General features: G+C 28.6%; 1 protein-coding gene across 1 annotated transcript; it reads right to left on the reverse strand.

Moving 5' to 3' along the window:
* Positions 1–1,254: 1,254 nt before the first annotated feature.
* On the reverse strand, positions 1,255–29,008 carry LOC136979675 (dual 3',5'-cyclic-AMP and -GMP phosphodiesterase 11A-like). Its single transcript, XM_067275715.1, has 20 exons — positions 28,896–29,008; positions 8,039–8,999; positions 7,808–7,972; positions 7,631–7,720; positions 7,397–7,540; positions 6,955–7,022; positions 6,170–6,272; positions 6,032–6,107; positions 4,696–4,763; positions 4,538–4,630; positions 4,409–4,459; positions 4,188–4,334; positions 4,008–4,115; positions 3,819–3,928; positions 3,653–3,743; positions 3,476–3,576; positions 3,258–3,399; positions 3,110–3,184; positions 2,921–3,004; positions 1,255–2,854 (listed from the first exon to the last, which is right to left on the reverse strand). Exons 2-20 carry the CDS (start codon positions 8,846–8,848, stop codon positions 2,696–2,698), a joined length of 2,685 nt encoding a protein of 894 aa, XP_067131816.1. The 5' UTR covers positions 8,849–8,999; positions 28,896–29,008; the 3' UTR covers positions 1,255–2,695.
* Positions 29,009–72,089: the final 43,081 nt, after the last annotated feature.

The raw sequence follows: 72,089 nt of genomic DNA on the forward strand, positions 1-72,089 counted from the left end.
ACAAACGTAGTATAGACTCTTCTTCAATTATTGTTACATTCAATACGTTTGAACAATTTATTTGCCTTAAAAGTATCTAAAAGTTTAATATTATTTACAGTTATGCAAGTTTTATGAATTTTAATACATAACTTTTTTATAATATTAAAAATATGTATTTAAATTTACACATTTCTTTTGTTCTCTTATCCAGAACTGCAATTTAAATCCCACTAAAATCGATCCAGGACTTAAAATGTAATAAATATTTCAGAGAAATCCACAGAATGCATGAAAGAAAAGTAAGGATTTCTTTCCTCTTCTTTATACTACTTCCTTTTTTATTAATACTTCAATAATACAAACAGAGTGGATATTATAAACAGTGTAATATATTGTAACACCTTCTAATTAAAAAATAGAAGCTGTTCAATTGTAAAAATTAAGAAAATTCATTAAAAATTTACTTCATAATGTTTTAAATTTCCTATACTTTAAAAAAACACATTAATTTCTTTAATTAGATTGCGAATTTAATCAAACACAATAGAGTGTTAATTAAATTTGTTCAAGCATACAATTAATACAGTAATATTAAAGAATTACTTAAAATACTAATTTCTGACTAGAAAATAAAATATAAATTAATTAATTATTGTATTCTTTCTATAATACACAATAATCACAGCTTACTAATGCGATCACTTTATACATTTTTCGTGTTAATCTCTCATTATTTTAGAACTTCATTAAATGAAACAATAACTTTTGATTAAATAATATATTAGCAAATAAATATAGACTTATTTTGTTATTATATATGCATGAATTTCCATTATACGAACGGAATTTTAACAAATTCCCAATCACTTTAACTGTAGTTTAAATTAGAAATAATGAGAAAGTTTCCCTCACGCTAAATTGAGAGTTGTAGTAATTTCGAAAGGCATAATTAAGAATTTCTTGTGAATAAATACATTCTGAATATACATCTGTTATGTGTAAATAATTGATTGAACGACCTTTTACGCCATTTTACTCATAACTATAACTAAGTAATTATTAAAATTAATTTTATTTTCTTTCCTTTAGAGATGCTAAATTCATAAAAGTTGATTAACGAAGTAATTATTCCTTCCATAAATTACACTCTTATAAAATATATTTCACAATATACTAATTAGAAAAGTTTTAAATAAATAATAATATCACACCAACCAACGTGTATGAAATGTTATTTAATTATTAATATAAACAAGAGACTTTACGGAAGTTTTGTATAATCAAGACGATTATTTTATTATCAATTTTTTCTTTCTTACACAAATGAATAAATTCGTAATGTTTTTTTTTCCTTTTTTAAATGAGTAAAGACAAGACGTTAGTGTGCAAGTTGGAAATTTTAATAGACTTAACACATTAGTTTGCAATTGTTTGCATACCCAAATGGAAAATATATTATAAAATCAATAAATTAAGTAGAAAATCGAAGTAGAAGGAAAAGTGATAAGGACGTTTCGTCGTAAAAGTAGTCATCTAACTTCTATTTAACGCTTAACTTCGATAATGAGCGTAAAAACACGAAAGCTTCCAATCAATGTGAAAAGTTTTGAAAACAAATTTTTTAAATTATAATTTATTTTAAAATTTATGCAATTAATTAATACATTTTTTCCTTGCTAATTATTAACTTACAAGCCTTTATAAATTGTGTTTTTTTTTCTACGCTGGTCCCTTTATACACTTCAAAATATGCTCGCGATCTTAACCATTTCTTGCATTTTTATCCTTTTTTGCTAGTTTTACAAAATACATTAATTTTAAATATAATTTCTTTTTTACAAATTGTGCTAATTAAGTATTGCTTTGTATTATTTTTTTTGGTAATTTTTCTAAAAAATAAATTTATTAAATAAAATATTTTCCAAAATATTAAGCATTTCGGTTATTCTTGTAGATTAAATAACAATTTTACAGTAATTATTTTTAGAATATTTAAATATCGAAGAGTTATTTTTAAAAATATTTTAAAGGATATATATATATATATTATTTTTTAATACAAAACTTCTCCATCTTGTGCTGTTTTATACTTTACTGTTGCATCACCTTCACAAGACTTTTGGCAGAATATTTACATAAGATTTATGCAACATGTAAATAATGTATTAGCGTGGGGTATACAAAAAGCATGAGATAAATGTCATTGCTGCGATTGTAATTATCTGAAAAAATTAAAATCAATTTCTTTTTCCTCTATTTATTTACAGGACTTTTATGGTTAACTATTTAAATATATAGGCGTATATACCGCTTATTTAGGTATAAGATATATAAAACAGCCTATATTATGCGTTATATAGCGTATTCATTGTCGTTAATGATGCATTGGGCGTATTATAATTCTAGATAATATGGAAAAAAGGTCTTATTCTGTTGTTTAAAATAGCGCAGTAGTAAAACGCTTGGTAGCATTATTAGTAAAAGAATTAATTACAATATTTGATTAGATATAATGTATTAATATAGAACATTCTTTTCGTATAATATTTATTACTAGGAATACTCATTGCTTTGAAATGTCTTCTTCTTGCATCATGCAAGGCACGCATAGGCTTACTGGCAATTTTATTTTTCTTCTTCCTCGTAGTCCCGTATATTCCTCAGCTATTTACATAAAACAACACCAACTGAGGTACGGAGACGACCATCTTTGTCATACACCTGTCTCTTTTATGTACACCTCAGAAGTCCCATTTGTTAATTTCGGTCTAGATTCTGAGATATTCTGTGCCGCTATAGCTGCCCACATTTCTCTATTGGCAACTGCGCCATCCACCATTTCCATAAATCTTGGATTAATTTTAGATAATGCCTGAGAAAAATACATAAAATCGTATCAAAAACATACGGACGATAATAAAATTTAAAGAGTAATTACCCTGTATAATGGTAAACATATTGTGTCTATCCAACGATATTGCAGTTGAGGAAGTTCGTGCTTCTTTTCACGATCCATTAATGCCTAATAATTTAAATTATGTATTATTTATTTCTGCTCGTGTAAGAAACTATACTTTATAATTTACTAGATTTTTATACGTTGAAAGAAATTTATTTTATATCTTACCTGTGGTTGTATTTTCAGCTGCATCTTCTCTTTATCTCCTTGATCAAAAAACTCGCTCGTAACAAGTTCGGCTATCTTAAAAATGGACATAAAATAAAGTTATTTTTGGATACAAAAACTTCTTTCATACTTAATACATTACATTTACCTTGTACTGGACTTGCCAGGGTTTCGTACTAGCAGCTAAATCGCATGCAGTCATTAACATGTTTCTTACGAGTGCTCTATGATCCTCATCGGACCAATCAAACTCAGAATTATCAACCAGAGAAAAGAATTTAGTTCTGGACCTGTTCAAGAAGAATTATCACTAGAACTGTTATAAGCATAATTAAATAATTCGCTTATATTTATACATTTACTCACTGAAAATAAGTTGATAAATCGGTTGCTAAAATGGCTTGTTTTAATATATTCATAACAATGCTATATTTTTCGGATGATAAAGAAGAAAATATATTTTTGTTCTGAAAAAATATACGTATATTTTTAAAAATATATGAAATTATAAAAATGTTTTTAAATTTCGAAAATTATCTTCACCTGGCTAGTTAATATCATGACAGCGTGATTAAAATGATGATGCTCCATAGTTCCTTTATTACCATATAATAATGCTAAAGCTGAGCCACTCCTGAACGGAATAAAAATATATTTTGTAAAGTATAATTTTACAAAAATATAAGTTTTAATTCATATTATCACATACTTTTCCTGGAAAGAATTGTTTGTACCCCTATGATCCAGATCGTGGCAAAGACATCCTACAATCATTCCCAACATTTCAAAATCAGAGAAAATAGTTTTGAGATTGCATTTCTGTCAAATAGATATATTTTAATTTATTTTTCTTGTAATTAATGTAGATTTACTTAAATATAATTATCTTTATACTCACAGTAAATATTGCAAACATAACTTGGCATACATTGAAAGCGTGACGCCAATTATGATATGGCAAGTTTCGATAGTTCTTTCTCACGGTACATAAAAACATACACAACGCCTAAAACATATGTAAATATATAAGTTACACCTATAAAAGTTTGTTCAATGCGTAGATAATATAGTGTTTTACCTCATAATCTATATTAAACCTAGAAATTAATCCTAATTCTGAGAAAATTCGTATAGATGCTAAAATCATTTGTTCAGAATTTAAAGAAAAGTCATCGAATTTTAAACTGTTCAAATTTAATTCTTCCATTTCTGGTATCGTTGCAGCCTTTAAAATAAAGTATTTTTATATAAAATTTATAAAAATAAATTAAAAATATGTATTTAATTGATTTTGATTACCAAAATTTTATTCACATCGTCTTGACAAGCTGTAGCATGATATGAAATCACCTGAGAATAAATCGTAAATTAAAATGTAAAAATCTCTAATTATATTATCAATTTTAACACGTATATTATATATTTTACCTCGAATGCTACTTTTTGCCTCGCCATAGCTCTATCCAGTTCGCTGTACATAAGTGTATTGTTGATACCCAAACCACAGAATATCGTGAAAGCCTGAAAAGGAATTAGGTATAGTATATATACACGTAAAATAATAAAATTAATAATTTTAATTTTACCTCAAATAATTGTTCATCGTAATCGTCAAAAGGCATTCCATCTGATCTGTTGATAATTGTTGATACACCTGCAAACACAATGTAATTTTGAAGCAATCATCGTTAATCGTTGACAAGAAGTTCAAATTTCAACCAATAACCGTTAAGACAAACACATCTTCAACCAATAACCGTTAAGACAAACACATCTCCAACCAATAACCGTTAAGACAAACGCATCTTCAACCAATAGCCGTCAGTCTCAATCAATTTAAATTAAAAATAAATATATGTACATACCATATTGTAATATGTATTATAAGAGAATAAAATAATTTAAATATATTAAGAAAGTATATAAAGTTATCAATAATATATAACTATACAAAAGTATATATAATACAAAAAATATTTTTATCGATTTTCATGTAAATCAAGTTGAATAAACAAATCAAATTTAATTGTTGTCATTATGTTTCGTTGTAATAAATATAATTTAATTAGTAATTATGACATTTGCGTTTATAAAGCGAACGTGCAGTACAAATTAAATGTGATCAATATGAGGGAAAAATTTAAATAATTCCAATCAAAACGATGAAGAAACGTATTCGTGTGGTCTATCGATCGAATGTAGTCGTAACCAATCAAAAATATTCAAAAAATTTGAATTTTATAGCCAAAATAAATACAAAAGTAAAGTACATACTGACTGACAGACTTACAAACAGAAAATAGTAATCGATTTTTTTTCAAAAGCGCTTAAAAATTGAATGTAGACGGCACAAATCCCTGTTGTAAGAGTGAAATAGAATAGAAATCGAACGTATAAAATCATTTTCGACATTTTTGATCGAAAGATGCTTCGATTCGAACCGATCAGAGTAGAAAAAGCCCTTCTGTTTTTTATAGAATAAGAGGTAAAATTCTATTTGAGTTTAAAATTTTTTCAAAACAAAGAATTTTATTATCTTAAGAAATAAAACAAAAGTAGTAAGAAGTATTCTGATATTACTCTCCTCTGAGAGGTATTTTTGAAGTAAATCTAAAAGAATGTTACAATATCTCGTATGAATTTTCACAAACTTGATCGCTTATAAACTCCACTAAATTCGACTAAAAATTTCAAATACAAACATAATATAATTTGATATATTTTGAATGCAAATACGTGCTTCTTCTTCCTCTTAAAGTAATTATTTTTCTATTTAAATTAAATTTTATGCAATTTAAATAGATTCTATCTTAAATTACGATCTAGAACTTTAAATCTAGGGCCTTAAATTAGGTTCTATCCTACGGAAATCAATTATATTACTTACTTATCTACATAAAAATACGAATTTTTCTACCTTACCTATTATTTTATTTTCTCTGTTTCTAATTGGCATGCATAATAGCGAACTAATATGTCTTCCCGCAGTTTGTTGTACCTTTAAAATACTAATATTAATAAAACAGTTTCATTAAATTAACTATAAATCAATCGACTTACTTCGGGTGGATCTGTTAAGTTCAGTACTTCCCCCGACAAAGCTACACGTTCGGCAATTTTTAAAAGTCCAGATGATGTCTGCAACTCTGGCCATCTTTTGGATCTTGATGAAGAATATATAATTACCGTATACACATTTACTTATATAAACTGGTTTGAACTAAGTTCTGAATTAATAATCAATTGAGTGTAAGATCCCGTATTAATCTTCTACTCATTAAAATGCATCAATATAATCGGAAATTGGAAGAGACGAGCAAATATCGACGTATATAAATATATTACTTCCGAAATATCTATAATTAAGTCTCAACGTTTATGTCATATCCTTAAAATGTTTATCAGAAATCCATTTATTATCGATCGTTTATACTAAGAAATTGCATTTACCCAAAAGAAATTTTTAATATTTAATAGATAAATTATTAAAAATGAACCTGAAAGATAAATCTATTTAAAATTCACGTCTAGAAGAGATACAAAAGTCTTCACCTGTAACACTACAGCAAGAACTTTATACCGCGAAGTCACCTTTATTTTCAGCCTCTTCGCCATCGAAATGTGCAAAAATTGTCTAAAATTGCCTAAAAATGGCAGTTTTTGTAGACAAGTTTTGCATATTGAAGCGGAGAACAGCCTCAAAATAAAGGTAACCTCGCGGTATAACGTTGATCCTGTAGTGTTAGAAGGACGATTGTGAAGATCTTTGTGCTTTTTCTACTTGTGAATTTTATGAGAAGATAATTATCTTCTCATAAAATTCGCATTTGTTATTAATAACTTACCCAAAATTTGTAACGTGATTGCCTTGTGAAGGAGAAGTCAAATCAAAAGTTCTTGAAAATTTGACAATCTAAATAATAAATATTATTAAAATTTTATAAATTATATTTAGCAAAGTTAAAACAATAAATATATTTATGTTTTGTTAAATTTACTTCATTAAAAAATTATTGAAAGAGGTTCTGAAAGGAAAAAATTTCTAATTAATGTTCTGTCAATGCAGCTACAAGCAGGAAGATTAAAAAAAACCTATTGATTACAACAGATTCATCATTACTACTTCAAGAATTCTTTATTTTAAATGCTAATGATGCAATTAAACGTCATGTTCTAATTAACTGAAGTTATCTCCATGCTTTAAGAAGGTTCTACTTAATACATTTAAAAAAATTTAATATAATATTTAATTTTTTGACGATGATTTATTACAGGATATTAACTTACATCATCGTCTGTATCTTCTCTTAATAAAAGTACAGCTGCCCTTTCACATTTTAATAACTTTTGCGCCCTTTGCATAATTTTCAATATAACTTTTTCTAAAGACGTTTGCTCTTCAAATAAATCGTGTACCACTTCTAATAAAGACTAAAAATATTATTTTATATTTTATTTTATTATAAAAAATTTTACTTAAAAACAAATTGATTTATTTAACAATTTATTTTATTTACTTACTCTATTTCTTTCGTACTCTTTCCTAGATAAATCGAATATTTGCGCATTAGTCAATGCAATTCCGCAGAATTGTAGATACGTTTGGAAAAGCTAAAAGAAATAAATCAATTCACATGCACTTAAATCCAAGAAAGACGGAAGTTTTGTTTAAATTTACTCGATAAACGGGCGGTTTACCTTTTCGTCTTCCTCTACAAACCTATTGCATCCAGACATGGGTGACTTATTAATGACTTGTGCAACCGCGATTATTTCATCATCAGCATTTCTAATGGGCATACATAATAAAGTATTTGTGGAATATCCACGAATTCTATCCACTTCGTCGTCGTATCTTGGATCCTAGTGCAACGGGTACAAAATTTTAAGTTAAAAATCTAGCAAAAGTGTCGTTAAATCCGAACTTACCTCGGAGGCCTCAATCAAGTTAACAGTTTCCCCCGTTTCTGCGACGTATCCGATAATTCCTTTCCCCCACGGTACTTTAATTTCGCTATCGTCGGTGACACTCGGCAGCAACAGACTGGTACCGCAATGGACATCGAATACTTTCGAAACCAAACACTGATGAGATTTGGGTCCTTCGACTAAAAACAGCGATGCCCTATCCGAATCCAGCAACACGCATAAATTAACAATAATCTTCTGACTCAGGCTCTTAACGTCTAAGTCGTGAGCGATTTCCTCAACGATTTCTAGAAAAAATTGCCTTTCGTTGGTGTCTCTTAATTCGCGTTTTGATTCCATGCATCTCGACGGTAGCCGTGGTAGACGGATTTTAGATTCGATCAGTAGATTTAATATATGAATCGATCGAGAGGGAAGTGATAAAAATTTCCTCATATCCTTCAGGCTATTCCTTCTTGTATGCGTATCAGCACTTTGACTGAGAGGTTCGTTTCTCTTAAAAACAGTCCTGGCTTTCGATCTGGCAAAGTCTTGCCTTAGAGCTTTCTTCGAGCTGTTCCTCTTGTTGGCTGCATCGCCTCCATCGCTGAAGTACCCAGAATTCTTCTCAACTGGCGAATCTTCCTCGCTGTTATTGAGAGTTGTCGAACCTCTTCTTGAACTGACGTAATCTCTGATTGTTAAGAAACCGTGTGCCATTAACCAGCGATTAATCAGATCAATGTCTGCTTTACGTATAAAATAATCGGCCACGCTTTCTGGATTAGCATCCAGCCAATCCTCCACCTCTGACAGACTTAAATTAGTCATTTTTATTTTTATTTATTTCGATTTTTTCCCTTTTAAACTCGTTGCTACATCTCCAATTTGAAGAAAAACAAATCAAACTAAACAGATGCTAATGAAGCATCTCGAAAAATGTAAACGTCGAGAAGTTTTTCTTTAATCCATTTTAATGAAGCTGTAAAAATAAAAATAATATTAATAATAAAATAAATAAATAAATACAAGAAATTGTCGCGGCTTTCACTAATTAATTGAGTAATAAAATCGATCAAATTATTATTTTGAATTTAATTAATCTTATTAGAAGGGAAATGTACAACAGGTTGTTGCATTAAAGTAACACGTTACATAGGTTTTTACACGGTTAATTGGGTTTCAATTTTATGAACTGTAGACCTATAAATTCCCAATATCATCGGTCGGTTTGTCTGTCCTTCCTTAATCTCGAGAATTATGTTAGATAGTTGAAAGTGGAGAACAGGTATGGACAGGTTACGGCAGGAGGCCTCGATTAACTATATACAAACTTCCGGTCTAGACCGGACGTCACGTAATTTCAATTCAAAGTTTTCCCCAGAATGGAGTTACATAGATGAACGGTACGACTGTGTTGTTATCAGGAAAAGTATGATTTACAGGGGAAGACACTACTAATTTGAGGTGGAGAGCATATATTTTAATTGTATATTAAATTATTGTAAATTTAATTAATTTACAATAATTTCTGCTTGTTTTTAATATATAAAATCGCGTTAATATAGAGTAATTTTTAAGATGAATCCTATTCCAAATAGAAGTGAGGAGATAAAGGTGAAATTCTAAATACATTGGAATCTCCAACCTGTAAACAACGACCACGCTTTATTTGGATAAAAATACATCAAAATAACCTGCAAATAACGGCCATTTTTTAAATGTTTTCGTTGTTCGAGAGTTTAACATTCTCTCTCTCTCTCTCTCACACACTTACTATACGTTTAATATTTTAACGAAATTTTCTGTAAATTTAATAAATTATTCGTACCTTTCATCACAATTAAATATTTAAAAGCAATTATCATAATTGTGGAGTTTCTGTTACATAGAAGCGAAAATGATTAGGTGGAAACACGAATTTATTTTTCATAATAAACCATTCATTTTGCATACGTAAGTAAATTTTACTGAAGAGTAATTATTATAATAGCTTAATTTACTATGAACTTAGAAGCTTTATGGAGAGAAAATTCAATAAACTCATATTGGATATTGCACTCTTGGGTTACATTGACAGATTTATGTCATAGCGCAGCGTTATATAAACCGCAATTTTGGAATGTTGTTTACGCATAAAACTAGAAAAAAAATTGATATTTAATACTAAAATGTGTCTACATAAAAAATATTTCAAGTTTTCTAATATTTTGCATTGCCTAAAAATGTTTTTAGACGAATTAAATTGATGTCATTTAAAGACTATAGCAAAAGTGAACAAAATTATTCTTATTATGAGTATTACTGTTAATGAATATACAGTAAAACCTGTTCAAAACGGAAACCTGCCAAAGCAGAAGAATATTCAGTACAGTGCGATTTCGGTTTACACGGGTTTCATTGTATTTTATTCTTTAGACAGGTTAGACAGGTTTCACTGGACATAAATAAAAATAGTTTTGAATAAAACGAATATTTTTCTTGCATTTTTCATGAATAAAATGCAATTTTGTAATTTACATTTATATATAAAAGCATAAATAAAAATACGATACCTTTATTATATAGAGAAGTTTTCATTTTTATAACACAAAGCACACGTCTCTGTATCTACAATGTTGTCGGAGTTTGAGTGAGGAAGACCTCATATGATGTCTTGACGTCATAACCACCCATAGACAATTACACGGAGCAAATTCTTTTATATCGAAATAAAAAAGACTAGATATTATATACTGTTGACACATGGACGTTATTAAGAGAAGGTAGAGTATTTATAGATATGGACGAACTGATAAAGGTAAGTTTTCGAGTTTATTAAAGAAGGCATTACGTGTATATAAATCTTTCAAAACATGAAATAATTTTAGGTTAGGTTTGCAATGTTAGCTTATACAGGTTTGGTTTTGATGGGATACGCAACACGTGCCAAGAAGGAGTGGGTTTTTTGGGATATTGTCCGTGTTTAGGTGTTCTTTTTATGAAAAATTGGCCCTGTTTAAGTGCACTTTCTATGGAAAGCAAACTCTTGATTAGGTATTCTTTCTATAGGAAATGGGGCCTCTTTAGGTATTAGACACGTAAATAAAACCAAGAAAACCAACTGACCAACCTGTTGTTTAGGCACAACCAAACGGGCTTATATAATACAAGTTTATCTCTCAATTTCTAAAAAAGAGGAACTTTGATTAAAATCGAAACGATAAAAAAATACACGTTTTAATTAAGAAAGAGTTCTTATAAAGAAGTAAATTTACTTTTCTCGTCAAGAAGCGGAAATAAGTGAGTCTACTTTAAGGCAATATAAAGGAATCTGTGCTATAAAGGTAACATTTTTCGTTTTATTTTCCTTTAATTAGATTCATCTATAATTATTTTATAAAAGTCTCTTCTTGTAGTTAAATCACTCGTAATTAATATAAATATATGGCATTGTCTTTTCAAGTATTATCTAATTGCAAATCCCATCATCATGTGAATAAGTTAATGGAAAATTACATAGGAAAAACGATGGAGTTAATACAATCAACATTGTAATTAAATAATATTTCTAAACTTATTTAAATATAATCAATTTACATGTTTTACTTTATTAAAAGAGGAGGAAAAATATTAAATAAATTCATGTAATTTTAATTCAATTTTACTGTAAATAATATATTTAGAGAACACAAAATGTCACTTGAATATTTTCATATTCACGTATGACAATTATTGATTATTTTATTTACTAAATACTTTATTATAATTTAGCTTAGAATAAGCAATTTATTATTGAAAAAGAACGTTGCTGGATTTTTTTTTTAATCGTAAAGAGATTTACAGTACAAAATTCCTGTCAAACCTGTAAACAACGACCACGGATGGAAACATAAAAAATAGCCGTGGTCTTTCTTCACTTTCAAAGTGTTATTTAAGAAGTTTTATCCTTTTATAAAGACAAAAACTCTAAAAATACTATTAAAATTATTCGTTTTAATACAGCAAACCTGTGTACAAGGGTCAATGATGCGAACATCAAACGTGGCCGTTGTTTAGAGGTTATGTTATACTCATTTTTAAAATGGCCGCCGTTTATATATAGGTTCCGCTGTATGACATGAATACATATTAACTAGAAATTTTTATTGTGTTATTTTAAGTATTAAACTTTAAAAATATTTTATAATATTTAAATAAATCTCGAGAATTAAATCCGATCGCATAGTATAAGCTGGCATAATCATTTATATTAAAATTTTGAATAAATTTCAATATCTATATAAACTTATGCAAAGAAATTTAATAAATTTACTTCTACATTCTCAATTTCTTTTGAAGAACATATTTTTTTTAAATATCAAGTTAGAATTTCTTTAATAAATTTATAAAAAATATGCATTCTGAATTAAATTTATCCTTGCAAATCAATGAAATATGCATTAGTATTTACTTCGTAAAAATAATTTTTTCATCGAGAATTACAAATTTCTGTAAATAGTTTCCTTTTACTTTCAGATATAAAAATAAACCTTCATTGGATGACAGAATATTCGTTTCTCATATAAAAAAAGTCCGTTAAAGATATGACGTTTGAACCTCTGTATCTCCTCACCCCCTCGACCTATAATCACAAAAATTTAACACCACCAGTCCGTCTAATACACAAACCTACCCGCAAAATTTTAGAAATTTTCGACAAAGGGCACAGAAGTTATTAAGCTTTAAAATGGGTGAACGAAATCGTGCCACCCGAACTCACCCATTAACACCCATACATACAGGAAAAAGAAACCCGAATTTTTTACATTTTTTGATGTTTCAAGGTCCCGTGTCCAAAAATAATTGGGATTGAGCTTAATAATTGTTGATATTTCTATTTAATAATTATTTTTAAGACGCATAATTTTAGATTAAAATCACCAAGCAAATATGATTTATAAAACAAAAGTTGTTTTTAATTGTTTTTAACTCATTTAATTTATTTAAATCCTTTTTAAAAATCGAAAAAATTACTTCTTAATTTGACAAAATTTAACAGAAAATTAAGTTTTCATTATCCCGTGAAATAATTAATTAATTTTTAGTTTAAATTCCAAATTAAATAATTAATCTTAATTAATTAATTACGTTTTAAAATAGAATAAATTTAAAACAAAAAGGAGGTTATTTTAAATTTTTATACAATAAACACGAAGGAGCATTTGAATTTAACAACTTCACACTTGGTTCAGAAAAGCATCACACTCGGCCACGTTTGGGGCCTCACCTTACTAAGATTTTTCTTTAATATCTGTATAATTCCATGGGCCCGGGCCTCAAAAGTATTAAAAAAAACCCTGCATATTAGAAATCTTTCATCAGAATTGATTTCTCTAATATGCAGATAAGAAGAAAACATCGCTAAGTAGTTGATAGACGGCCAGATTACTAAGGAAATTGTTGCTCGTACCTGTCACTTTGAGCAAATTAGGTCAGTTTTATGATACACGGCAAGGCAACAGGTGGGCTATCTGCCAAAAAAAGGAATTTTTACGAGAATCTGGATGTTCGAATTGCATCCCAATTACTGGATAGTTATTTAGGTTATTATTAGGGTATAGATCCTCTCAGGGGTCAAGAACAAAGAGGATAAGAAGGAAGATCCCAGTAGGATACTGAACAGAAGGGGATAAGAAGGAGTAGAAAAGGCTTATACCTGTATAATATTATTATTTATTGTTAACTAAATCAATTCTACACTAACTTTATAACAGAAGTAACACATACTTCAGTAATTTTGCTGATTAAGGATGTTTCTGTTTGACGTTTTACATTACATTCATTTAACAAATAAATGATTACGCTAGTCAGATTCTAGCAATATTAATTTTGTATGTCAACCCGTTTAAAATGATTCATTCCTATATTTGCCCAAGTTTATATACATTATTGACATAGTCGAATTAGTTACAATACTGCATAGTGAATATATACAAACTCTATACATAGAGAAATTTTGTGTAATTTTACACTTAAACGATTTTATATTTCATCAGATATATTTAAGCTTCCATTACGGAGTAAATTATAATTAATAAAAGTGGCTATAGAATTTCCTGTCTGTGGAAATATATTGACATTGACTTATATAAATTAGATAAAATATCATTTGGAAATTCCTATGAGGCTGAATAAAATGCAAAGCCCTAAATGATAGGAACCGCAATTATCTGTAGAGTGGCTACACCCTGTAATTATAATCATGCTTTTACACTAATTTACATCAAATTATCTTTAAAAATTGCTTATTTTTCATCAATTTTAAGATAAATACGAACGAATATTTGACATTTTGAGCTTCTGCATTCTTTTTTTTTATCAGAAAAGATAATTGAAAGTTAAATAAAAGGTCATATTCATCAATGATGTTATTTATGTCATTAAGCAAATTTGATATGAGGTATACATAAGGTTAATTTGTCTCAATTTCCCTCTTTTCCCACGAGAATCGATAGAACAAACCTAATCGAAGAACAATTAAATTAATTAACGACGATTTGAATTAAATATATTACCTTTGAATAATATAGAAATTATAAATAAACGAATGAATTTCCTATTTTCGATAAGAAACACTCATACTTTACTGGAAGTTTTAATTAATTTTATTTAAATTTAAACAAATAAATTAAGCTAGAAAATTATCATTATTATTTTTTTAATTGTTAAACCAACTCACATCCATTATTAATGATGCTTTGTCAATTAGTCTTTGGTTATTCATCATTTTAATAGTCGCTACTCGAGATGTATACTTTCAATGAATAAATGAAGAGAAATTAATAGTTGTATATAATAAATGCATAGCCAAACCTCGATATAACGCTACCCTCGTACAGCGCTAATGATTAGTCAGAATCAGATCTTCAGACAATGCACATTACTAATAGACAAAGGTCATTATTACCGAATCATGTATGTGTAAACCTCATTGTTTTATAAAAATATTTGATCCGAACAGAAGATACAGTGGAGTAAAACTATCAAATAATTATAATAATGGGTGAAAAATACAGTCGAACCTGCAATAACGGCCACCTCCCAACTAAACAGCGACCATTTCTTCCAGGAACGTTACTTTTTGTATGCAGAATAACCTCCAAACGACGGACGTTCTTTATGTCCCTTTGTTCAGAGGTTTCACTGTATTTTTCTTAAAAATTTAAACTTTTCAGGCATTATTTCTTCGAAAAAACATTGCTATTTTTAGTACAGATTAACGTTCTTTTATTTTTGATAATAATAGAATTAATTTAACCATAAGTTTTTTATTTGTATGTCTATTTTTAATTACGAAACAAGCATAATTTTAATCCAATTGTTTGTCATTATAAAAAGCAAGAAACGTCTTTAATAAATAAAAATTTAAAGTTGGATCAAGTCGAGCCAAAAAAAATAAAATAAAATAAATAAAATTTGATATTGATCGGGTATTTCATTAAAATTAATGAATGTTACGTTATATCAAAGAATTATTTAAATAACTTAATTAGTATCGACAAACGTACAGCCATTATTGATCCGCTAATCTAGCGTTGTTATTATTATGCATCAAGATTTACGTTTGTGTACATCAAACCTCGATATAGCGCCTTAGTCATCGGATCTCCCTCATTAACGTTAAATCGAGAATACTTGTATTATTATATGTAACTACTTCCCGGTCATAACGTTTTGAGGTTTTCTCTCATTCCAAAAATGGATGTGTGTTTTCCTGTATTTTGCATTATATCTCGAGACTCCATGGATCAAAAATTTTGAATTTTGGCGAGAATACTTCTATATACGGGCCATTGATACTAGTAAATTTTGGTGATTATAAGTCAAGAGGGAGGGGAGATAGAGCGGGTCAGACTAAATGAAAATTTTATTCGTACAAGCTTCGTATTAAAGGAATATTTTCATTTTATACTTCCTAAAATCTTATTCTTTATCTACAAAAATAAAGCTTTCCCGGTTCCTCTTTTGTTGGAGTGCCGAAAAAGTCGTGTAAGATCCTTTGCCAGCTTGTATTTATCGTTTAAGGCACTTCAATTTAAAGCCACGCTTGATTTAATGCCAGTTTTAGACACAAATAATGGCGCTAAATTGAGGTTCTACTGTATAAAAATTGAAGACTTCCAACTACAAAAAACAATTTATATGCAAAAACAAATTTATTCAGTGACGTTTCCACTATTTTTTCATCAAGATCGATAGTGTTTGTAGGCAATTGTTAATTGTCAATTGTTAAATGTATTTTATATAATATAATTAATGATAGAACATTAATTTAATAATAAATAATAATTTTACGAGATTTTTATCAGAAAACAAAATCTGAAAAAAATGACAACAATTGATTGTGAAGATCTATATATATTAAAATATTGCTTTTAATAACAGGAGATAATTAATAATAGGTGAAGCAATTGTTGGCTCTTTTTGAAACGATTTTTGCCCTTGTTTTACGTAACACCCGAAGGCATTGTTACGAAATCGAATGCACAATTCTGGTTGCTAGGTTACGATCTTCCAGAAACTAACTGAGAAATGAGGTTCAGAGAATAAGGCAATCAAGGTTACAGGACACACATTAACAGATGAAAAATCGTTATTTTACGTGTAATATCTCTTATAAATTAAACTGATTTTTATATTAATTTATTAAAATTAAATACGATGATTCTGAACCTCTGAAGGACGGACACAGGAGAGAATATGAGAAATGAAATTGCTCGTTATTTGCTGGATAATTTGTATTCATTAATAAATACGCAAAATAATTCAGTTTAAAATAAATATAATCTAGATTTATTTATTTATTTATTTAAATAAATAGAATAAAAATCTTTTACAATTTTTCATAAATTAAACGTAATTAAATCACGTGTTTTTAAAACTATGAAACAGTTGATTAAACTCCGTTCTCATTTATTTATAAGTCATTTTGTGTTGAAAATTTTAATTTATGATTTAATTTTATTTAAAAATAAATTATTGATTAACATTAAAGGTGAATAATAATAATAATTTCTGGGAAAATTATTTAGGTTTTGCTTGTTCATACTGCATTTATGAATACAAACTAATCTTGTTATATGATTACTCAATTATATTTTTATTAAAGAGTGAATAAATACATAATTTTCTCTGGCTGTTAGTTAAATTGTCTTATTTAATACACACACAGTTACTTACACACCTTTATACACGTCTACCTATACATACACACCTAGCTATACACCTATTTCTGAAAATGGTCGTTGTTTAGAGGTTATTTGTTATTGAGGATTGTGTATTAGGGAGGAACGTTCCTCTCTAACACACTTACCTACGCAGCTACCTACATACACATCTAGCTTTATACCTACCTACACACCTACACAAACACATTCATGTGCAAACATCCAAACCTCGATATAGCGCCCTCCTATATACCAATGTATATGTATAACGCCCTTCTATAAATAAACAAATAACAGCATAAAAACGTCCATGATGAGATGAACTTTTTTTTTCTTTTAATTAATAAACTTACTTTTCCAATATCTAAATCGAACTTCGATTTAGAGCCACCATTTCTCAGCCTCTGAAATTGGCACTAAATCGAGTGTAACGCGCTAAATTAAGGTAATTGAAGCCGGAATTCTACATAATTCCAAGATCCCAGTTATAGAATTTGAAATTCACACATGCTGCTGAGGCGTTCATAACTATTCTTTGGCGCTTTATGAGGGCTACGCTATATATAGCGAGATTTGACGGTGTATTAAGATATAAATTAAGATCGATAAAAAGGTATAAAGTTATAAAAATAAATACTTCTTTACGCAACTTATATGCATACTGTAATCTACAATTTTTGTTGAACCTCGATATAGTGCACTCGTCACTTTAAACCTGTCATATTAAAGGAATAAGCCATATCTCCCGAACCAACGGTTTGATTTTCCTAAAAATTTGGAAATACAATTCGTCATAACACATGAATAAACCTGCAAAACATCAGAGATTTTCGACAAAAAGAACAGGAGTTATTAAGCTTCAAAGTGAGCGAGAAATATCGTGCCACCGTAGACATACCATACACAGGAAAAACAACTCTGACCAGTGTTTGCATTCCTCACCGTTTCAAGGACCTCCGAGTAAAAAAAGTGTAAAAATTTTAGGAAGATAACCGTACTTTTTCTCTGTTATATAACACTAGAAAAGTAAGAGGATACAATAGGTTCTAGTATACTTCGAAAGGGATAGAAGGAAAAAAAAAACACATTAATGGATGAAGAAGATTATTTTTATTAAGAACCTATCAATTTCATGATATGGAAAAACGATACAGACAAAAATCGATGGGATTGGTAGAAAATAACACTAATACACAGGGAAATTATAGTGTATTGATCAGGTAAAATCAATCAAAGTTTTGGCCAACAAATAAAAAATTTATTTATAATAACTTTTGTATATTTTCAATATTTCTTCTTTAAAATTTGCATTATTTTCGATAGAAATTGTTAAAAAGAATTTATCTTCATTATCAACAATAAACTACAGTTATTATTTATTCTACACACACACGCCATATTGTTTATCTATTCTTCCTGATTTATTCATCAATAGAAGCGAAAATAAACTAGCATAAACAGAATAATGTATCAGGTTTTATTTTTTAATTGAGAAAGAAATGATTAATATTTAAGTATTTGTTCTATATTTGTATGAGTTATTGTTATTTTTAACGTGATTTACTGGAATAATTTATCTATTTAGAGTATTTTTCCAATTTTTCTTCCACTTCCCACGCTTTTCTGTGCCCTATTTTAACGAATTTTGCGATAGATCAAGCAAAATTTAGCATAAAAATTTCATTTTATTCGGTTAGAAAGCGAAAATATTCAAGTTTACAGTATACACAATTTAATGTTAACTGTATAGCAACGTAATGAATATAACTAAGCAGTGTCCTGCCTACAAAATAATAGGAAATTCTTTAATTAAATATGTGTAAGTAACGTTTGTTCAAGCCATTAATGCATTTGTTCTATAGCTTCCGGGATTAAACTCTTGTATATTATTTAATATAGAGTCTATTACCTTAAGAATCAGCGTTGTTAATTTAATAATTAACTGTAAAATTCTTATTTGTATAATTTATTAGGAAAATTTATAATAATTTTGAAAAATTCTCTTCGTTATTTATACTAAAACTTTCGAATTACGTTTAAAGTTTCAAGGTCAAATTTGATACAATTGCTTATGATTTATGCTTTAATTATCTTCTTTGACACAGTTTTATTGAGTTTTTTACAAAATTTTTCAAAAAATAATGCAATTTTTCTGTATGAAATCCTTCAAAAAGTAATTTTTTAAACAATTTTTAATATATTTTTTTCACGTAACCTTCATCAAGTTTCAAGATGCAACGAATTAAAAACAAGTTATAATCGCTTTACGTTACCGAACACTCGTTTCATTAATCAATTAATAAAGTTTTATAATTAAATATTTAAAAAAATAGATTGTAAAATTTATATAGTTGAACCTCCCAACGACGGCCACCCGTAGAAGGCAGCTATTTCTTTAGGAACGTTTCGTTTTGAATCGCGCATAAAATAACCTTCAAACAACGGCCATTTGTTACTGTTTCATCTATTGGCCGTTGTTCAGAGGTTCGATTGTCTGTATTTATAAATATTTCAATTACGTTATTACACTTTACAAGGGAGTGAACGAGGCTACTGACGGGAACGTAAAAATGGCCGTTGTTTGGAGGTTATTGTGTATTAATTCTTTTTCCGAAAAAAATCTTGAAAAGTGTCCGTCGTTTACAGGTGGAATTTGTTTACAGGTGGTCGTCGTTGGGAGGTAGATGGCCGTTGTTTGAGGTTTCATTTTGTGAATTTATATTAAATATATACACTTATGCAACTTACAATACAAGATGCAACCTCTTAAAATCCCTCTGAAATGATAAGATCTCCACGTCTTCCTTACAGCATATACAGGTTATCGAAGATAAATTTAAATATAAAATAAAATAAATTATTAAAAAATCTGTTCATTTTAAAGTATTTTAATTGATAATTCAAAAGCTATTTGTCTTAATTATTTTATTATTTCACAGGAAAAGAATAAGTAAATTAATTAACAATCAAAAAAATTCCACAGTTATCAATTAAATTACATTAGAAATCAATTTAAACAAATAATAATTAATTGATTAAATTAAAGCACATATCAATTTAAAATTTAATTAACATCTTCCGTGGTTTAATTATATTTAATAGAAGTTTAAACGCTTTCAATGCATGCTATCATTTAATTTACTTAAATTTTTATTGAAAATTCTATAAATTTTAATTATTTATATTTTTCTACTCCATCCAAATGGGTAAAAATGGTCATATTTTTATAAAATCTGTAAAGAAAGTGTGGAAATTCTGCAGATGTTTTATTATACATGAAGAGATCAAAGGAATATCTGTACATAAAGTAAAGTGAAAAGATGAAGAGCAAGAGCAGATTGTGGAGAAATATCTCATAAATAAAAAATATTTCTCCTCTTCCTCTCTTCCTCCTCTTTCATCGACGTATTATAAAGCAATAATTTGAAAATATTAATTAATATTTCATAATTAAAACGCACAATTAGTAAATATTTAACGAATTTAAGAGTAGAAATTTATTCTATATTTTTAAATTCCTACTTTATTAACTAGAAAATATATTTTTTACTTAGTACACGTACATAATTAAGCTGCACATTAATATTTTATACTTGTATTCTGTTAATGATGCTTGATAACGTGAGATTACAGCCCAAAATTAGGCCCATTATAGGAGTTTATAAACTCAATGGTGTAAAGTAATGAAGAACAATGTAATACACTATAGGAATCTAAACAGAATTCGAACCAAGACAACACGTTAAAATTGCAATTAAAGGCTATAATGCACGTTTAATATTCGGTGAAGAAGGGAGGGCCTGTTGTAGCATAGGGCCCAGAAAGCGACACTGCAATTACGTTTACAATAAAAATTGTGTAGCACGAATCTTCATCGCACGTTTATCCAATTGAAATTGAGTTTAGAAGATCAAAAATATTCAAAAATTAAATTTAAAATGTACATATTCTATATGTTTTGTTTAATATTAGCATATTTATCACACGAGACTGACGTAATCAATAAACGTGCCCCTGTGTCAATTGTACGAGACGTAACACTAAATTTTATTCCGTAACATTTCATTCGATGTGGCTTACAATTTCGATTAAATTTTATAACATTTATTGCCTTGTTCATCGCTTAAATTTTTATTGTGACGTCACAAAACACTTATAATTCACGAATTTTCGTACAAACTTTCGTCACGTAACAAGAAATTTTAAAAATTTTAACGTTTTTACCGTGAAATACGTAATGAAATAACTGTCGAACCTCCGATAACGGCTATCTCTCAACAGCGGACACCTCTAAAAAGCGGCCCCTCTTTACAGCAATAATTTTTAAGAAAAAAAATAACGACGTCCATACGATTATAACAGTAGTCAGTGGCCGTCGTTAACAGGTTAGGCCGTATTTTTATTATTTTGAAGATAAATCAATAAAAATCGAATGTTTAGGAATAATTTAAAAGAATTTCTGGCGAATTTTTTTCTTTTTAAATTTGATTAATACTCGATACTCGATACAAAATATTCTTGGAAATAATTCAGAATAATAAATAATAAAAAAAAGTTTTCATAAATTATGAATTATGATGGAAGAAAGTGTTGACTTTTTTCTTCTCTTATTTTATTTTCAATAACAAGAAGTAATGATTATTTTTCCAATATGACGTACACGAATTTACTTTTACTGACGTCCAATTTAACCTGGTTCAATCATATTCAATTCTTTATTCGAACACTACGGAAAAAAAATAAAAATTGACAAAAAAATAATAATAATAAAGAATATTCCTGTGCAGCCAAACCTCTAAACGACGGCCACTGACGGGAACATAAAATAATGGAAGTTATTTAGAGTACGTGCATTTCTAAAGAAATATTCCTAAAAATGTCCGTTTTTAGAGGTTATTTTTGAATAAAATCCCCCCTAAAAATGGTCGGCATTTAGAGGTGGTCGTTGTTTAGAGGTCACTTCAGTAAGAAACCTTCTTGAAAACATATCGTCGTTTAAACGTGCCCTTGTTTGGAGGTTTTTTTAAATGCATTTCTCAAAGATATGTCCCTAAAAGTGGCCGCCGTTTAGAGGTTATTTTGAATGCATTCCAGAAAAAATGACCGGCATTTAGAGGTGGCCATTGTTTGGAGGTTCTTTTCGATGCATTTCAAAAAGAAAAGTTCCCAAAAAAACATTACAGTGTCCGTTATTAAGAGGTTCGACCGTATATCTAAATCATAAAATCCATGTCACTTCAGATTTACTTATTTACAAGAAATATTACTTATTAATTAATTATTTTATACTTGTAAATATTCATAAAATTAATTAAAACTTTTAATAAATTTAAAAAAAATCTTACCCAAAAAAATTTATGATTTTTTATAACAAAATTTTACATCTTATAGCGTTAAATTACTGAAAATATTTATTAAAATTTCATCTTTTTTTAAAAAAATAAAAATAAATTAATTTCTTAAACTTAAACAAAAATAATTCACCGAATAATAACAATACAATTATTGTTTTATTATTCTGAGAATTATTCGCTTGAATAAAGCAAATTAAAAACAATTTCTATTCAAATTAATCTTTTTATTTCCCTTTTTATGTAAATATTTTTCTAAGGGATTCATTTTTATTCGGGTGTAACACTTCATTCGAATTCTATAACACAAGCAACACTACTACAAAACAATATAAAAAACGTTTTATATCCTTACTTCTCATTAAAACAAAGTTGTTATTGCCCATTTGAGAGTTATAACGGAGATGTCTACACTCGTACAGTAGAGAAATTCTCGAGATTTTTGTATACAGTCAAACCTCGATATAGCGCTTCCAAAGTTGGCATTAAATCGAATGTACTGAAGATCATCCAAATATAAAAAATAAAGGTCACTCGATTTAGTGATGTCATTGCCCTTTGCTTATTTAGTAATTCACAAAGACAATATTAAGTATTCATTGCCACTCTATGGAAGTGCGCTATATCGAGGTTCAAGAAAAATTTCGGATTTAACGAAGTTTTGTATAAATAAATGCTTTTATTCAATTGTTTTAAGGTTTTTGTATAGATTTCCACACACCAAACTGCATGTAAGTTACGTAAAGAAATACTTTAACTTTATATCTTTTGTCAACTGTAATTTAAGATGTCAAACCTCGTTGTAGAGCCCTATTATGTAGCGCAGTCCTCATAAAGCGCCATAGAATAGTTATAAACTTCTCAGCATCTGTGAATTCCAAAGTCTCAAACTCGAATCTTGTTATTACGTACTGTACAATTCCTATTCGGAGAAATTCGATTTAGCGCTACCCTCGATTTAGTGCCAATTTCAGAGGTTCGGAAATGGTTGCTCTAAATCGAAGTTTTCGATAAAGATATTAAAAGAGTAAGTCCTAAACTGAAGGAGCTCGTACAATTAGTTCTGTACACAAGTTCGAAAGTCACGTGATTTGGTGATAATATTTCCCCTTTACAACGTAAAATCGCAAATTAAGTAATTCAAAGAAACCCTGTTAAAAATCTAAGAGGAAGATCCGATCTCTGGCACTATATAGGAGAGCGTTATATCGAGGTTTTAGCTGTACGAAACTAGTAAATAAGATTTGTCACGTCCTGTTTAATACAATAAAACAATTATTTGAGAAATAATTTAATAAATTCGAATAATTATATTAAACTTCAGCTAAATCTTGGGAATAGAAACGAATTTGACAATATTTAATTAATAAAAATGTAAAATTAGTTTAGTAAAACGTGGAGAAGAATTTTTATTCTTTATTAAATATTTTATATAATTATAATTTATCCTTACGCTAATTCGAATTATCGACTGTTTTATTTTATTTATTCTCGTTGAATTTACTTGTAAAACTTAATATTTTTCTCCTTTTTTTTCGTAAAGAAACAGAAATGATTCCTTTCGTCTCCATCCTCACCTTAGGGATTGTGCAGAGATCCTCTAGAGATTGCAACAAGATGAACATTTCTATCTATTTTTTCCATTTCGGTATATATAGAGAGTAGTTTCTTTAATTAAATTTCAAAATTAAACACTTAAACAAGAATAAAATTTCAAATTTTATTAATTTATCTCAAAAATATCTTCCCCAAAAGCTCTAAAATCCACCTTTCACACTCTCTTAAATCTCCAATAATCAGAATGCCCTCTGTTACCCACTAATACAGCGTCAAACCTCGATACAACGACACCGATCTTTCGCCTCCGAATTCGAATTCGGCGCTAAACCGAGGAATCTGTAACGATAAGAATCAGGTTTGAAAGTCCTGTGATTTTAGCGAAGAAAAGGAAGATCACTCGACGCTTTACGGGGGTGGCTCTACATCAAGGTTTCACAGGAAATTTAACCGTCGTTTTCAAATTAATAATAGACAATATAAGTGAAAAACGAATTGATATTCTCCACGAAATGGAGGAAAATTTCGATATTTTCATCGAGTGGAATTGATAAATCGGTAATGAAAGAGAATTTTTGAAAATGGATGCTTATTGCAATGTAACAGGGATGATATCAAGGATCAGATAAACTTCTGTTTTTGACAGTAAATGACAAGAATATCTGATGCTGTAATCGTGTGTGTGTGTGTGTGTGTGTGTCTGTTCTCGACATTCTTATTTTTCAAGCCGATAAATTTTACAACAAGCTCGTTACTTCTATTAATAATAATATAATTAATTTCCTATATAAATCTCAAATTAATTTCTTTTTTTAAAATATTCTTATAACGAATGCTAAATCTGAATTTTAATTGTTCGTTTATCGAGGAATTCAATCGTTATTATGACCCAGATGATTTATAAATGTTAAAGTTTATTACGTGGAGCAGTCACGGGACTACTTTAATATGATTATAAAATAAAAAGTATTAGATATTATCCTCTTAAATTTGCCAAAAAAATATAATGATGTTAGACTTGTAATCATGAAATGTTTTATTCATTTCTACAAAAATTGCATAAAAGAAATTTTCTGTGCCAATAGATCAATAGTACATGTACTAAATCGATTCTTTTTTTTGTGATTTTGTTAACTTAATCGCAATTTTTTATTCGGATATTATGAAAATTCATCAAAATATCTTCAAATAATCTTTGTATATGCATTAAAAATATTAAAGAAAGAATCAAATCGTTGAAGTATTTTGATGATATATACACGAAAAAACACAATTTTCTACTGGAATATTATACAAGTTCATCAAAAATCCAGAAATATTCTTTTTGTAAGACATTAAAACATTAATTTTAATAAAATTTTTAAGTATTTTGATGATAGATACACAAAAACATACAGTTTCCTACTCAAATGTCATCAAAAATCCACCAAAATTCTTTGTAGAAGACATTAAAAACATTAATTCTAATCAAAACTTTCAAGCACTTCGTTGATTTATATACAGAAACACACAATTTCCTATTGGAATATTACAAAAATTCATTAAAAAATCCACAAATATTCTACGTATAAGCATTAAACACACAAAAAAATCATCAATTTTAACGAAAATTCTGAAGCATTTTGCTGGTATGTATACACAGAAATCTATGGAATAAAACTATTAAAAATTATAATAAATTTATTTAGAAAATAAACAAATTATAAATTTTTGTGAAATTTTTTACTTATTTTTAAATCTTTTATCCTTTTCAGGAACAAGATAAAGCTTATTCTGATTTTAAAATTTCCCCTAGGGCCAACTTGATTGAATTTTTTAAAGATAAACATTGGAGAAAACTTCGCTAAAATACTTAACGAAATTCGATCGATATAAATAAAATAAAGTAAATATACTTTAAAATAATTTTTTAATAAATTTTAGAATAGAATTAACTTTATTACAGTTAGTTTTAACGACGTAAGAAAAAGAATTTCAAATGTTAAATCTTAAAAAAATAATATAAACAAATTATAAATTATGTTTTTTAGTTGATATTTTATATTTCTATCTAGAATATCAACTAGAGAAATCAAGAACATTTTATTTTATGATATAAATATAGAATTTCGAGTAGAATTTTTTTTTATAAAATAAGATTTTTATAAGGGAAAAAATCTCTATTCTAAATCAATCATATCTCAAAGAAAGTAGGTGTCTATTTGTCATCTCAATACTTTCCACCGTATTGAAGTAAAAGTCTTCAATGTTCTTTCAAGCTTAAACTTGTCTAAAATTCAACAAAGTTTTCCCTTGAACATAGAATTTTTAAGATTTTTCTTTAACTTGTAAAAGTATCAATTGTAGAGTTATCAATAAATCTTCAATGACAAAGCATCTTGTGAAAAATCCTATAAAAATTTACAGTACAATATTAAACTAAAAATATTTTCTATATTATTTATTTTCTAGTTTCTATTTTCCCCCTTTTTTAATTTAATTTCTGTCGGCATTTTGAATTTAATATAATTTTTTTCAACTACTTAGAAAAATTGAACACACATTCCTTATATATAAAGTACAGTACATACGACACGTGTGGAAACACTGTATATACAGTAACATACATTTTAAAATAGAATAAAATGAGAGTCACAATCCAAGGTTGCAATTTATAATTTATTTAATTTAAAATATATGCTCTCCATCTCAAATTAGTACTATCTTGCCCCTGTAAATCATACTTTTCCTGTTAGCGATAGAGTCATGCGGATCATCTATGTAATGGAAACTTTTTTGGATTGAAATCGCGTGACTTCCGTTCTAACCCGGAATTTCGTATATAATTAATCGGGGCCACCTTCCGCCAAGCTTTCCACATCTGAGTTAACACCGTTCTAAAGATATAGGAAGAACAGACAGCCAGGCTATGGGAATTTATACGTCTACAATTTGTTTAAATTGTAGCCCAGTTAAATGTATAAAAAACTACATAATTTTATCTGTTTTAGTGGTTAATTCCTTTAATTGTAATTTAAAATAGAAAATTAATTTCGTGTCCAGACATTTCTCTCTAAAAATAAAATTTAATCCGTTAAAATTAAAGGCTAAATAGTGTAAATAATATATCATTTACACATATATTTTTTAAAAATCTTCTTCTTTAACTACTGTTAAAACTTCTCCACCCAAATCAATAACACTTTATCTTATGATATTATCTGTACTTTAATATAAAAAAAAGAAAAGTAGGACCTACATTTTATGCCTAGATATCCGGTTATTATGGTAATTTTTTTATAGAGGTAAGCTAAATTTATTATCATTTTTAAATTAGATATAAAGAAAAAAAATTATATCAGAATTCTTGTATTATTTGTGAATTAGGAGAGTTTATATTCTCGTAGTACATGTGACCTACATTTTGTTGGTAGGAAAAATTTTAACTGTCAGATGAAAATGAATAACATTTTATTGTTTGCGTAAAAATTCCTTTTATCCTTCTTTATTTAAAAATTAAATACGAAATTTATAGAATATAATAACTTATAACTGGTTCACTGACATACATAAGAGAGGAATATCGACTTTTATAATATTATTTTTTTCAGCATTATTAACCAAACACGTGAAAATCTTTGGATGTATTTGATAAAAATCACTTTAAATTTCAATTAAATGTATTAATTTTTATTTAAAATCTACATAAATGTCTTAATGTTGAAATAATATATTAAGCATGAACTTACATGCTTTAATTATCGACTTAATTAGACTTTAATGTTAATAAACTTTGACAGAATGTGATTTTTCGAGCAAATACCAGTCTACAGACTTAGAAAATGAATTTATTAATAATTAATTTTTGCGTAATTATAAAATAATGGACAATAATAAACAATTATCGAAGATCAACGGAGATTATCCTCATCAACATATTAATTAGAAAAATCTATTATTTAATCAATATTTATAGACTTAAGTAACATAAATTACAATTTTTATTACACGTAAAATTACGAATTTTATTGTTAAAATGAAGTTGTAGGAATATTTTTTTTTATTAATTTAATTAATTTTTTGGGTTTTATAACTAGCGCAATTCCATGTTGCACATGTCACTTATATTTCGTAATAGAAACCGAATAATCGAGAACGACGCACATTAAATTTATGACAATATTACTGTTGACAACATAATTAAATTTTATAGCGTCAATTGGATATAATTCATCTAACAATATGCTACTAAAGATAATATAATTTCTTATAATATTTATACTTTCCTCAACGCTGTGTGATGTTTTAAAAAAATATTTTTTCTAACTTAAAATTTTATCCGTTTACCACTCTTAATTATATATATATATAAAGTAAATTTAGTAAATAAAATCATGATAAATTCTTATTCTACTTTATCAACGTATAAGAGATTTAATAAAAGTTACAATTCGCTAATTTAAATGCATTCACAATCCATTAGCATTATATGATGGTTAGAATAAATTTAATATTGTTAATGTTGCAAATGAACTAGTAAATTATTAAAGATAAATTATCGTCACTTGAACTAATAACTAACTTAGTAATTCGAGATGAAACTGATTAAGAGGATGCTCATTGACATTAAGAAATCCCCTGTAAATCACTCTTCCTTACATTACAAATGTCTATACGGGAAAGCTAATATTAAAGGGATTTTAATGTTTTTAATACTTTAAAATCTAATGTTATGAAATAAATATACGAAAATAATTCTAATAAATTTTAAAAATTATTTTGAAGATTTTAAGTCATACTTACTCATTTATGCAACTGTATAAAGGAAGGATTTCCTGCTGTTAACAGGGAGAAGCTGATAGCGAGAATGCTATCTGATCACCAAGCACACTTCTTTCTGAGCTAACCACTGCGACGTCATCATAATAATGCGCATGCTCTGCCAAATGATAAACACACGCAACTGTTCCTGAGAGTAAATTTGTTGTGAGAATTGCATACAATTTATAGTAATATATTCATTTTTAAAACGACAATATCTCTACTATTACACATAGAAAATTACTTTTTATATGTATAAAAACTGTCTCTAAGTCTATTAAAAGTAATTATTTATCTTAAATTCGCTTCTTTCGTTAAATATTCTCAAAAAAGTTTTCTATATTCCATACAATATATTTATTACAGCTAATTTTTTCACTTTTAATTTACTTTTAAGTAAATTATACGGTTATAGATGCTTTAGTTTTTTTTAAATTAAATTGATTTTACAGGTAGTTTCTATTCCACAGTTAGTAAATTATTGATATTTTTCTTTATTATTAATCGTAAATTTTAGTAGAAAGGTGTGACCTCACACGACCCAATTTACTAATGCATCGAAAAGAAAAATTTGATAATTATTTAATAGATTTTTTCCCGATAAAAGTTATTTAGGATTAAGTATTAAAATTCAGTATTAAAATTATATACAAATTTTTTAATCTAAAAATAGGCGAACTTAATATAACCTTAATATATATATATATACATACAGTGGGTTTAAAAGTAGGTATACAGTTGTGTAGGCATACAGTAAGTATATATATATATATATACACACACATATATATATTCTTTAATATTTAATTTTAAACATTGTTTCTTGCATATAATTATTATTCTATTTTCAGCTATGTTTATAGTTACTTTAAGACATTTCAGTACAAATTTAACAACCTAATTTAATTTGTGCATACATAAAGCAAGTTTTATCGAACAAAAATGTTAAAAATAGCTCGAATATATGTTTTTATAATATTATTTGAGTTATTTTTTAAAAAAATTCGTTAAAAGTTAATATTGTCGGATGTATTTTTCAACCTAATAATAGAGGATTTTCTAGACTTAATACCAGAAAATATTCATATTCTGAGTTTAGTAAACATTTGATAATAGGTATAAAAGTTTTAATAATGCAGAAATCTAGCATTTATCTTTTAATAATTGTTAACTACACGTGTCAAGATGAAGGTCAGATCACAACTCTATTAACAAAACCTTCATCGTATCACAAACTATTTATTTTATAATCATTTTTTAAAATATATTTACTCAGTTCGATCATTTATAATTATTATATAGTTTTTAATATAACGAATTATTTATAAAATCGAAAATAAATTTACATGAAAACAATTAATATCTAGCTATTAAAAATGATCATGCTTATAAGATTTTCTCGGTTTTTAGTAAATTAATTCAAATATTTATAATGGTGTTATGATTATTTTATGAGTTTTCTGGCTGTTCAACAATAGATCTAATTATATGTTCAGAACTAATTATAGATTTATGTATGTAGATCCAAGTATTGAATTATGATCTCTCTGACCATTTTCCAATAGAAACGTCTATTCAAATAGCAAAAAATCAACTACATAAGAATGAATCAATATCTCATCAAATAACCAATTATAACTATCAACAATACCAACTTTCTATTAGCAACAGAATTAAACATTTACTGAATTATGCTTTATCAGAGGGATTAGAAAAATATTTTCAATTTGAATCAGTAATAAAAGGATTTATTCATACACGTAACTCAAAGTGTAATATATCACATAAATTCGAGAAGCCATGGTATGATTTGGACTGCTACAAGCTAAAAAGAATAAAGCTGTAAAACAATTTAGAATAAGTTATTCGGAAGAATTTTTCAAGCAATATAAACAACTAAAAATATCATATTTCAATTTATTAAAAGCAAAAAAATTAAACCATTTTAAAAGCCTATAACAACGAATGCTAGCAAACAAAAATAATCTACTTTTCTGGTCATCAATTCAAAACTTGCGTAAAATTCGTCCAGAACACCAACCAGATATAGACTTTTTAATATGGTTTAACTATTTCAAGAGATTTCCGATTAATGAAAATCTATCAAATAATTACCAAATAGCCTTAACGAATGATTTTTTGATTCACCCATTACCTATGATGAACTGGAATACTCCATTGGAAAACTGAAACTAAAATCATCGCCGGGATTAGATTTAATTCCTAACAAATTCATTAAACTCCTACCACCGTCAGGAAAACAAATTCTACTTGAACTATTTAACTATTTTTACGATTCATCGACTTACCCGTCATCGTAGAACTCAGTTAAGCTACTCGTGATTTACAAAAGAAAAGGAAATAGAATAGCACCAGAGAACTATCGCCCCATCGCACTTCTACCTACGATAAGAAAATGTTTCACATCCATATTAGCAGCACGTTTTCAAAAATGGACTATAAACCAAAATTGAACTCGAAATTCCAATATGCTTTTATCAAATCTAAAGGAACCGAAACGGCTATATTCTTGTTAACTTCCTTAATCCAAATATACTTAAGAAAAAAACGAAGGAAAATTTTTGCCGCATTCATTGATATTTCTAAGGCCTTTGATTCTATACACGTACCCTCTTTGGTTAAAAAATTAACAATATTTGGAACTGGTAATAAATTCGCAGCTACTATTATGAATCTTTTTTTCCTCATACAAAATCAATATTATTTATGGAAATCAGCGATATCCTGAATTTACTATAAATCGAGGTATTCTTCAAGGTGAACCATTGTCTTCTTATTTGTTTAATTTTTATATTAATGATATTGATAAGCTGTTTCTAAATGATTCAGAAGGCATTTATATACACGGAAGAACATTTCATTACATTTTATATGCCGACGACCTGGTTTTATTGGTCCCAACCAAAGTTACTCTACAACATAAGCTTAATAAAATTAATGATTACATGAACTCTATTCTTATCGATTAACACCTCCAAATGAAAAATAGTTATTTTTAGAAACAATATCAAACTTGCAAACCAAGAGAAATCCTTCTACATAAATGATCAACCTTTAGAACTGGTCAATAATATAAAATACTTAGGTACGTTTTTCAACTGGAACGGTAAATTTCAGATGCATTTGAAATATGTTAATGTCAAAATCAATCAACTAATCAATAGCATTCTCTATTTTGGGTGCTAGTTTAAAAATTACGAATCTAAAACTTCATATGAGAATGTTTAATTCAATGATAATTCCAGCCCGATTTGGGCCATTGATTTATTTTATGACTTGGAAAAATTTCATATCATATTCCTACCAAAAACTATATAAACTCGAACGTACTGTTCCTGGATACGCTATACGTGCAGAAACAAACAGATGTCAACTTTTCCCCTTCTTTATGAAAAGACTAATCAAATTCTACTATCGATTACTGAACTCAAAAGATGATAATATTAAATTTCTATATCACATTATGAATACTCGAATATATAACGATAATATCAGCAAAACAACATGGTGCTATACATGTAATAAAGTTTTACAATCTTTCGGAGTATCTAGTTTCTTATTTGACAACGATATTGACAATTGTAAAAATGCCTATTCTATGATGATGAACTCTGCATTCTCGCAATCGATGATTAGCGATCAAAATGCTATAATTAATTCAACGTATCATCCTTGGTACTTAATCAATTCCCCCTGTAACAAGGGCTCCTTTATTATGAATAAAGACTATTATTATTATTATTTTACGAGTTTTAATGCATTATTAACTTCATACTTGCATATTTATCTTAAAAAAACTTATTAAAACATTGTAGATTCGAAATAATTTTAATAAATTTAACAAATTTAAGAGTAATTAATTGTATAAGAAGATTAATAATTGCCATTTTGTGGAAATTATTAAAGCTATTTCATCGTGTAACACTTCATTTATTGAAACCAAAAGTTAAAATTTTTTATTTTTTTTCGGAAGGAAGTGATATCCATTTTCTTAGAGCACGTCATCTCCATCAAATTAAGTTTCATGCATACACATAAAAAAATAACAAGCTGTGGAACTCAATCATTTCATTAAATATTCAACACCTTTTCCCTCCTAAGTGGTTTCTCAACACTTTTGAGGAAGTGACAGTGAAAAGGGTTCAACGACCTTCCTTTGAATTAACTTTCACATTGGAAATTCTGCTTTAACTTTTTATCCTGTTTGTATATCTTATCCCTATTGTGTTGACGTGGGAATGGAAATTTTTATCAAAATACACCCACAGATATAATACTAAACCATTGTTTAATTAATTCTAATTAAACTTTAATAATAATATCTCAAAATAATTATATATATTTACAGTTCTATATAAATACACCTCACGTTCGAGATGAAATTCTACAGTTATTGACATTAAGATCTGTTTTATAATTAAATCTAGAAAACTTCTTGGACTTAAATAATTAATTTTAAAGTGAAATCATAGCGATAAATGCTGACATTTTCTGTGTAAAATGTGCAGTTATTTAGAAGCAAAAACATTTGAAAATTCAAACTTAATCATTAATATTTAATATGTTGTAGGTGGACGAATTTGTGTAATAAAATTCTAAGAAGAGTTAGACATGAAAATATATTTTCATAACCGGAATCTATGAAAATTAATATAATTTTTGTGTAAAAAAATTAAATAAATAAGTAAAATTTTGGTCGAAAAAATTGTGTTTAAAGTATAAAAATGCTTAGAATTAACTGAGTTTTGAATATAGAACTACAACTTTAATTATAGAATTATAAATACACAACGTGACAACGTTATATAGATAAAATAAATTGAAGATATTTGATAGGAAAAAATATAGGAAATAAGAAAATTTCCTAAAGGAAATGATCAAAGTAAATTTTGATCAAGAAAACTAAGGAGAAGAATACTAATTAGAGAAACCACTGGAAATGTTAGAATTTGGATGATCATTGGATTAAATTATAGATTAAAAAGTAAAAAAATAATATATATATTTGTTTATCTGACTAATATATATTATTAAATAAATTTAATTAATTAAATCATTTCATTAACATAATTCATAAATTAGTGAACAACAATCTTCGAAGTGATAAACATGTAAAACAAAATGAAGTATTTATCTATTATTAATTTAATATATTTTTTTAAATAAATAAATATAATAAAAAATTACTGAATAAATAGCCTAATTTAATTATAAATAATATAATAAAGTATATATTTATATACGTTATTTTTATTGAATTAATAAATAAATATATTCAAGTTTTACCTTTACTTCCAATGGAAAAAAATAATGTATATTTTATTATAAGCTGTAAAAATATATCATACATGTCATATTATAGTATAAAATTCGTGTAATTCTTTTCTGTATCATTATTTAAAATTTCAAATCGTGCGGATTAAATATTTATCTTACCTTTAAGCAAAATGCAAACACGAAACTTTCAAGTTTGTCTATGAGTTGATAAAAATGAAATTAAAAGGTTATGCAAACAAAATAATCGAAGACTTCTTAAATTAAACGTTCATTACCATAAACAAATAATTTTATTCGTCTTTACGATACATTATTACAGCAAAAAACATGATCATTAATCATCCTTCCGATAATGTAGGCTACTTACATCTTTTTCTATATATTTACGAGAAAGAAGACACGCATAAAATATTTCTCTGTAACTACAGCTAAAGCTTAATGGCTTTATTTATTTGTTTTAATTAATTAATGAATAATAACGTTATTTATTCTGTATTAAAATTTAAAAAAAAGGAATATCTTCGTGTTGATGAGTTTTTTATATGTTAAATAAAGGATGGAAAGTGATGCAGATATAGAAGAAAAATTGCATTGTAATTAATATACAGATGCTGGAGAAAAATAAAATTTAGAATTTATCATTATTTTTATTTAAAAATTGATTATTTTTTATCAAAACAAATCGTTATTATTTCAGGATTGTGATTAACTTCTGAAGACCATCTCGGCAATTCTCTTGTTTACTTAATATTTTTTTCGTATAATCTATAACTTCATCTTTTTCAAACGTTAATGTCAAGTATTAAAAAGTGAAATTTGTATAGAAAAATTATATTAATATACTTAAATATTATAGTAAGTTAATTAAACATAATTTAATATTGTTCCTTTTTTATTATAGATGTATATTATTTTAATTTGTAATTATTACATTGAAATTAATTATAATATTGATTTAATATGTAGAGAATGTCTAACAAATGTATCATATTTTAATAAATTTAAATTCGTCTATTATTAAGAAATTTGCGATGATAAGAGTTAAGGGATGCGATTAAAGAAATGAATGAAGTCATACACAGGTTTCTTGATGAATATTTTGATTTTATTTACACGAATATATCAACAATGCACAGAAACTGTAATGTACCGTATTGCTGTACTACACTGTATTGTACTGTACTGTAATGTTTTATTGTGCTGTCGTGCTGTACTGTACAGTACTATACTGTAGTACTCATACTTTAAAACGCTCATTTATTTCTTTAAATTTTAAAAATTGCGACAATAACGTTTTTTTACATTAATTTCACTAACTTTATCAGGAAAAAACCTAGAAATCAAAAACAATTTCGTGGTAATTTTATGATAATTCATTTAACCTTTGACAAAAAGTAACGTACGATATTTTTGAGAGACAGCAACTAAAACTTTGTGAATTTTAATTTTTGATTTTTTTTTTCATATTTATCAGCTTTTTTAAAGGCGAAGATGATATTTGTGAAATTTTATAGCTTCTATTCGAGTGCATACAAGAATAACTTCCGGGTCCGTAATTATAAATGATGGAAGGTAATATTATCTTTTTATTTTCTTAAAATGATAACTGGAACAAATCAACTAACTAAAGTGGATATTGATTTTTACATTATATTTAAATGACTTCTGTATCAGAAAGAATAGAATTTTTACAACTTTCTGCATTTTAACAATTACAAGTTTAACGATGTCAAAAGTAATTTTATATTATATAAGTCGGTACACGAATTAAACGAATCTTATTATCGATCTTTTCAGTTGAGGATTAAGTTACTTTCTAAGAAATAATAATCACGTAACAAAGGAATTAATCTCCTAAATTCTTACTCTTTGATCATCTAATATAAAATGCAAGAACTTTGTCTTCTAGTGTTTAAATTCTGCTAATTTAAATGCAAATTATTTTCTAATAGTTGTAAAAATAATAAATTTAAATATTTCGTATCTTTGTAAAATATTAAAATAATTTATATTTTTTATCAAATTATATTTGTAAAGTCATCAACAGTGTATTGGAACTATTGCATTATCTGAAAATTATATTGGTTTATAAATACTGCTTGTCTGTAAAAGAAAACGTTTATTTCACATGATTATTATTATATAATAAATAATTTTAAGCATTCTTTTATTCGGATACAACTTGAAAAATTTCTAGACATAAATTCCCATAGTCGTCCGTTCGTCCTTCCTTAATTTTGAGAACGGTGTTAGATAGATAAGAGTCGTGACCAGACATGGAAAGCATAGAGGCATAAAGCCCCGATTAACTATATAGAACTTCCGGTTTCAACCGGCAATCATGTGATTTCAATTTAAAATCTTTGCCATGAAAAGGAATTACGTAGATGAGCAGCACGAGTATCTTGTTATCGGGAGAAGTATGATGTACAGGGGCAAGACAACTAATTTGAGATCGAGAGCATATATTTTAGATTAAACAAAAAAATATATAATTAAAAATTGTAGGCCGGCATTGTGACCGTGTGACGATAATTTTTGATAAACATTTTAGGACAAATATACAATTAAATCATTTTAAAAATTCTGTATTATAGAAGAAACATTTGATAAAAAATTAAATAGTGTCTTCTTAATTTGTCTTTTTTACACACGACTCAAGAACACGAAAAAAGTCACAGTCACAAGGACCGAAAATACAGTTCAACACTGCCACGTGACTTTATTCTATTGTCGAGTGTGTGAAAAATTAAATTGCGAAAGCGCTCTTTCAACTTTTGTTTTCGAAGTGTTTCTTCTATTCTACAGAATCTTAAATACTTCAATTTTATTCTTTTTGTAATACAAAACAGCATTTTAAAACTAAAATTTATCCTAAAAAAAATATTTATTTATTTTTTCCTTTAATAAAATCATTATTAAAAGTTGTGTAGATGAAAACTTCGTACTTTAAACAGGTTTAAATATTTTTCTAGTATTTAATTGTTTAATTTCTTTATCATTTTTACTGGTAATCTCGAATATCTGATATATAAATCAGTATTCCAGTTATATTATTTATTATTGTAATTAATTTTAATTAAATAAAATTATAATTAGAATAATTAATTTTATTATTTTTCGTTAAAGTTTATAGACTTTCAATCTGTGTATGAAATTAAGGAAATTTTTTTGTTATTCAAGAGCATCATTTTGTATTGGCGTTGAGTACAGTTGTATATAAAGCTATAAAAATATTTTTATGAGATTAATAAATGAATTATAAATGAATTTTCTTTTCTCTTTTGTCGCCACTTCTTTGTAATCAATAATTATTTTATCATTTACTTCCTTATTTTTTTAGAAAGAGAATTAATTTCTAAAGGCGAATGTATGCATTTCATTAAAATAATTTATTAAAATTACATATTAAAAATAATTTATGCATAACAATTATTACATTGTACTTTCTTTCATACCCTTTCGATTTTATTACGTGAAATTGCTGTGTAGCAAGGAATTTATTTCTTTTTAAATATAAACAAAAATTAAACAGTTTAATCCTTAAAATTAAAAAAATTATATTGTTACTTATTTATTCTATAGAGATTTTTTTTAAAATGATTTCTACTCCCACAGGATGAAGAGCCAAATTCTTGAGTAATGTCTTGTCCTCGCCATACACTAAAAGGAGGTCGCTTACTAAAGTAATGGCTCCGAAACGCTAATTTAAACAGTATATAATAAAAAATTTATATATTAATACACATAAAAAATTACATAACATAGTTTATACAATAAATTGTCTTCCTTTCTCGGAATTATGACTGATTAACGAGACTAAGTATCGATAGTATTGCGTGGGTGTTGGAGTTGTAACAGAGAAAAGTAATACAATAATGTAGTGAAAATAAGCATTAACTGACAATAAATCATCTTCACGATTACTTTGCCAGTTTAACGTTATATAAAATAAGTTTTATCTCTGGCAAAGAAGTCACTAAGCAACGTACATTGGAAGAGTGGGTCGGAAATGATGTTTGCCAATGTTGACCTTCTCTTCCATTAAATGGTCCAACATACAATCTGCCCGCTTTCTTTTTCTTTTATTCTTTCTTATTTCACTTGTTCTAACATTTTTTATTTATTTTTAACTAAACACAGCTTTATTTTATTCGATTTAAAACACGTTTTTAACGTATAATTACAATAAAAATTATCATATAATTTTTTTTGGTACAGTACTTGCTCCGTATTATCATTTTTAACAATTTAAAAACGTAATTTTTCTCTTTTTTAAATTAATTTATTAAATACATAATGGTTTCTCCCTGTAAAATAATTATTTCTTTAATGAACGACGTCCTTGTTATAGAAGTAACACATAAAATTAGTTAAATTTATTATACTTTTAATTATTTACTAGAATGTAGCGCAGTAAAACTTGTCTAAGACGGGACCTGAATAGAAGAGAAACGGAAAATATTCCTGTTTACACAGGTTTTCCTTACACAAAATTAATTGTTGGTAGTGAAAACAATTGAAGTGTTTTTAGGTTAATGGTTTTACTTTATCTCCTTTCATCATCATCATCATCCATATTTTTGTATTTTAAAATTATTTAAAATTGATTATTTTCAACGTTTTTGTCTTTATGTTTAGTAGATTCTCAACGATAAATTAATATAAAAGGTCAAAGTATCTCCTTTCTCAATATACCATTGTATGTTAATTTAAAAAATTTATATGTGTGATTTATTTGCGAAGAAGATAGTCGAATTAACAAGATCAAAGATAATTAAAGATAAAATTCTTTAAATATTCATATAAATTTTTAATTAATTACGTATCTAATTTGAAATATTTTTAACTTTTAATAAGTAAAAATATTTATTAAAAGTTACTCGCCACTTAATCAATATTTAAAATTATAAATTTATCAATTTTTTTACATAAAAAACTTCTTATAAAGAGGAAAATACAGGTAAACATATTAACTATAAATAGATATATAATTAGCAGTTCAAGTGTGTTAAAAAGTCTAAAATTTTATTGTTGATTTAGAGTTATCTTCTCTTTTTCTCCTGAAATTAGCGCTATATCGAGTGTGACGATAAGTTAAAGTACCTCAATTTAATGTGGAACACACAATATTGAATTTGGTAATAAAAATTTCTTTTGTAACGCAAGTGCTCATTACAAAAATTAATCCCGTTTACGAATATTCAATAACGCTTTATGAGGGTAGCGCTGTTATATCAAGGTTTGAATATATAGACATGGATTGATAGAATAAGCCAACGAAATACTTAGTCCATCTGTAAAAGAGGGAATATTTTTCACGGAAACTGGCCCCTATTTAATGTTAAACACGCGACAAAAATCCCAAAATCTGTCTTTTTGTGGGAGCAAACCCACGACCTTTTCAGTAGTGTTTTTCACTTGGTCACTGATGGGCCTACAAAGTATGTAACTTTATAATTTATACTTAGTTTATAATTCCTTATAAGCTATGTAACAATCTATATTGATTCTTTTAAATATTAGACAATACTGTATAAATATTAAGAATATTTATATGTATAATATGTTTATATTATATAGAAATTAAAGTTCAGGAAAGCTTAAAATTAGTTTAATTTTAATAATAATAAACTGTCAAAAATCATTTCATAAAATAAAATTTATCAATTAAGCATTTTAAATATGCTCGAAGATAAATAGAATTTCTTTAAATATTATTCTTATTCGATAAATAATTAACGAATACTCCGTTTGTAACTCGTGAAAGTGTAAAATTTTAACAACTTCAACTACACTTTTCGTATAAATTATGAAAATCCGCTTAACCTGAGTGCACTTAACACAATTCTTACATAAGTTTTTGATCATTAAAACTGTTTAAAGTAGGTTTTTTACTTATTTTAATAACGAAAAGTTTATAAATTTACAATGAATATTAAAGACTTTAATTAACTCATTTTAAATAAGAAAATAATTAATCATTTATTATGAAGAACTTTAAGAATTTTCATAAGACAACTTAGCTGAAGCATGATACACCACAGATCTGCCATGGAGGATGCTTCTCAGCAAAATTGGTTCTAAAACCTTACACTTGGGCTTAGGGCCTGTTACGTAGGCCCTAGAAATTCAATAAAATACTAATTCATACAGAGTAAAGTTTTCAGGAATGATGCCTTTCTTAACGTTATAAATGATAACAAAGGCATCCTTAAATCATCCGTCAAGGCATCCATAAATTCAAAGAAATGATTATGAAATAAATAAAATGCCAATTATTACAAAGGTATTTAAGAGTTCTTATACGAAAAAAAATTAAATACAGTATATATTTTTACTCATTAATTTATTACCGGGAAGTTAATAATTAATGTAATTTTATAATCTCTCTTGTCTGTTAATTGATCTCGACAGAAGAGGAATTTTGAGTAGATAACATCAATAGTATTAATATGTAATATGTTATTTTCACTTAACAATGGATTTATAATAGAATTTGTGTAATTAAATCCTCCTGTTCTCTATTTTTGGAAGACCGAAATAACCGAATTATATGACAGAACTAAACACAAATGGAGGGTTATCTAATTACTAATGAAATATTATATACTTGCCTTATTAGTTACATCAGACAATAATTTAATTCGAATTTATAGTCTTTATTGAAGAAAAAAATAATGTTTTGAATGCTTTAAAGCTGATGAGATTAATTTTAACTCGTCTTTTATAAGATATCGTTGTTATTAGTTAAACAGTAAAAAACTACGCAAAATTTAACACATTAAATGAGTTTTAATTCTAATATTAAGTATGTAATAATGGTTTACTACGAAGTGAAATATTTTTAAGAGGTTTTACTTGGCAAAAATAAAAGGAATGTAGTAAATCTTCAAAATCTGTGGATGAAAAAAGAAAATATAAAATGCTCGACATGAAAATATTTTAGGAATTTATTCTAAATTCTTAAAATATTCAACTTTTAGTAACTTTTTCTTCTTAAATCATTCTGAAATTAGGCAATTTCTCGAACGTCATTCTATCTTCTTGAGTCCCTTCTTGATTTATAATTGAGCAGCTCTTTTGGCAACGTTTGCCATTCTGTTGAAATGCTTCCATTTCTGTATATATTCTGTTATATTGTCATTAATGGAGAATGTATCAAGCTCCTTTCTTAGTTCTTCGTTGCCTATCTGATCCGGTGTGGTGAGGCCTTCGTGTATCCAATATTCGCTTCCCAGTTTCACGAATTCTGCTTAGTTTGACGATAACTTTAATTAGTAAAAATAGATATGACTATGATAATCAGATCAATAACGAAGAACATGAGATCATTTCAACTGATAAAATTACACTTTATAACGTCTCCATTCTTTTTTGTTATGGTATTATAAGTTACAATATATTGGTCATCAATGGCAGAGTGGATAGAACCACTGAACAGTCTGTTGGTCGTGGGTTCGCCCCGACTAACATACTGGTCACGTGCAGTTTTTCGGATGTTCTTCATGTTTGTAACACTTAAATACGGGCAATTTCCCATAGGGAAGCATCCCCCCTCTCCAGATTGTCCACTTGTCGTGTTGTCATAATCAAGCCAAACTATTAAATATTTTTACTATTTTAGTTATATTTATAAAGAAAAATAAGCCTGTTCTTGTTAATACAACGTGAAAAACATAATTTAGGTTTTCTCTTCGAGTAAAAGCAATAGCGTGTTTTTCTTATATCGAAAGAATGACAGATTGTCCATGATCGATGTATGTAACTTTCCTTCTAGGACCTTGTGTGCTGTTGAAGTGTCTTTGATTTTTTTTTTGTGTTGTGTTCCTGTCAAGTAGACAGGAACACAACACGAAGAATCAACAGACTTACAGAACTGATTTTTCGACGTTTTTGGATTTCTGGTTTGTCTGATAAGGTTTTTCTCATTCCTGTGTGGTGAATATGTTTGTTTCTAGTATTTCTAGTCGTTAGTTTAAAATAATTAAGGATATATTTAGTAAATTAATGACTATACACGGTAAAAACTAAATGTTGATCTAAATTATGTTCTAATAGCTAGTCGAGTAGGCTTTATTTACAAAAATTTATTAACATTAGCAAATATTGTATATACAATCAGGTTAGTATGATCGAAAATTACGATACTTATAGACATTCTATTAGATGTTTGACGACTTTTTAGTATAACAGAAGAAGTTACGTCAAAAAATATTAGTGTAACCTTTATTGGCTTATCGAATTTAAATCGAATCGTTCAGTTAGAACTAAATTAAGTTAAATAGAGCCGTCAAACGAATTCCAAAGTGTCTTGTATTCGCTTTCAGAACGTATCCCCATTTAAAGGGAGTAAATGATCTTTAATTCTGCTTTACACAATTCCATAGGTATTGGGTGTGGTTGAATCTCACCATTACGCTGCCAAAATCGTTATTTTAATTTTATTTTTCGTGTAATAACTTATTCTGTAAGCGAATTAAAATTATTTTTGATGTTTACTAAGCTACGCCAATACATTGTTGACAAACAGTTTATTCTATACAGAGATCTTAGCGATACAGGAGGTACTGCTCAATGTGGTCCCCATTTTGAATGCGATGTTCAACGACTGACCTTAATTGATCTGTGAAACTATCGTTCAAAGCTGCCAAATTTGCAACACGTCCTCAATAAACCACCCATCTTTAAGTGTACCCATAACAGAAACCACACGGAATAAAATCCAGGTGGCCAGGCGAATACAAGACAAATTCTGTTATTAAACGTGTGTTTCTGCTATTTCAATTAGAGTAGGGTACGACAAAATTGTGAACATCTCTCGGTATCGCTAGGCCGTCACAGGGAATGTCATTGAACAATCTAATCTAAATGGACCTAAGTAGATTGATCCAAAAATAAGGGTGGCCGTGAATCCACACAATACTTTAGGAATCTACTGTAAAACAAGATTTTTCGGCTCCAAATGCGCTTCGTCTCTCCAAAGATCTTCAATTGTCAAAACACATCTATTTCCATTCTGGCAAGATGGGTCAATTCAAACATCAATCGAACTTCTCTGTCGGAGTCGCACTAAGTGTGGTTGATCTTATACGAATAACAATGCACTAATTTTCTTAGTACCTTAGACATTGTGCCATAGAATATATCCAACTGCCGTGAAACTGCATGTATACAAATGGAGCTCGCAACATTATTCATTGACTGTTTAGCAACAGTTGTGCTAACATCTTCAACGACTTGTGAAGTTATAAGTTTGCGCCCAGATGTCCAGTGATCATCTTCTCGAGCGCTTGCGGGATCAATGTTCCTCCGTATAAATTCTTAGAACGGCGGAATGCAAGTTACAGTATTTACAATAGACCAAACCTTTATCCATGCTTGGAAGTGTTAAATTTAATTTGTTAAAGTCCATAATTCTTCTTTTGTTAATATAACTAATTGATGCGACTTGTCTGCTTTAACTATAGAAAGTTTCCCATTGTTTTAAATTTTCTGAATATATTAAATATATTATTCCTAACATGTAATTAGTATTGGTTTCATAAATGAATATCAGTAAGGCAAAATATTATTAATATTATATTATTATTAATTCTATTAATACAGGAGTAAATTGATATAATTATGAAAAATTTCATCATATATTAATGTTATATCTATTCATAAGTTGTGCCCACCTGTGGTCCACGGCTGAACACTGGTAATTGGTCGCGGGTTCAGGTCCATATAAGACTATATGAATCGTCCATATATAAATTACGTTACGCTGTTATAAAAATGTAGTAATGTAGCGTCAACTACGGGGTGTGGGTTACGGGAATGGGATAGTATCTTAACTATTATTCCACTTCTCTTAACTCTCCGTCACATTGTCACACATATCCACCCCCTAAAAATACGTAACGTATATGCTCGATAAACCTTAATACACAGTTCGGGCTACCGAATGTTACGTCATTTTATTATTTACACGTATAACGCATACAAAGCAACACTTAATAAACATACATGAAGTATTGTTACGCAAGAGCATTTCGTACGACTTTTGAGTGACTCCACATGTAAAAATCAAGTGGACTGAGATCTGGGAATCTCAACGGCACGTCACTACAATAGAAAAAATAAAATAAAATAATCTTATCAATAAAAATTACATTATAATATGCAAACTTTAACGTAAAACTGTGGAATAAGTCAGAATTTTATAAAGTTCTAACTTTATGCAATTAACTCGTCGTATTAAATGGGCAATTAACTAACAAAAATCAATGATTGTTGAAGAATAACGTCGAAAATTCATATCTAATGACGCGCATCAGACAAAGTCGAATTTGTAGGTCACCTTTACAAATATAAGCCTCTATTATAGTAGATTTCAATACCCAACTGTTACATTATTCTGCGGAATCGATAGAACTAATTTTATGTTGCAAGACAAAATAATCTTCAAATAATGGCCTCGTTACATACACCAAACAGATCTGGTTATGTATTATCATCATTAACTTTTTACTGGTCAATAATAATGAGATGAAAGTTAACATTATAGTTTACTTTATAGAGTGTTTCTTAAAATCTTCCTATTATAATATCGATTGGTGTGATGAAGATAAAAATACAGCGATTTAACATAGATGGATATCTGTAATTTCGATCAATTTCTAACAGAGATATTTGTGTAAAATAGAAAATATTGATGTATATTATAGAAAATCTTTTATTGTCACGAACATCGATTTTCTACTCCATAAAACTTAACTGAATAATTTCTCAGAAGCAAAAAATCTCTCGGTACGTTAATACCTGAATAAGAGCCTTTACGTGTCTAACAGTTAAACAGGGGTCTTCACGTATCTATCAGGTAAATAGGGGTTAGTTTTCTTTCTTCCAGGAGGCACCCCTCCTTGACAGATGGTTCATGTGTTGCGTTGCCCTATCCTAACAATCCTACAATTTTAAAACTCCTCTGGTACCGATTTAACAATTAATACTAAGACAAGGATTCCTTTTGTCTTTTAATTACGAATATTTTGTGTTTTATTCAGTAAATAACCTTTCTGATTTTATTGCTAAACAAATTAACGAGTTTGCTAAATGCTCTTCACTCATTAAAACTGTATTTAATGTATGAAATTGTAAAATATATCTTACAGTAAAGGATAAGTGTAGTGCATAATGGTTTTAGTAATCGTATGTAAAGCTATTAAGTGTATAACGACAAGACTTTATTATAGACTTTTATCTTAATTAAAGAAGCCACATAATCAGGACTTTATATATAAATTTAGGACCAAATTTGTCTCTCATTAATGTTTAGTAATTAAAAATAAAAATTAATTGCAAAGAATTTTATTAATAATAATAATCACCAGAAGAATGGAGATCATAAATAATAATGCAAGCCTTTCTCTTGTAACGATGAACACCAAGATACGAAATGATAATTGAGACGAAGGATTTAACTAAACAATAAATTTATACAATACGTATATTTGTATAAGGATTTATATATTACATACTTGTGTCGCGGGTTCAGACCTCACAAACGGGCTAGAGTAAAGGTTTTCTTCACGTTTCCTAATAAGGATCGCCTGTGCTGGGTTGCCTTACTCCATCAATTCTCTCCTGAACAAATGGAATTTGTCATTTGATATGAACTGCATATTTTTTTTTTGAAACACATCACAGGTTGTTATAATTTCGTAGTCATTGTTAATTTATTATGTATAGAAATTCGCTATTCTTTTTGAAATATAATAATAATTTTTATGTTTCCAGCAAAGCGTGGAAATGTTTTATTAATCTTCAATTTCCATCATTTTTCATTCAATGCACGACCGTCTTCCTTTTCCCCTTTATATACGATCATTTTTCTTCAAATGGCTTCCTAGAAAATTCTTAATTTCCTACTATAATTATACGTTTTACTGAGAAAAATCTTGATGTTATCTTTACATTTATTTAGAAATATTTTTGATAATTGGAAAATATCCACCAAGAGAATTAAAAATTTATTTATAATACATAAGATAGAAGAACCGCGGTCAGGAAAAAGTTTTACATTCTTTTTCTTTTTATGGAAAACTAGAACAGGAAACGAGCAGTTTTAGGTGTTAGACACGTAGCTGAACAAGCAGAAAACACTAAACTCCTGGGTACATCCCAGGAGGACTTCTGCAGGAAACTGGTAGTTAGACTCTACCTGAGGAATCATGAGGATAAAGGCAGCCCTTTCAACTAGGACCAGCGATCACCAACCACACAGCGAAAAATTTAGAGGGGGAAATAGCTTCATCCTCAGTTGGAGCCTCGAAGAATTCCAGCAATCATAAAATATCCAGGCAGACGTAGATCTCACAATGCTTAGAAATTTAATATAGACTATTTATTAAGCAGCAACATCAAGGAAATTAATATATTTTTTTAAACAGCCATCTTTATTATTATAATCAAAGTTGCAGATTAAAATAGCAGCAGCAGCATTTCCTGTCTTTTAATGAAGTCTTTTCTCGTAGAATCGAATTATATCTTTGTTTTTTTAAAGTATATATGTGCAAAACAAAAGAATAAATAAATAAAACACCCACATTCGGAAAGACAAGATGAATAATTTGATAGTTTAAATACTTGAAAAACTGTCATAAAGTTTTTAAATTACGTAAGATAAATATTTAAAAAAATAGGTCATAGGATTAAATAAATTAGTAAATAAATTTATTTTACGTAGGTAATGAAAAAAAATTTGATTAAAAAGGGAGGAAAACTCTTTTATTTTACACAATAGAGATTAAATTCTGTCCCTGACAAATTGCTTTGATAAAGTCTTTCGCCTATAGCGACTTGACTAACTTATACATCTGTATAAATCCTGTCATGCATGTTGAAAACCTTTTAGTGATTGAATAATATTGGGAATGAAAAAAATGTTTAATGTATAGAATCAATAAAATCTCCTCCTAATTCGACCTTTATATATCGATAAAAATTTACGATTTTACAGATAAATTTGTGTGAAAAAATATCAGAAAATTGCATCGTAATTTATCTTAATGGATTTAATAAAATTTTACATGCAATAAAACACAGAAAAACATAATTTTAATTTATTATAAAGGAAAGTTTTAAACGGTAATTAAGTCAGATAATTGCTGGAAGAAATTTGTTTTATTATTGAACGTTCATTGTGACGTGTTCACGATTGTCATTATTCGGTAAATTTAAATTGATTTACGAGACTTTTAAACATTAAACTTGTGTATACATCGGTTTATATGTCTCGCTTTTATACAAATTACTGTATATTAGGATTGGTTTTGGCTTGCTTTCGTGGAATACGATAACAGACCACGTTGCGAACTATGAGAGGATTCCTCCTGAAGGATTTTATATAAGGAATCGGCTCCTATTTAAGTGTTGAGCGCGTAAATATAAATGAATGTTGGGCACGTGAGGCACGAACCCGTGAACGGTGTTAAATGGTTTCATGCACTCAGCAACTTAGTAGGGGTGTATATTTGAAAGGAAAAGGTTAATGCACAAAGGCAAATTCTGTAAACATTAAATGCACTTTTTCGCTGGATAAAGTTATACAATAAAACCTCGCTTTGTGACCGTCTCGATTATGTGGCCACATGAAATTTCCTTAATAAAAGTACATAAGTTTTAATATAAATGAAACTCCATCTCGGTGGCCCCTGACTACCTCACTTAAATGGCCAAGATAGAAGCCTCCTATAGTGTTATTTATCCCCCTTTACGTGGCCAACAAACAGGATTTACTGATGGAAACATAAGTGAGGTTTCACTGTACTTACATGAGTTTATTTTATACTCTTTCTGCAACAGAACTAAATTGTTTAAAAAATGATAAAAATCTAATTAAAAGCAATTAATTTAATTTAATTATTGCGTAAATAATGAATTGGAAATAAAACTTCAGAGATAAGTAAAGAGGGTAAAAATGATACATTTAAACTCTAAAGTAACGGCACTCAAAATAATTGAAAGATTAAATAAAGTTTTATGGAATTAATCTTCATTTATTCGCCGAAACATCAAGGAAATCATCATTTCTATATGAAATATTAATGAATCTTCACCATCTTTAATTCCTTGATGGTGCGATATGTCTTCTTTGCCCATAATCATCGTGAATTATTGTTATTTTTATTGAAAATTATAAACAATTTTAAATTAAAATATTAAAAAATCAAAAAGTTCTTTCACAATTAATATAAAAAAATTATTTAAAGCATCTGTAAAATAATCAAAGCGTAAATGAGTATATTTTAGAAGATGATTTACTCTAATTTACGATATTTGTCACATGTTAGCTCGTGCATTCGGGCTAGACACGTGGAGTTTTCCGGGCTTTTTTCACGTGTCTAACATCTATGTGGGCACCAGTTTCCCGTAGATTTCTCCTTGGCAGATTCTCCAATGATCATTTCCTTATCCATCCATTCATCCATCTTTAAAAATAAGTATTTATTCTACTGCCATATTGGATATGATAAATAACGTTTACCTATAGACTGAGCATTTAACCATGCTATTAACCAGGAAAGATATTGATTACTAATACATATGTATTATTATTGTAGTGTTGCAAGTTAATTCACAACTCGATATTCTGCTACTCAACATTACTTATATATCGGTTAGCATATTACACCGAATATATGCTCGTTTTGTGTTTGATGTTGTATTTTATTAACGTCAACGAGTGAATAATTATCCTTAAAACTTGAATTTTAGGAGTTATAAATTAAATTATAACCCTTATATCAATATTTAAGTAGTCATTTGATACTTAAAGTAAAGTAAGTAAACAATAGAAGTATAGGATGATAAATATAAATGGTTTAATATTGTGTCATAAACGATTGTTAAATGTTCATAAAATATTTTAAATTCAAACTGAATATTTAATATTCCTCCTTACAAAATTATAATACAAATAAGAATTTTTTATTATTGTAAAAAATATATTTTTTATCTTGGATCATGTTGCTTTGCATTAGTTATAAAGAAATGATTGTACTCTTTGCTATAAAAGTAAAGAAAGTGTAACTCTATCATCCATAAAGTGTATCTTTCTTCATTTTTATAACATCAAAGTATATATATATATTTTTTCTTTTATTGAAAATACTTTTAAGAAATTGGATAAAGTTACTGGTAACAGAGAAACGATAATTGTATTATTAATCAATTATTTTTTATTAAACAAATTTCTTTTATTAAAAAGATTTGATATATTTATGTACATGATAAAAAAAAGACGTTAATTTCCATTAAATCCAATTACACATGCCCTTTAGTGTCGTATACAGTTGGATTTAATGTGCAGTTGAGCATGAATGTAAACACCAACTCCCTCATAAATCGATATTTAAGCATTTTTCTTTTTACTTTTACCGTCCTGCGAACATTAAAAGGGTCTTTGTCAGGCCTATCGTAGATTCGATTAGGAACACAATAAGGGGCCTAAATGGTGAGGGATGGGGCACAGCGTATCAAGCACACACTACCTATAAAAAATTCCTGGGATCTTTCAACTACAGTTTAAAAACCTTTTTGCAGTGTTAATGTAGTTATCAAATTGTCACATTTCATATTAAAACTTGAAAAAGATGAATGTGTTCGATCAATTTTGGAGTTTATAATTACAAAATTTCTTTTTAAAAAATTTATTGATGAAATCCTGTACATTGCTTTCTCTTTCTTATAAAGGTTATGAAAATATTTATGCAAGTTCATTAATAATCAGTGTTTATTTCGATAAACAAAATCGCCAAGCGTAAATCACCGGTCGATAATGTACCTAATAAAAATCGATGACAACTGCTTGCACTCAATGCAAATATTTTGAATGAAGAGCTGCTGCTTATGAAGTTTTAATTAAAATGTTTATTTCTTGCACTTTCTAAGACACAAAGTAGAAAAATCTCCATGACAAATACTGCATTATCAGCTTGTTTAATTTTAACCATAATATTTTAAAGTAAAAACTAATTATTCTTATTGAAAAGCGTTAATATAATAACGTTTTATTTTTATTGTTATATTCTTTACAAGAATTAATTGATATATTAAATTACAAATGTATACAGGGTGTCCTATGAGTATGGAACTATAGAAGTTATGTCGATCATTGTATATTATTTGATAAGTAAAGCGTGGTAAAGCAACTAAAGTATTGTATTTTACAGATACATCAATGGCGCTGAGTAATGAGGAATTATTTCATGGTGGAAACCTAAAGTCAGAGTGAAATTCTCACGTGTTTAACAGGCTGCAACAAGACTTCGTAGAAGACCGTTATTGATGTAGCATGTAAAATAATACACGAAGATGGACTTATTTTTTTAGCAGGAAACATTATGTTTAATCGCATTGATACGTCATCTCACGGTTGTTTTGTGCCCCAACAACACCCATTAAAGTATCTTCAATGGGTGCTGTTTACTAACTTTTTAAAAAAATATTTAAGATGATAAAAAATAAGAAAAGTAAGATGGGAATTTGTCTGGAGTTAGAAAAGAACCTACAGTTTCCGGTTCAATTTTGTTTCCTTTGACTCCACTAAATGAACGTCAATTTAACACGTGATGTTGAACTTTATGTCAATTTTATTAAAAATTATTTCGAGAAAACAGCCGTATTTTACAATATATAACACGTACAGTACCTTCATTTTCGCAGGAAATATTTATTAAAAAGTAATTTAATGTATTTAAGCCATCTGGAACCTTTTCCACTCGGCACCATATGATTTTTTACCGTATTTTGGTTTTAAAAAGATAAAATTTTAATTTTATGCCCCGAAAAAAATTCTTATTTTTTGTATTAATAAATCTACATTTTGTTTTTTCATTTTTCCATTTACAAAATTTAATTTAATGTTAAAATTTATCGTGTTTAATTCTCTTTTTAAATAAGCTTCGATATTCATTGTTCTAGATCGATCAATCACCGAAATTTAAATTTGTTACATGATAAATGACTAACGAATTTCACTTCTTAATTGAAAAAAACTAGCCACGTGTATCGATCGAAGAAGTATAGAAATTAAATTATCGAAATTATTTCGGTTTGAAGATGATAAATACAGTTTAACAACACTTAAATAGAGACTAGTTTCATATGAAAAGCTCTTTAGGAGGACCTTTTCCTTTGTAGATTACCTTTTCCGGGTTTTTTCGTGTGTATAAACACTTAAGTAGGGGACCAGATTCCTATAGAAAGTGCTCCGGGAGACATCCCCCATTACAGATCGCCCTAATTAGCATAATATTGACAAAATAGCTACGTAAATTTTAAAATTAACAGCGTAAAGAAGCCGACTTGTTTATCTTAAGTAAAATTTATATCTTTATATTTTTGATTATCACAAAACTTATATATATATTGCAAATGGTTACTACTATTTTATTTTAAATCAAGTTTCTCAATGGATTTCTATAGTAAAAATTCAATTTAGCCCTCTCTCTCACTTTACAAACAACTAAACGACACAATTTTCTCTTTATTATTTTTAGTTCGGATTTGATTATATTTTTTCCTTTTGTAATCCGATATAAATGGGTCGGATTATTGAAAGTAAGTTGAATTCAATGGTTTAAACTAGTTGCAATCTTGTCTACGACTTGGCAACACACGAGATTTGAGTAATGCCGGATTACTAGATGTATTGAACTAGCGATCGGCCAGATTACCGAAATTATACTGTATTGTTAAATATCCAGTAGACCCCCTATAACACGGTAGATAAGTTCCGTTTTATATGAATCCGTGTTGTATGAGTTACTTAAATACATGAGCCAATCACAGCCCGGCACACGGGCTGTGATTGGCTCATGTATTTAAGTGACTCGTACAACACGGATTCATATAAAACGGAACTTATCTACCGTGTTATAGGGAGGGTCTACTGTATTATTTACAGACATGTTTCAATTGTTTAAATTTCTTTTCAGGTGGACCCGAAAAGAAATTTAAACAAATTTTCCTAATGCAAATATAAAATGTTTATATAGAACAACAATGGTATTAGGAACAATACTTGCAACAATGTAATTTTAAATTCAATAGGAAATTATTTATCTCTAATTAAAACGTATCTTTAGATAATTAAATGAAAGCTTTCCAATCTTACATTTTGATAATTAAATGATGAAATTTAAGATTTTAACAATTAAACAAATTTAAATACCTTGAATGGTTCATTTTCAATATTCAAGAGGATTAAAAAAAATGGAAATTTAAATTAAAAATTATAATAATATTTGAATTACAATAATTATATTCATTACAATTAATACAATTAATCAAAATTTACATGTACTATTTACATGTATATACCATACAATTACATGTTACAATTACGTTATTTTACAATAAAAATCAAATTAAAACCTCAAAAATTTTTGTATTTTGATTAATTATATGATAAAAAGTGAAGCAAAACATGTAAAAATTTTATAAATTGCATCGTTTTTTAAACTAAAATGTATAAAATTCGCATTAAAGCGATGGTGAATGACCCAAATTGACTGTTATCTTTAAACATAAGAATTGTATTTTAATAATAGAGATTCTGGGTATTTCCGTTACGAATATTCACTTCAAATTTCGGCGATAAAGTGAATTCCTATGCATCGTTATTCTTTTCAATATGAGTTTTTTTCCTTTTTGTACTCTTTACGTTAAGAGAAAATGCACGTTTAGATAAATTTTCGAAGCGAGAGAAATAAATATTTATATATATTTAAAACTTGTTTCTTGTGCAAACAAATTAAAAAGTGTGTGAATGAATTTGCATTAAAAACTTTCCTATCGAATTTATTCAGATCCTTTCTGTATAGTTTAAAGTTATTTGTGCAGCCAAATGGAAGAATGCATTGATCTACGGTTTAATTCTTTAATCATTTATTTTAAAATTCACTAATTAAAATATTAAATTATATCTTATTTTGTTGTACATCTGCGAGTTAATATCTTACGTTATCAAGTAATATTTAGTATGTGTTTTTATGTGCTGTGTGTAGTGTATATTGGGTGTTGTATTTGCTGTGTGTATTGAGTATTGGGTGTTGTATTTGCTGTGTGTATTGAGTATTGGGTGCTGTGTGTGTGCATTTGTCTATGTGCGTATTGGGTGTGTGTGTGTACATAATTCTATTGATGTTATTTATTCGCTTACTTTATCTTTTATTAATAACTTGTATAATTTTCTAACGTTTTCTTTTCTGTATAAGTACATATTGAATACGATGAATAAATGTAATAAAGTAAAACCTCTGTAAACCGGAATCAAACCGAAATTTTATTCTGTGTGGACACGTTTCCGTTTAATCCTTCAGCTTTCATTTTAGACAGGTTTTACTGTATATATTATCCAATACATGGCTATATATAACTGATGTAACGAATGATTACTGATCTTAGAAAATTGAGATTTATATTAAAAAATAGGACATTAGGAAATTGAATTTTTGTTTTTCAGTTCCTCAGACGTGTAAAATACTCCAAATGATCGATAAGATTGATGCCTTTACTATTATAGACAATAGAAAAAATAAGATAAAACGCATTCTTACTTCATCTTTAATCTTCTTACAGATTTATTATCTAAAGTGTGCTAGAAAAAAAGAAAATAATAAAACTTCGACAGTGTTTAAATTAATTCTCAACAAATGTATTAGAAAACAAATTTTATCAAACAATTAATTAGTTTTTCTTAATTTTCGTGCTTTGATTACCTATAAATACACTAAAACCTGTCCAAATCGGAACCTGTTCAAAAGAAAACCTGTCAAAACGGAAATATATTCAATTCCGGTTTACACAGGTTTTATTCATCACCTTCAGAATGGGGATTGAATTTAGTACTATCCACTGATTTATAAGGTCTGCACAATACAATGTTTGTTGCTTGCAGCGCTAAAAGTGTGATAGTAGTGAGTTTGGCAATAATCTCCCGCATGCCAAAGGTGGTTGCATTTAAACTGATAAATATCTGTATAGACAGCGTTGAATAGGAATGCTAACGTGCTAATACAATGCTTTTTGATAAAACAAATTATGCTGACTTAAATTGTAAATAAATAAAGAAGACGAAGGTAAATATTAAAGGATTAGTTCGTGCTAACTCTGTTATGTATTAAATGTAAAAAAGTACGAATAAATCTCTTTATTTTAGAAAAATTTACGTATTATTATTTAAAAATGGTGTTGACATTTAAGAGAATTTTAGAGTTTGAATTTATGACAAATGTTTTTGAATTTTTAAGTTTATTTTATTTTAACTTAATTCTTAAAAATCTTATACAATAAATTTTATCTCAGCTTTTTAAAGAGAGAACTTTGATATCTTAAAAGAGAGTTATGTTTAATTAAAGTCATCATAGTTACATATAAGAGTTTAAAATAAAATATAATATTTAGAAAGTGATTCAGTGTCCAACATTTTATTTAGAAAAATTAAAATAAATTTCGCTGATTAAATTTAAGAAAAAACAAAAAAAATAATTCAAACGAAAAATAAATAAAATAATGTTTTAAATTAAAGTATTTTAGATAAAACAGTACACATAAATAATGCATAAGGCACGCCTAGGGCCCCGGCTTTCGGGCCCGAAATTGGGAAAAATGAAGTAATTTATCCATTGCAATTGCATATCATAATTTATGAATATTCTATAGCTACAATTAGACATTATTAGTTTATGATGTTATAAAATTATGTAGAGGGGCCTCAATTTTCTGTGCCTACGGGAATGGAAGGTCTTAATTAATCACTAAATGTACACGAATATTAAAAGTGTGAATGTTATTTTAATGTCGAAATTATTTTTAAAAGTACTTAGTAATTTCTTCAATAATTATTAATAATTTAGAAAGAAAATACTTGTAATGTATAATGATTTATGAGGAAAATATATTATTTTAAAACACATTACAATGCCTATAATAATGCTAAGTAATTGTCAAAAACAATTAATTTAATCTTAATTAAATTTAAGGATATAATATTATTACAAAAGAAGTTTCGTAACATATGAAAATTCTTTTTGATTTCTAAAATTTAATTGTATTTATAATAAAAAAAATAACAGATGTTTTTACTTTGTTACACTCTTTCATCTTTTCTCTTGTTCATATTCACTGTCATAATGAATTATCGTCTCCATTTCACGAAACATTACTTTCTTTTATTTTTACTTTATTACTTTATAAAGGGGAATTTGAATGTCATAGTCTTTTACAAAAAGAAAACAATTGTCGTCTTTTGTAAAACACCATGACATTCAAATATTCCTTTAACTTTTAATTACTTTATAATATTTATTATTTTTGGGCTGCAATTTTAAAAAATTGTAGACCTATAAATTCTCACTGCTGTTAGAAAAGTATAGTGTCACGAGGCCCGGATTAACTATATACGAACTTCTGGTTTGATACGGAAGTCAAGTTATTTCAATTCAAATATTTCCCCTGAAAGGTGTTAGATGGATGGCCAGCATGACTCTATCGTTAAAGGAAAAGTATGATGTACAGGGGCAAGGCACCACTAATTGAGGTGGAGAGCATATATTTTAAATTAAATAAATTAAAAATATGAATCAAAATTGCAGCCCGGAGTTTTGACGATGTTCCAATAAATAATTACTTTCGTATTTATTATGTTTTTTTACTTTATTATATTGTAATTTTCTAACTTCTTATTCACACTGTTTTTTAAATTTTGATTTATAATTGTCATAATTTTACAAGGGTTTTAATGTATTTGATATATTTTTTTGTAGTAAGATGTTACATATATTTTTTTGATGCTCTTTATGTCGTGTTCTATCAATATATTCGTATGCACCCCCACAGCATTGGAGAAATGCTGTGGGGGTCAGAATCCTCGTTTGTATTTAGTACAGGGCCATCTTTCTTCCTTTCCTTTTCTACTATGTGTGATAAAAAATACTTTGTCAAATCTTGGATATTTATACAGAATACGGTCAAATGTTTCTTCATGTAAATATTAATTTATCTCTTCTTGCAACTGATTGTCATCATTTGTCTCAATTCATCTCAAAAGCATTGGTTATCCACAGTTATTAATTACAATAGTTTCACATTATTTTATGGCTTATCTTTAATTATTAAATGAACAAACTAAATGTTTTTCGAATTTTTAAAGCGTTTAAACGTTATTTTGAGTTAAATAAGTACTGAGAATAGACTAAATATAATTAGTATTTTAACATGTAGTTTTTAAGTTTTAGGGCAATTTTCTAAAGAAATATATGAACTTAATAATTTAAATTTTGGAAAACTGTCTAGGATTGGTGTTAAAGCATAATAAGTCTAAGTTAATTGTTGCTAAATGTTTTTAGTGTTGAGTGAGGTTTAAGAAAGTAGTAACCAATTTAAAACCACTCTCAATGTAGTTAAGGACGAGTTTTCTGGGAAAGTAGAGAATATAAAGTTGAAATTGCATGCATTTAGAAGGCAACAGAGCAGAAGGCTGGAGGCATATTGTGTTCGTGTATTTTTGATAATATTTTAATACACGGTGTTACTTTTATTTATAATAAACAATCTGGTAGTATAATTCCAATACCATCATAACAATTGATAGATCATTCGATTGGATGTTTGGTCTGGAACTGTGCTAGTGTTTTAAATGAATTCATGTCCTTCTGGAAATATGTGATTCAACTTTATATTGTATTTCGTATTTAGGTCTCAATAAAAAAGCGTAGTATTGCTTTTACTTTTGATGTGTTAGTTGATTTTAAATAGGCAATTCATGATGCCTTTCGCGATTTAAATAGGGAAAAATTTATTGTTGGTTGATTCAGGCAATTACGTCTAGTATTTCGTTTCGACTTATTTATAGAAATGATTTTACGGTGGTAATTAATATTGGAATTAATGCCAGTTCTTTTTTATAAACAGGAGGAACGTTTTTGATTTTTTCATTAACTTAGAATTAGAGTAAGATATAATTTGTGGATTTTAATTTAAGAATTTGTCTGAAATTTCTCTGGATATGTCGTAAATATAATGAAAAGTTTTGCAAGTAAGAGATCGAAAGACAAGTAAATAAATGGAAAAAGGTGCAAACTGAGTTTTGTAAAGAGAAAATTTTATTGTTTTAAATGGTGCGGTGATAGGAAATAAAGGAGATTAGTTAACTTTTATGTCGTAGGCAGATGGTTCAGTTATAGGGCCTATATTATTCAATTATCTCCCCTAAGTTTGAGAATGTTTGAAATCTTTCGGTGTGGACAGTTGTTTTTATTCAGTTTAAGACGCTCGTTTTCAGATTAAGAAATATTAGTTGCTTAGTTAATGTCAGAGAGAGACGTGTAAGAATTTATTAGAATAATGAAAAACTGACCTATCTGATTGTTTCTTTAGATAGATATTTAGAGAAAGTATTCATTTTTATTTCAAGATTTAAGTAATATGATTATGGACATTAAGTATAAAAGGCTATGGAATTTTGGAAGATATGGAGTAGTCAGTGTTTATTTTTCTTTTGGATTACTTCTATGTTTTTGTCACTATAAATTTCTAAGACGATTGGAAAGTTTCGGTTGTGTACCGGATTTTAGACACGGAATGAGAACTAACCCGACAAACCATAGGCATACAAGATTATAAAATTGTACGTAAATTATTTATTCGTGTATATTGCATATAAGATACTAATTATTATTTGCACAGTACATACTTAGGCTAATTCATAAAGCATAAATTTGTACAAATAAATCAACTATTATTATATTAATAAATAATATAAACCTTCTACAATGACAAATAAATATCATTCTTCTATTCAAACACATCTTTCAGAAATTAGTCGTGGGTTTGCGCCTGGCAAACGGCCTGGCCACACGCAGTTTTCCGGGTTATCTTTACGTTTGTAACACTTAAATAGGGATGCCTGAAAGGAGGGCTTTCATAGGGAAAGTCCTACTGTCACAATAAATAATTGCTTGTTAAATATGCATTTATGTGAAAATTTTATCACTTAAAGCGTAAAATATAAAACTATTTATTACGTATAAATAAAAAAATTGTTTTTATTTTGTAAGTTTCATATAAAAAATATATTATTTTATATACCTGAATATTGTTTATTACGTTTATAATGATTAAAATTTTAATACTGGACAATACTTTAGGAACTTATAAGTGAAAAATATTGATAATACAACAGAAATATTAACTAATTTTTATAGAAATATATATTTTTCAAAATGTTTTTAAAAAACATATGAAGTAGCGATGGAATTGAATTTCTGACAAAAAAAAAAAAAAATAAAATAAAATAAATAAATAAATGAAATTCACTTATTGTTAATACCATGAACGAATTTCTATAAAACTCAATTCAATTTTATTATCTAAAAACATCATTTTTTTATTTACTAAATATATTTTATAAAGGTTAAATATAAATATACGAGTTTTGTCATTTAACTAATATTTATATTCATTATTATACATGATAAATTCTACTAAATTTATTTACTTTATATTTATTTTATTGATAAAAAATTTAAGAATCTAATATTTTAAATTTAAAAAGTTAGTAAGAATTTGTAACGTGGGAAGTTAAAAAATTCGTTTTAATTTGTTAGTTTTTGTATCATAGATAATTATAAAATAAAACAACTAACTAATTATTTATTTGATTTTAATTAGTAAAAAGTGAAAATATTCTCGTAGTTATTAATGAGTAATACATTTTAAAACAATAGTTAACATGCAGAGTCTCCACGTAAACATGTATCCAGGGGGAGAAGAAGTTTCCGTTGGTTAGATAAGGTTATGCTTTAGACTGCAGCGAAAACAAATATACCGGATATTACGTTGTTATTAAATGCACCCATTATCTTACTATCATGAATATGTACAACGATTTGATTGGCGCAACATGATGTTAAATGTACAGCATGACAAACCACAGCTTCTTTTGTGGACCGATAAGGTATTGTTATCTCGTAATGGAATGTATAACTGTCACGAGTGCACCACCATGTTATCTAACAAAGTAAAGCTGATTTTTATATTAATTTCTGCAATTCTTTACACTCAGAAATTATTTGTAAGTTACGGAAAATTGTCTTAAAATCCCCTTTGGAGAGCTGAAACAGTCATGTACGGTATGCAAACAGTCATGCAATGCTGGAAAGACCTCTTTTGCCCTGATGATACCATTATATAAGTATTTACTATAAATAAATTATTTTTGGATAAAATACATCTTCAGTTTCTCTTTTACTCCAAATCAAGTAGAAGATCCGTCATTAAGGCAAAATAAACAAATTATTATTCAAAGAACTATGTTTATGAAAGAATATATAAAGGGTATATTTAGATTTGGTATACTGGCACAATGAAGTGACGCTTAATCAACACTGGGCGAGTTTTCCATCTTTATTTAGTTAGTCTAACTCGCCCAGTATTGATTAAGCGTCACTTCATTGTGCCAGTATACCAAATACAATTAACAACACGGTTTCAATAGTACCAAAGGTATATTTACAATAAAAATTTGACAACTGTAAACACATTTGTAACATTTTTAAGCGTAAACACATCTTACGAAACAACAAATTGTTATATTTTTGTATGTTTTTTAACTAAAGTTATAGTCTATATTATAATAAATCTACATCTATTTTAATATTGATCCTATTAAACAAAATTAAATTGCAATTGTTTAATTTGTATTGAGTTCAATAACTGATATGATATTATCAAAATGTATATAACAATGTAATATTTTTCGAAATATTTCTGCTATAAAGCAAAGGAAATGCCGTAGAATCACGTTACCATCAAATTTTGATTAGTGTCATCAAGTTTTAAAATCCGACAGGAAATCCTATACTCTAGTATGCACTTAACTCTGCTTAAGAGAAACTCGGTTACCGATTTACTGTAAACCTTTTCTAGTCTAAGTACAGTATTAAACAATACCGGCTTACGTCCACCTCCTTTCTGTTTACTTGCTGTTATTGTTTTTATAAAGTCTCAACAATACATGAGCATATTAGATGATGTCTATGTCCAAAATTTCAGGATTTTTTTTTTAAAGTTATGATTTTTGAAGGAAGGATTAAGAGTTTCATTTGGTATTATGCAAAGTATATAAAAACACAAGTTGTTTTATTGTTAAAAACTTGAAAATCTAATTCAACAAATGTGCACAAATAACTGGAATATTACCATATCTACGCAATACGATTTTATTGATGCCGAATTTGCATAATACTCGTTAAGGCCAAAAATGGGTTAACGTGTTAAACCCTTAAGAGATTAAGAATCTACAGAATTTTGTAATTTACGGAAATGTCTAGAAATATTACCTAAACGATTACTAAAATAATTAAATTTAAGTTAATATTTTCTACAGTGCATATCGAAAATAAATAGCGATTCTAAGGCAAATAAGTATTCTTTAAATGGAGTAAAAATCATGTCAAGAGATCTAGCGGATTAGCGAAGATAAAGCGATTCCGTCTTCTTAGCTGGACAGGTTTCACCGGAGGGATCAGAGTTTAATACATCTAATTAACGAAATCAGTCAGATGTCTTGGAGATAGAGAACCTGAAAGAGAACTTATTGGTTCAGCTCCGGATTGACCAGTCTTCAAATCTACTGGATCCTTTAAAAAGAGAGATCAAATGGAATCCTCTTACCTGAATGTAGTCATGTTGCTCTATTGGACATGTGTTCGCTATGTATACGTATACTTTGTAAATATTTGTACATAAAGGACTAAAACTGAAAGTTTGGAGTCGTAAGGTATCCTTTTTGATGATACATACCGCACAATAAGTAGAGGAAAATATCAGAATCTACTCATAAATTCACTAGTCATATTTTAAATAACTTATTATCGTTCAATATCATTATCCGAAAAATCAAGTTAATAATACGATTTAGGATAGGAAACGAGACAAGGACTCGAGAACATTTCATTCACAACAAACAATTCGGAGTAAATCGCGATTAATTATACAGTAGTTTCATGAAAGTAATGTAAATTGCAGCCATAGAGCTTACCTAGAAACAGCAAATTTCTACCTCATAAGAGAGTGTTGATACGATCATAGAATAAAGTAATTGCTTATGCACAAACAGATCTCTCAACACTGGCAACTTACTCATTTGAATAACTTTACCATTAACATTCGCACACGAATTACACAATTCTTTATATGAATCGTGAATGTCATACTAAATTAGAAAATTACATTTAAATATTTATAATAATTAATTATTAGAATAAACTCTTCTTATAACCATTACTTTTTGTGTTTAGACAGTTTATTGCCTTTGCTAAAAACTACAATTATTTTGTAACCACTGAAAAGGGGTTTATAGACTAATAAACAAAATTTGTTTTCCTAATCCGACATTTGTCATAGGTCAAGAACTACTTAGAAGACAATTTTGATTAAATTTGATTTAAAATTTTCTTCTGAGTAGTTCTTGACCTCTGGTGAATGTCGAATTAAAAGGACATAAACAATTTTTAGTTTATAAACCCCTTTTTAGTGTTTACAAAATAAAGGATTGTATCCAGCAAATATTGCTACTTTCAGATTTATATTAAAAACTACAATGATTGATTTCTCCAAGTATAGTCTCAATAAATTTTCATTAATGTACTGTTGAAGGTCACTGAGAGAATTGTCAAGTAACATCTACATATGACAAAATTTCAATCGACCATCCACCTATATCAAAACCTCCTCCCGTTACGTCATTAATATCCCGAATTACAGAGGCGGCGTAAGGCGTGGGCGACGTGGGCCACCGCCTACGGCCTCGCGGTCCGAGGGGCCTCGCGCCTCAAAGGTTTATGCATTATTTAAAAGCCGTAAACGCAAAATTTACTCGTCGACGAGTAAACGACGTTTACTCGTCGTTTACTCGTCATAAAACGATAAATATATTGACATATCAAATTTGTTTTTATTTAGACTAGCAACATTTGCTGGCGTTGCGTTGCTATCGCTGGGAATCCCCGCCAGGCGGAGCTGGGGATTTCCCATTCTGTTTGTTTACGTTACTTCCACGCTGGATTCGAAAAATGCTTGTCTGACGCTCGTCAATTCCTTGAGAATAACAGTTATGAACTGCCAAAAGACTTTAAAAACGAAGGGTAGCCAAAAAGAAAAGGATGTTCGATTATAAAGGCAGTCTCCCAAAAGCCGGTATGAAACAGATTTTTTAACACCATGATTGATTCTATAATAAGTAATATGGATTCGAGATTTATGTCTTTAAATCTACATTTCGAAAATTTTGGTTTTCTCTATGATCTAAGCAAGTTAAAAAACATTCCAAAAGAGCAAATATTAAAAAAAACTGTCAAGATTTACACTCAGTCCTGCGAGTGGGTGAGAGCAGTGACCTTACGAATCATATGAAGAATTACAAACAATGATCCCAAATTTGCACAACTTCATTAAAGATGTGAAACAGCTGCTCCAATACATAACAGAAAATAACTTAAAAGAAATTTACCCAAATATTTACATTGTCCTTCGAATTTTGTTAATAATACCGGCAAGTACTGCCTACGCTGAAAGGAGCTTTTCAAAATTAAAACTAATAAAAAATTATTTAAGAAATACAACGGGTCAGGAAAGACTTTCAGCTTTGGCAGTTTTATCTATTGAAACATATATAGCATCTACGCTGAATTACGATACAATTATTAAGGAGTTCAGTAAGCCTAAAAGCAGGAAATTTCTGTCTCTTTAATTCTTTTTTTTTTTTTTTTTTGTATTTATGCGAGTTGGTCATTAGAAAACTGGAACAAAGAATCATACCCCTCTTTAATTCCGACATACATATTTATAGAAGGTACATCGATGATATATTTATTTTATGGGAAACTAAGCCCAATATAAACAGGTTCATCGATGCAATGAAAACCCGTACGGACTCCACATCAAGCTTGACCAAATAAGCAACTCAAATACGAACTTCTTAGATATCCATATGCAATTAGATGGCAACACAATATCTACTAAGGTCCATTACAAGCCATGCTACACTCCGTTATTCATCCCTGTCGTTTCAGAGGACCCTTTCTCTTACAAGGTAGCTGCCTTCCGGGTCCTTACGAAAAGAGCGTTCACGCTCCAAAATCGAGGACACCATATCTGAAATAGAGCGCATCCGGAACATAGCCACAAGACACGGCTATAGCCGCACATTGGTTCATAACGTTGCGTCTGCATATTATACACAAATGCATCATACTGACAACACCAACACACGCACTAACGACTCCAATATCACTCAATCACGTGTCGTGGTTGAATATAACAAACACCTAGACTCCATTTACAGGGAAATTGCCGCATACACCAACAAAAAGATCGCTTACAAGAGGCGTAACACTATATATGACCTCATGCGCAATTCCAAGGACAACGTAGATAAAAGAATGGCACCGGGGGTATACTCTGTTCCATTATGGGATGGCAGATTCCAAAGAGAGCTTGTATACATCGGTTCAACGAAACGGTCGCTCGACAAGCGTCTACGCGAGCACAAGTATGATATTGAGAGCAACAGAGGCACCACTGCCCTCTCCACGTATGTCTCGACCCCGGGCATGGGTGCTAATCTGCAAAACGCGGAATTGATTAAACTCTCCCACCGATTGGACCGTCTACGATCCCTGGAAACTCTGGAAATATACAAAGCTGGACTGCGCGCAACCTGCATCAATTCTAAAGATGCGTGTAACATTTCTCAAGCTTGGAAGTTTTGTTACGAAGGGGAAGTTCCCCACAGATCTATTTAATGTACAGTACATCCCTATCCCTTCGTTTATATGTGGAATGTAATTGCATCGTGTTATTGCGCCACACGTATTACGTATGTTAACAACACGTATGATTCCATGGCAACACGAACGCGCAACGGTTCTATTCGAAAGTTTGAATACGTTCTGAAAGAGTTTTGAAGTTGTAACGAATCTCAAGAGTTATAACCTGAGGAAGACCGAGTGAACGGTCGAAAACGTTTGTTTTCAATTAACTATTACTGGTTTTTTCAAAGGTTGTTGGGAGTGAATTATTTGATTACACCAGTATACAAGTCGATGATTAACCCTTTTTTTAAATTTTTCTTTAATGTTAGTCAAAGAATATAGTTTTGCATTTTTATGAATAAAAATTTGACAGTTCCAACTGCTTTTTATTTTATAAAATCCGTCTTCTTGCGCCACCAGAGAGCCTCGCGAAATGTACCTTGCCCACATCAAATTTAGGTCTTGCCCCGCTACTGCCGAATTACTTCATTCAAAAAATAGCAAAAAGAATCAGGCTCAGAACACAATTTGTTTAGATTCGTAATATGTAAAAAAATAATAACAATGCCCACATTTTACCATCAGCGAGGTTGCGGCCGAAGTTTTCATCTCTAAAACGTAAACGTCGAACGTCGAGTGCCACTTACAAGATAGTGGCACTCGACTTTCGACGTTCACGTTTTACAGATGAAAACTTCGGCCGCAACCTCGCTATTACCTCAGAATTATTACATAATTCCTGCAAAACTGAAACAAACTTATATACCTTATACTACAATCAAGAATTTTTTTCAGAGACGATTCCTATTAACCGTATCAAATGCCGTTGAAAGGTCAGCAAAAAAGACATTGTTCTTCTTTTCCTTTATTGTTTTCGAATAAAAAATATAAAACAATGATTTAGTGTGACATTGTCACAATGCCGGGCTGCAATTTTTAATCATATTTTTAATTTATTTAATTTAAAATATATGCTCTCCACCTCAAATTAGTAGTGGCTTGCTCCTGTAAATCATACTTTTCCTTTAACAATAGAGTCGTTTCGGTCATCTATGTAACACCTTTCAGGGGAAAAAGATTTGAATTGAAGTAACGTAACTTTTAGTTTGCAGTTAATCGGGACCCTCTATCACTATGGTTTCCACATCCTGTTTCAAATTTCATATATCTAACTTCTTTCTCTAGATTAAGGAAGGACAGACATACAAGCAGACGATAATGGGGATTTATAGGTCTACAATTTTTTCAAATTGTAGCCAAACGAATAAATCGTTACTTATAGAATACAGAGCTCGAAATCCCGACTGTTTTTTATTATCAAATATTTAACTCTATCTAGTAAATATGTTTTATGTAAAATTTACAAAAAATTTTCGACATTGAATTCATAAGTGAGGGAGACTGGCTCCTATTTAGGTATTACAAACCCACGATTAATTTCTGAAAGAACATCAGGTGTATTTAAATAGAGGAATGACATTTATTTGACATTGTAGAAGGTTTATGTTATCTATTAATATAATAATAGTTGATATATTTGTACAATTTATGCTTTATGAAATTAGCCTAAGTATGTACAAATAATAACACAGGTCTGCAAGTAAAAATCTGCATAGGATTTTTATACATTTTCTTATTGATTTCAACTTGATAAAAACGAAAAAACTATCAAAAATTTCCATCTCGTCAAATTTTTTTGTTACACTCAACACTCAAATTGCTAGTTAAATTAAAATTTAGTATTCTTTTTTTATTTAAAAAATGGCCTTAAAACGAAGACTTCTCACATTAATTTTATCAGTTATAGCTGGACTTGGCAATAAATAAATAAAAATGTTAATGGTTGAAGACAGTAGTTGTAGGGAGAGATGGGTTAAGTAGTTTTAGCGTTAGGAGGAAGGTTGCATGATCGTGTAGAAACAGGTTAAAAGTTGATAGTGAGTAATATTACTGGTGAGGTTGAACGTGTTTCGACATGTTACCTGGGATACTAGGAACAAATATTGCTTGTATTTTTATTTCTGGAATATGGCTCGCAGAGGTTGTGTAATTTCTCCCGACAGCTTCTGTTATGTATGTGGTGAATACACAGTGAAAAGTCAACAACGAAACATAAGTGAGTTTGCGAAGAAAGTTTATTTTGCGTATTTCAAATTGAAACTTGAAGATCAAGACAAAGCATGGGCTCCGCATAAGGTGTGCAGAAGATGCGAGGAAGATCTTCGTTTGCGGTTTAAGGGTAAGAAAAACTCATTTCGTTTTGGCATTTTTATGATATGGCTTGAACAGAAAAATCACACAACCGACTGCTACTTCTGTTCGGTAGATGTTAAAGGATTTAATACGAAAAATAAAAAGATAATATTTTACCCTAACCTTGACTCAACTATTCGTCCAGTATCCCATGGTTCTGAAATACCAGTTCCATAGCCACCTTCTAATTTAGATGATATCCCGAGTGATTCAAAGGACTCAGACACATTAGCTTCCCAGGACGAATCTAGCTCAAATTTTTCTGTTGACGAAGGACCTCAACTTTTTTTCTCAGCGTGAGCTCAACGACCTAATAAGAGACTCAGGTCTTTCAAAAGATGCAGCCGAATTGGTAGAATCAAGGCTAAAAAACAAAAACCTGCTATCATCTGGGACCTCATTTTCGTGGTACAGGCATCGAGAGAGAGAATTTACTCAGTTTTTCTCCAAAGAGGGAAATTTAGTTTATTGTAATGATGTTCGTGGGCTCATGAAGTGCGTTGAAATAAAATATGATTCATCAGAATGGCGCATATTCATTGATTTGTCTAAAACTAGCCTCAAAGCAGTCTTGCTGCATAATGGAAATGTATTTGCATATTTTCCTATGGGACATTCGGTTCATATGGGAGAAACTATACCGACTTGGCTACGATTCTTGAGAAAATCAAATATCAAGAGCATCAATGGATGGTTTGTGGAGATTTCAAAATACTAACAATGTTGTTGGGTCAGCAGAGAGGGTATACAAAATATCCTTGCTTTCTTTGTTTATGAGATAGTAGAGCGAGACAGCTGCACTGGACAAAAACTAATTGGCCACCACGAGACAGTTTAACCCCTGGCGAGAAAAACTTTGTCAATACGACATTGGTTCCCCCAGGTAAAGTGTTATTACCACATCTTCATATTAAATTGGGGCTCATAAAGCAGTTTGTCAAATCACTGCTAAAAGATGAGGATTGTTTCAGATATGTGTTCCAAGTTCACTGAAGAAACTGAAGCCGAGTTAAAAGAGGGAGTTTTCACTTGCCCCGACATAAGAAACTTTTTATCTGATTCTCTCTTTCTGGAAACAATGGGAGAAAAGGAAAAAGAAGCATGGGACTCTTTCAAAAATGTAATACATAAGTTTTTGGGGAATACTAAGGACCCTGACTACAAAACCATTGTACAATGCATGCTGGCAGCGTATGAAGCTCAAGGATGTAAGATGAGCTTAAAAGCTCATTTCTTATACTCCCATATTGACTATTTTCCCGAAAACTTGGGAGCCTGCAGTGAAGAACAGGGTGAAATGGGATGTCAATATGTTAGCTGACTACTATTGGATGCTCAATCGAGAAACCAAAGAAGGAAATCGGAAACGAGTTCGGAGAAGCATCAAAGAGAAGAAGAAAAGGTTTCATAAGAAAAAAAGAGTAGACCTAAAATTGTGTATAAATATCAGAAACAATTTTTTGATTAGTTGTAAGAAAATATAATATATTTAGTTCATTGTAATAAATAAAAGTTTTTATCAAAAATTTGTTTTTATTTCGCAAAAACCTATACGTGATGGGATGTTCCAGAAGTCATTATTAGAAACTCCGATCTTTAAAACATATAATTCAGCAAAAATATCCCATGCAGCTGGAAAATTTTTTTCCAGACCTGTGTAATTACTGTAGTTCCTAATATGCAATATAAAGAAATAAATAATGTTCGTACAATTTTATAATCGATATATAGATTTTAAAATGTTCTAAACACGATTCGTAATTTTAAAAAATTCTCCTTGCTACAAAGCGAGTAGTGTCATGTCGTATTCGAATTTAAAATGTATCGCGTGTCATCAAATTCACATCTATCATGAAGAATATAATACGACCATCTGATCAGACAGTTTTAAATGTCAGTAGTCCATTGAAATTATTATTGTAAGATAAGTTACATATTTTTAAATTTTTTGCTATGGAGTAGTTTGAGAATGGTGTAAACGTGATAACTTTCTACAGAAGAAAAGAAAGTAAAATTGAGAAATAAATCGAGAAGTGTATAAAGAAAGAATTGTATACACAGTATATATAAAGTGGAGATTGAAGTAATATGAAAGCAATCGAATATAAAAATTTTTCATTTTTGAAAAAGGATTGAAAAGCTTTTATCATTCACCACTGTTCAATACCATTTACAAAAAAGACTACAAAATAAGATATAGCTTTTTTCCCCTGTTGACACTAAGAGGATGTTTTACAATCTTTTCGCGAATTCAGGCCCACGATGGGGTGTCATGGGAGGGTTACTTTGATTAGTTTTGTTACAGCAAAGTAACACATGAGCGATGATGTCTCCAGTTCGGTCTTTCTATGGGAAACTAACATATTAAGATGTTATAAACGTGAAGAAAACCCGGAAAATTCCACGTGACCTGCACGAGCCCACGACCAATTACAGTGTTTAGTAGTTTTATCCTCTTGGCCATTGGTTGGAAGGAACGAGTCCAACGTATCCGGATTCCAAATTAAGTTTAGTATTTTCTATCTAAAGAAGGGAGAAATACTACTGTTTTGAAATTTTTTGCGATTTAAGTTTAATGTAAAAGATTAAATTATGGTTGTGACAATTGTATAATAAATAATCGTTCGAGATATATTGGTTAGATAAATTAATAATTTAATTAATTAATATTCACTGAAAATACGATAATTAATTTTCAATGATTTTAGTAATTTAGATGTCATTTCCATTATTTGGTTGAGAGCGATCGAAACTGTTTTCGGCTTCTTGCGTGTTTATTATATTACGTTAAAATTTGATTTAATATTTAAGAATGTATTGCATACACGAGTATCTTAAGTAAAACCTTAACATTCAACGATGCATGGTGCTACTTTTATGTTAGTCGAATTGACGTAATACAGTGGAAACCAAGGGTCCTATCTCACCACCATTATGGGCCTAGCCGAACCATAGTCAATCTGAACAAAGGCCCTCAATGCTCTTAGGAATTCACGTTAAAAGGTGCTTCAATCTATTCACAAAAACAGTTTATACATACTATCCATTATCATTCGGTAAAAGAGAAAGCTTTATAATAATTACGATTAGCCCTAAACAGAAGTTTTACCGAGGTTTAATCCTCAGTAAAACTTCTGTTTAGGGCTGATCGTAATTATTTACTGCACTGTATATCCACCTCGTTTTATATGTCAGAAGTGAAAACACTCCTCTAACTCGGTCAACCTTCATCATTCCCTATTAGTCCGAGTTGGTGGGGTTTACTGTATATATACATATATATTTTAATTACAACTATAAATATCAAGTTAATCAAATATTCTATAGCTATATTAGCTAAATCTTTACTTGTTTTTATGAATATAACTCTCAAGAAAGTATAGGAATAGATAATATATTATATTATATTCAGTATTTATTATAATTCAATAAAATATAGATATGATTATAAATTAGTATTTTAAACACAAATTGTTTAATTGTAAATATAATTTCATAAAAATACAAATGCTTAAAAGTAGAAAATATTGATTCCTCTCTTAACCTTGTACTTTGTTTATTACCCTTAGTGTTTTTTAGATTATTTTTCTGGTTATATTTATAAACATGACATTAAATAATATTGAAAATGTAATTTAATGTTTTTAAATATTGAAGATCTTGCCAAAAAGTTCAAGTTTGAATGAATGCATTGTTAAGTCAGTTGTGAAACGACGTCACATGTACTGTCATTGCCAACAAATCTGACATTAAGTTTTTACTATTTTCGTTATAGAGGTTAAGAAAAATTGTACTTTTATACATGTTTCTTTTATATCAAAATATATTTTTAATCCATAAGTCGTAGTTCATTTAAAAATAGTTTTATTAATAAAAAGATTTAAAAAATGTATTCAAAATTAAGGTCAAAAGCCATTTCGTATGCCCTTATTATCTCATGTTTTCGCCTTTATTTCTGTATTTTCCTTTAAAGAATAGTATTCGTAAATATTCCATCTTATAATAGCGTTATTACCAGAATAGATAAATTCACAGAACTAATTTTCATTATAAACTGTGACGATAATTCAAACATAATTATAGATCATCGGACGTTTGTGTATAGTGTGCATTTTGTACTAAGTTTGTACTACATTTTGTACCACAAAACGTTGCTGTATGCTTCATGTACGCTCTTTAATCTGACTGAAGACACTGTGCGTAATTATACTGTCAAGATTGATTGAATACGCTTACAAAAACGTTAATGAACACAGAAAATCAACATGCAGATTCTGTACATAATAATAATTTTCTAAACTTGTATGCATTTCGGCCCGGGGTCTTTAACTCATCACGTGTCCAAACAAATTCCAACCATGCCTGATTATTATCGAACAATTCCGGATTACCTTTTACCCTTCAGAGGATGCTGGATTATCGGAAATTCTAATTTAACGGGTGCTGGATAAACAAACTTCTACTTTACTTCTATAGTAATTGTATTTATGAGATAATTCTATCTAAAATACTTTTAGTTAATACAAATTATTTTTCTAACTGTGAAAGTTTGTTATAAATGCTTACTTAAACAAAGTGACTCTAACATTATGATCCTAACAAAACGTTAACATTTGGATATTGTTTACAAAAAATACAATTTAACCTAAATGGAAATAAGATATAAACGTTTATATATTAATAATAAAGTAATTATTGCAGTAAATTCACACTTAAAATTATTTTATGAGTCTAAAATTACTCGATAAAAATTCCTGATGATATCAGTTTGGAGGATCTCACACCTACATTTATGATGCTTAAACATAGTTTTAGCTTTAAATACTATAAAAATTATTCTGTATTACTATATAAAAATATAAATTAATTGAGATTTAAATATATTATTAATAGTAATTCCGTTTCATCTGAATAAAGCTGTCTACATTGTCATCACTTTCTTGACGGCTACATTTATGTAAACAAATATGTTAGATGGGGGAAAAGAAAAATAGCAGTGTAACAGGAATCTTTAGCATTATACATTAAGATTTCTATTTCTGATCTAGGTTATCCTTAGATGACCCACTTTTTTATAATGCGATATATTAACAAATCAATTAACATGGGATAATGAAGCTCGAATCTCTAATTTGAATTTAAACTCCATTTTCTAGATAATTTAATTGGCTAAAACGTACAAAACCAAGCACTCTGTAGCAGATATAATGTGTCACGTGTGAAACGTGACACATTATCTCGGAGGTATTATGCTTCGGAATTAACGGATACATTATAGAAACTAGTAGTAAATGAGAGGCGAATTGCTTTAATTTACTGTTCAACATTTATTTATTTATTTATTTATTTAGAGTAAAGTTTAAGAGAGCTGTCTGTCTTGCTGACAGACTTAGCCCTAAAGAAATGAAAGGAGCGAAGAATAAAAGTCGGAGAGTAAAGGGAAGGATAGAAGGTGAAGTCAGAGGGGATCACATGAGTCGCCTAAACCCGGCGATATTTAAAAAAACAAAATAGCAAAATTAGAATACAAAAATCATAAAATTTTACAATTGTGGCTACTTTGCCAACAACGCGATTATCAAGGTAAACATTTAAACAATTTAAGCTTAACATTTGATAGTATTTACATTATTTACACAATATCAATTTTGTTGTATTGAACCAGATGCTATTGCGAATGTCTGCCAGTCTCTTCTTGAGATGTCAGTGTCAGTCTACTGTTCATTGGGTTATCTTCTCGATGGTTTTCGCTTCTTCTTTC

Source organism: Centruroides vittatus, unplaced genomic scaffold (assembly GCF_030686945.1).
Source record: "Centruroides vittatus isolate TY-2023 unplaced genomic scaffold, ASM3068694v2 contig_630, whole genome shotgun sequence".
In the NCBI taxonomy this organism is placed as follows: Eukaryota; Metazoa; Arthropoda; class Arachnida; order Scorpiones; family Buthidae; genus Centruroides; species Centruroides vittatus.

Coding starts and splice junctions, on each gene's coding strand:
- LOC136979675 (XM_067275715.1), bottom strand. CDS start 8,848: ATGACTAATTTAAGTCTGTCAGAGGTGGAGGATTGGCTGGATGCTAAT. Junction 7,541..7,630: donor AAGAGTACGAAAGAAATAGA/GTAAGTAAATAA, acceptor TAATATTTTTAG/TCTTTATTAGAAGTGGTACA. Junction 4,460..4,537: donor GGCAAAAAGTAGCATTCGAG/GTAAAATATATA, acceptor ATTTATTCTCAG/GTGATTTCATATCATGCTAC.